This window comes from Artemia franciscana, chromosome 8 (genome assembly GCF_032884065.1).
Source record: "Artemia franciscana chromosome 8, ASM3288406v1, whole genome shotgun sequence".
In the NCBI taxonomy this organism is placed as follows: Eukaryota; Metazoa; Arthropoda; class Branchiopoda; order Anostraca; family Artemiidae; genus Artemia; species Artemia franciscana.
In genome coordinates, this window is record NC_088870.1 from 41,442,207 (window position 1) to 41,514,295 (window position 72,089).

Here is a 72,089-nt window from a genome sequence, read left to right on the forward strand (position 1 = left end):
AAGAATCGAAACATAATAACTCCCACCGAATGGGGGCAGAGCTGAGAGAGGGCTGTAAAAATTATACACATTATTTAAAATAAAATCAAAAGAGTTATTTCCCCGAGTCATTGGTATTTTAACAATTTGCTTTACTTTAAGTGAGGAGCAAAAAGAATCCATTTTAAGGTCGTTGGCATCGCCAACTAAAAAAAAAAGACCAGCATTGGGGTACATAGAAATATTAAAATCAGCACTTTTTGCAATTGCTGGATGAATTTGCGTTTTGAATCGATATTTTGATTTGAGGAGTAATAGAAAACAGCTATTGCAATAATATTGAATGGACGAGGGAGTACTTTTGGTCTAACACATAGCCAGAGGATCTCATCATACTCGGATGAACTAGGGAATCGAATAACCTTTGGGTAAAGGTTACTTTTAGTAAAGAACAAAGCACCGTCACCTTTTTTCCGAGTGGGTGGTTTAAAGGTCGGGGTTTAATAAGCTATGAATAATTTTTTCAGGCACAGGGACCCTGAGTCATGGGACTACTTCAGTAACAGCTATAATATCTATTAGATTTGATTCTGAAAGCACCTCTAGTTCGGTAAGCTTTTCGAAATTAAGACTTCCAGCATTAGTAACTAAAAATTTAGGAAAACCAAACCGATTGGGGAATCGCGACAGGGAGACTTAATGAGATTGAGAATTTCCTGGGTGGGGTTTTAATTAAATTTTTTGATGCTTTGGAGAAGAAGGGCAAGAAAAGGATTTACCTTGGGGATTTGGAGTTAGGGGGTGGGCAAGGATATAGACGAAAACTAATGAGAAAGGTGCAACTTGTTTCCAGTAGACGGGAAGTGAGAACAATTGGGATTTATTACAAGACAATTATTAAATGCAAAAAGTCTCAGACATGAGTCATGTTGATTCTTAGAATTTTGATAGAGCTCATGCCACATGAGCTCTTGGCTCTTCCAACCTCGTCGCCAGAGGCGCCATTTGAGCCAAATCTTGGGGCGGGCATGAACTCCGTGTGCCCCCCCCCCCCGAATTCACTTTGTGTCGCGTAAGAAAAATCCGGGTTTTGACAGCACATTGATCGAATAATCAAAGTAAAAATGCATTTTCAGCACCCGTGTGTTGCTTGGAAATGTACTGTAACCAAATGTGGAACTCAGCCACACTGACCTCTAAGATTAATTATAACAACGAAGAATACAATCAACGAGGTTAAGTGATTAAACTGAAAGTGGAAAATTCAACCAGACTACAGGCTGGCATTCCTCAGCGAGAAACTTTCTTATTTAAGTAAATAATACGTCGGTGAAAGTAACCTTCATTGTTATGCTGAGGGTTGTAACCAAAATCTCAGTGTCCCTTCAGCAGAAATCTTCCAGATCAAATATATTTACAAAAAGGATAAACATAACAAGAAAAAAAAAATAACATTCAAGGTAACAAGGGGAACCGCCGAGCTTTCATCTTTGCAAAATCGTCAACAAGCTGGTTGTTGTCAAAATATTTTACTAAATCCTTCTCTGCAAATATCAAAAGGAGGTGACTGAGACGATCATTTCCTGTTGTAGACCGCAGGTAGTTTTTCGCTATTTCTAGACTAGAAAACAAACGCTTATTGCTCGCTGTAGTCTCAGGAAGTGTGGCAGCAATACGAAGTACTTTAATTACTTCTGGGTAAGCCACTGGTAATGCCTGAAGATGGTCGACAATGTCTAGGAAGTTTTCCGGCTTTTTCTCCTCACTGAGCAAGAAACGCTTGGCAATACCAGCTTGAGATTCGAGAAAAATGCTGTCGACATCCAGCTCGCCATAAAGAGAAGAGAAAAGCTTGAGCAGCTCTGTGTCTATAAACTTGGTTGAGCTTGGATCCAAGGCTTCAAGCGTACTCAGCACTGGCAAGTTATCTGTTAGCCTTCTGTCAAATTCGACTAGTAGACGGTTAAAAGTTTTGAAGTATTCTTGCTTCATTTCATCCACCAAAGTAGTAGTCAAATTACCAGATTCGATGAAATTCTTTCCTAGCGTCAAACTTGTCACAAATTATTTCCGATGCTTGGTGATCCTTTGAATTCTTCAAGGTCGTCCTTTCTGACCAACAGCGGAGGGTCTAAATTTTAGTTTAGTTTAGAAATTTCTCTTTCAACGGTCTTCTTACAATTAAAAATTTGTCTTTGAACGATATTCTTAAATACCTGTGTCCTGGTCGTCATTTATATTCCCTGTGTCCCGGTCGTCATTTGTGTCCCGGTATCCCAGTCTGTAATTTCTCTTTGAGTGTCCCGGTCGTTATTTATATTCCCTCTGTCCCGGTCGTCATTTGTGTCCCAGTCTGTAATTTCTCTTTGAGTGTTTTTTCTTTTTAGTATTTTTTAGTTTTTTACATTTTTTCTTTTTTCAGTTTTCTTTTTCTTCTTTATTTTTCAGCTTCACTATGAAATACATATCGCCGAACCTTTGTTTTTTAACTAAAATCTGGTAGGCATTGATGACATTATCCAAGTCAAAATCCCAAACCCAATCATCATCGCTATCATTTTCAGTTTTGATATGTTTTGACTCTCGCTGTCCAGGTGGATCTTCATCTAACTGCGCGGTTTTGCGTTCTTTAGCCTCAAGCCTGTTTCCTTGCTGTTCTTTTGATTCCTCGGCACGCTTTCTTTTCTGACTTTCTCTATCAGCAGCAAGTTTTTTGGCATAGACTCTTTGAGCATCTTCATCGGCTTTTGCCATTGTAAGTTCATCAGTCATTTTAAACTTAAACATTAATAGATTTCTACGTGAACATATATGTCTTAAATATCTTTAATGACGTCACCGTCATAGCAAAAATGACGACAACTAACTTCATGACGTCAGTCGACACAGAAACATGACGTCACCTGATCCACAGACAGACAACTTATTTTTATATATATAGATTTAATATTCGAGATGATTCCTGAAAGTTTCATTTGCCTACTTCTGCAACTTTCTTGGTGATATAAAACAAAATCTATCCACAAAATGATTAATTACCCTCTATTATATATTTTTATGAATAAATATTATTTTTATTTGAACAAGTAAGATTTTATTTTAAAATTTTTCATTTTTATTCAAGTTTTTTATTTTTTAATTAAAAATTTTTAATTTTATTATTTCAGCCTCAGACTTTCAATCAGTCGCAGCATATTTCGTTCAATCCTATGCAGGTGATTAACCAGCGCCCAGTTTATCCGTATCAATGGTTTCCATGGATTCAACGTCCATAATGACGTCCTGACGTCATTATAAGGATTGAGCATTATTCCGTCATGAAGTTGTTTGTCGACTGACGTCATGTTTGTCGACTGACAAAATTACAGACTGGGACACAAATGACGACCGGGACAACGGGACAAAGGGAATATAAATGACGACCGGGACACTCAAAGAGAAATTACAGACTGGGACACCGGGACACAAATAACGACCGGGACACAGGGAATATAAATAACGACCGGGACAAAGGGATACAACTGCAACGGGGACACCGGAGGGCACAGGGGGGATATATAAATGACGATCGGGACACAGGGAATGTTCGCTTAGCAATCACCATCAACAAAGCGCAAGGGCAATCATTAGAATAATGAGGTATAGATCTGAATACGGATTGTTTTTCCAATGGACAATTATATGTTGCATTTTCAAGAGTCGGTAAAGCTGACAATCGATTTATATGCATACACAATGGGACAGCGAAGAATGCTGTATATTCGCAAGTTTTACGTAGTTAAAAACATATATATATATATATATATATATATATATATATATATATATATATATATATATATATATATATATATATATATATATATATAAATATGTATATATATATATATATATATATATATATATATATATATATATATATATATATATAAATATGTATATATATATATATATATATATATATATATATACACATATCTATATTCACAGGTGGGACACAGGGACACAACTACAATGGTGCGTAACTAATATGGCTCGTAACGACTTACGCGCACGGGGGGGCTTGGGGAGGATGCTAGCTGTGAGGCTAGCCGCGCGGGGGGCTAGCTGTTGGGGTGGCGCGAAGTGCCACCCCAACAGCTAATATATATTTATATATATATATATATATATATATATATATATATATATATATATATATATATATATATATATATATATATATATATATATATATATTTATATATATATATATATATATATATATATATATATATATATATATATGTATATATATATACATATATATATATATATATATATATATATATATATATATGTATATATATATATATATATATATATATATATATATATATATATATATATATATATATATATATATATATATGTATATATATATATATATATACATATATAGTATATTATATATAAATATACCAAGGGTAGCAGGATATGAAGAAATAGTCACAGAGAATGCTGGATTATGATTTTAAAACTCATTTTAGACCTCATAGAAGAACTTTCGATCTTTTCTTAGGAAAAATTAACATAAACCTACAGAATCAGACAAGACCAACATCACCAGACAAGATGCTCAAGTTTTTTATGTTTTAATTAAAAAAAAATAATTTTTATTATTTCAGCCTCAGCCTCCAGTAAACCAAATTTTGTTCAATCCCACGCAGCAAGTAATCAACCAACCTTATCCAGGTGGTCCGTATCCTATTCCACAGTTCCGTCTTCCATCCATCCATCCATCATTTACTTTCCATATCAATTTCTGAATATTGTGCTTTGAATTCTATAAGAGTTACAAATGAGTAAAACAAACGCAAAATAAAAAAGGAAGATCACTTGACAATTTCATATTCTGTATTCAATCTGTATCCAAGCACATGGATACAAATGCTTGTGCAAGTACTAGATACAAGGAAGCCAGTTCAGTTTTTTTCACTTCACTGTGGTTTATTAAAAAAAAAATATAACAGTCATAACATACATAACATCTCATCTCTATGCAAAAAATGCAAAGGTGCATTTTATATAAGTTTTTCAATGCGTTTTTTTTTTAATGAATTAAGTAGTTCCTAGTAAATTTTGGTTTTCTTGGTTTCATCACGTTTGATAGTTCAGGTGGTTTCAAAGAATCATCATTTGTATTCTCATCGCTATCATTTTCAATTTTGACAAGTTTTTTATTAGTGCTGCCGCTTATCTTCTAATCCCATTTTTCATCTTCTTCATTTTGGATTTTCTTTACTTCAAACAATTTGCCGATGCCCTTTGCATTAGCTGCCCTTAATGGTCTAGTCTTACCTGATGGTATGGGTTGTATATATGTTCAGGTGGTGGAACAAAAACTTGTTTTTCTTCCAACAAATTATTATTTTTAATACTTGTGAGTTTTTGTTTTTGGGGTCTTGTCACATTTAATGGTTCAGGTTTTTGATTTTTTTTCCCTGAGAATTTAATGCCAAATCCCTTTGCTTTTTCTTTCCTTATTATTGGGCCTTTCAACTATGATGAACAAAATGGCTATCTGAAAATTTTGATTGAGTAACTTTGAGAAAGTAGGGGAGTGGAAGGGGGTTAGTTGCCCTCCAATCTTTTTGGGCACTTAAAAAGGGCAATAGAACTTTAATTCCGTTCAAATGTGCCCTTTCCCGATATTCTCTAATAAATGAACACATATCCGTGATCTTTCTTCTGGAAAAATAAAAAATTTGACATTTTTGTGGATGAGAGTTTGAAACTGCTACAATAGGGTTCTTGGATACGCTGAATATGGTGATTTAACTGTCTTATGGGTGTTTCCCTTTTCCAAAAATCCGGCAAATTTTTTCAGGCTTTAGCTTATAATGTGTGACACTAAACATAATTAATTTTACATATTTGGAATCATTATAATAAGCCAATTCTGTTTATATATCTACTCATATCTTCGAAAATAAGTTTTGTAGGGTTTCGGTTACTATTGAGCCACGTCACTCCTTACACACAGTTGGTCACCAAGAAATTCTTGGCTGAAAAAATATTTTTAGTGAATTATGTTTGGTACGTTTGAAAAAAACCTTCTTGTTGGTCCAATTAAACGAACATACCGTTTCAGAAGTCGTTTTATTCAGCTGAATTATTGTTGTATTGGTTGGTATCAGTAACCTAGTAAATCATGACTAGATTAGTAGCGTCTAATTAAGAAAATTATGATTTATACTATAAGTTTATTTGCTCATTATTTTTCTGTTTCTGTTTTTTTTATCTTCATTCAAAAACAATCAAAAACTCCTAGCTCTCCCCCTACATTTTTCTAAACTGGTCCAACTGATGTGAATATGAGGTATGATTAAATATTCAGAAATGTATGATATTTGTCCAAAATGAGGCTCTTAACCTTATGCAGTCTAAAAAATCTAATCAGGCAATATAAGGCCTCAGAAAAAGGCCAGGGTTTATTTTTATGGGAATAGCCAGAGGAAAATGAAAGATACACAGTACTACCCCAGTTCATGTGACGTTCATAAGGTTTTGAGGTGAAGAGAAATATTAATCTTAACACCAAGAGTATGACACAAAAACTACGGAAATAACAGTGGGCAAGTCCAAAAAAATTTTCATGCACTCTTTTTTGTGCCAGGATATCAATCCCTAAGATGACCAATGAAAATGATTCAATCCCAATTTTCAGGACTTTTTAAAGAATGAAAGGTGAAATTAGATGGGATACCTATTACCGGTGGAAAAAGATAGGCTGTCAAAATCTTGCTTATCGGTCTTATATTTGGGGCCTAAAAAGGAGGGTCTCGCTAATGGAAAGAGGTCGTAGAAAAAATATAAGAGTAAAAATATTTTTAGTGAATCCTGTTTGGTACTTTTGAAAAAAACCTTCTTTTTGGTCCAATTAAACGAACATACTGTTTCAGAAGTCCTTTTATTCAGATGAATTGTTGTTGTATTGGTTGGTATCAGTAACCTAGTAAATCATGACTAGATTAATAGCATCTAATTAAGAAAATTAGAATTAGCGTCTAATTAGGACAAAACAGAGTGATTTAAGCTACATATTAACATATACAGCAAGCATCATTTGTAGATTCATTCTACTGATTATCGATTACTGACTAATCAATAGTAACTTTCTTGATGACGATCGCTGTATATATGTGATAGAAATATATGGAATTTTGAAGCTTTTTTTTCTCTGTCTAAATAAATGAATTTATCCCCATTTGAAAATTTATTTGTTTGTCATAGATAGCCATTGTGGTGCAAGAAGAAAATACCTAATTTAAGGTGTTACGTCAAAAATTGTCCAAAAACCTTTTGAATGTAAGACTATCTTTTATCTCCAATCGATTAACGTCCTTTTTCTTTTCTAGGTTGAAAATTAAGAGAGCTGAGCAGTAAATTTCGAAACTAAATCTGTAAGGTCTGTATACCTGTTGCCGTCTTTTTGTGTGTAGCATTTATTTTCACATACAAAGGCGTTGCAACAGGCGTGGCCCCTTATAATTATAAAGTTTAAATAAAAACCAAGGGTTCTCAACCTTAAGTAAAGTTAATTTTCAGTAAAACTATTTCTTTTTATCTTCTTTTCTTTTATTTTAAAAGAAATGGAACCCTTAACATTTTTAAATCTGTTATTATTTTGCTCATCCCTTGCTAAACGGATTTACTGCTCATCTAAGCTCTTCTACTCTTTACGTGGCTTCTCCGCCTCAGCCAAGGAGCCGCTTTTTGAGTCAAGAAACAAACAAACAAAAGAATCACAGACATTTTTTACAAATTACAGAAGAATTTTTTTATGTAGTTTCTATAATTGTGTTAATAAAGTTTTATGTTTTCATCCTGTTTTGGTATATTTCACCTAACTTCACTTCTTGAATGGGGTCGCTAGAATTTCCATAAAGGGGGGGGGGGGCTGGATTTTCCAGCATTATTTGAAAAAATGAGAAATTAAATAAAAAAACAAAACAAGTTTTTTCAACTGAAAGTAAGGAGCAACAGTAAAACTTAAAAAGAACAGAAATAATTGCGTATATGAGGGGGTTCGCCCCTTCTCAATATCTCGCATTTTACGCTAATTTTTTTTTTTGCAATATCAAAAGAGCTATTTATTCTAATTAAACGGTCTTTGTGATTTAGGGGTCATTCTTAAAGAATTGGAACACAATTCAAACTTAAGCGTAAAGAGCGAGGTATTGACGAGGGAGCAAACCTCCTCATATACGTAGTAAAAATTGTGCGAATATAGAAGTTTGTTACGTAAGTTAATTCGTAACTTACGTATATTTATTACAAATAAAAACGTCCGTAAACAAAAACTAAATGTTCTAGCGGCTTTTTTAAATAGCCAAAAAATGGAGGGCAACTAGGCCCCCTCCCCAGCCTTTTTTCCCAAAATCGTCCAATCAAAATTTTTAGAAAGCTATTTAGCCACAAAAAAGTACAATTAATATGCCAATTTCGTTTTAGTCATTCATGTACGGTGAGCCAAAATCAAAACCTACATTAATTAAAAAGCATTCAGATATTAAATATAAAAAACCAAGTTTTTTTTAGCTGAAAGTAAGGAGCAAGATTAGAACTTAAAACGAACAGAAATTATTCTGTATTTGAAAGGGGCTGCCCCCTCCTCGACGCCCCGCTCTTCACGCTAAAGTTTGACTCTTTCTCACAACTCCACTTTTTAAGATAATAAAAAGTTTAGCGTAAATTGTGCGGGGTTGAGGAGGGGACAGCCCCTTCCATATATGGAATAATTTATGTCTGTGTTAAGTTTTATTGTCGTTCCTTACTTTCATTAAAAAACTTATTTTTTTCTTATTTAATAGATATTTAGAGATTAAGGCCATCACGCACAGACAAATTCGAATTCATCATTTCCTACAATTTGTTTCATCTCCTCTGGACAATTTTCAGATTAATTAGCTCATTTTAAGTTATGATATTGTTTGAAAAACCTTTTTTGTAACGCTTATGATCAATTAGTTTTTAGTTATATTTACTAACTCATTATTGACTAACTTAATTTTAATGTGGAATAAGTTTAAGACGACAGTAAAAAATTAGCTACTGAAATAAAAGTTAAAACAGCTGCAATATGTTTACTCCGATGTCTCAAGCCTAAATCATGCTATTATTTTTTGTAAATAGAACCCAGCTACCTTTTTCCTTCCATTTAGCAAATATTTTTCGTTCAGAATCATCGAAAAACCAGATGAGAATAATCAAATTCTAGAGTCATTTTGATATAAAGTCAATTTGTCATTACAACAGTTTTTAATAATGTCAAATCACAAAACTTTGCTTCGCTTAGGTGTTAATAGCCTTAGCAAAATAATTACTTATTTGGCTAAGTAATAAAATAATTACTTATATGATACACCCATCATTGTATAGACTGCAATTAGTGGCAGTAAGATGATATAACCAGTCAGTTCACCAGATTTTCTGATTTCAAGCTGTCCATCGTAGCCAACTGTGAATAAGCCAACTGTGAGTTGACTCAATATTACCAAAACTATAAAACACGCAATTTTGATATCAATAGATGTGACAAAGGAATTGACTTTTGGTGCTGATTCCAAATATGTAAGATTCATTAAGTTTAGTGTTATACATTTAAAGCTACGAGCCTAAGAAAATGTGTCTGATAGTTGAGAAAAAGGGTAGAGACCCCCAAAAGGACAAAGAAGTCTTGTTTTTTTTTTTACTTTTGTTTTCCCCCCAGGGGTGAACGTATAGAACAAATGGTCCGTGAATATATACACAGAGATAATTTCGGTTATATTTTAACCAAAATTAGAAAGTTTGTGTGCCATTTTTAAGTGATCAAAAAGATTGGAGGGTAACTAAACTCTTTCCAACGCCCCCTTTCCCCCAAAGTCTTCTGATAAAAATTTCGAGACAGCCATTTTTTTAGCATAGTTAAAAGATCGGATAGCTATGCTTTTGGGGATAGCCTGATCCCAAAAGGTCCCTGGAGAAAGGGCTGCAAGTTTTGAAAATTTCTCATGTTTACAATTCGTAATTGGGAAGAATACAGACCTTTTTCACGGAAGAGGGAGGATTTTCTTCTTTAGGGATATTTTCCATGGAGATAGTTTTTCATGGGAAGAGAATTTTCCGGGGAAAAATTTCACACTAATTTGCCTGAATTCCAATGCAAAATTTTATTTATCTGTCTTACTTTCTCTTTGCCAACTCAATTTTACATGTGGAGATGTCCCAGAGAACTGTCCCGGGGAAATTTTCGGTGGGGTTTGAATGGTTTGGAAGATTTTTTTCACTCACCCAGGTTTTCCGGGGGGGGGGGGGATTCTCCATGCTGGAATTTTCCGTGGCAGGAATTCCCCTGTGTAAAAATTTACACACAGGGTTAGATTTCTGGCATGATTAAAAAAACGATCAGATATCGAAGTATTCTTCAAATGAAAGCGTGCCAAGGAGAATCGCCAGCAAAAAATTTACCAGGGGAAGTTTTCAGCAAGGATGGAATAGTCCCGGGGGTATTTTCCGAGTGGGGGGATTTTTTACAGGATTAACTCTTAATGTAAGAAACTTTTTCTGGAGAAGGGAATTTTACATGGATAGGGGGCCAAATTTTCCAGGATTATTTGAAAAAATATCAGAAATGAAATTTAAATAGTAAGTTCTTTCTACTAAAAGTAAGGAGCGACATTAAAACTTAAAGAGAACAGAGATTATTCCGCATATCAGGAGGCTTGTCTTCTCCTAAATACCTCACTCTTCTCACTAAAGTCTGAATTAGTGTCCCAACTCCTAAAGAACGACTTCTGAAACGACATTTAATTAAGGCCATTTAATTATAGTAGTATAATTTTAATTCATTCAAAAGAACTTTAGCATGAGGAACGAGGTATTGAGGAGGGGACAATCTCCCTTGCGTACGGAATAATTTTGTTCGTTTTAAGTTTTAATGTTGCTCCTTACTCTCAGTTGAATGAAATAACTACATTACTCTTGAATGGTCAAGTATTTGCAATCAACATGAAATGTAGATTCATTTCATACAGATTAGATTAAACCTAGTTCTGGCACTGAATCCATTCCTGAAGGTTTTGACCCTCTAGCTTGGAAAGTATCCAACATTTTTTCATTCACTGGGATTTGAAAAATATATAGGCATTTGATGACGTAACTGGTTTTAGTCGAAGCTTTTCCGACAATAGTGATATCACTAGATATTGCACAATAGCCGTCCTATTAGAAACTATTGGTTTAACAATTCAGTCTCTAAAATCGCACAAAAATAGCTATCTGCCACTCTAAATGAATATCTGAAAGAAACCGATTTGAGGCGCAAAGAATTTGAGGTACAATATTAAAAATTATATAACTAGTTTCTAAACTAGGAACTTTGACAGTGCAACACTTGATATAATGTGTCTGTAAGGAGTCCTGGTGTCAAAGCATTGATTGATTTGAAACTGGGGTCGGCTGTGTGACCTTGTAAGCTCAGCCAAAGTCTACCCAGCACCAAAGGGGTAGCTGGAGAAATCAGGAGGAAAACGCGGAAAGTGCCAGATGATTTGCACCCAACCACGCATTGCACTCTCTGCTAGAGGAAGAGAATCAGGAAACCAGTACTGTGCCACGTGGACCATTTGTCTTCACGCGACTAAAGCAAATAAGTAAAGTAAACTTTGATAGAGAATCCAGGACTGTTATTAGTTCTTACAGTTATATATTCTTTCGACAGTGTCCTACAGATATCGTCTGATGTAGGCTAGTCTAACAGGCTATGCTGACTTTTTTTCTAATGATGGTTTTTTAATCTCCTGTCCAATTTGTTTGGTTGGGAGAATTATTAGCAAAGGATTTTTGTTAGCTAAAACTTTTGTTCGTGGAAGCTGATATCGTCAATTAAGAGTTCGATGGCGAAAAAGGCTTGTATCGTATCTGATTCTCCCCGGCAAATGTGCAGAGTTGAAAAATATACCGTGGCATACTTGAGCTAATTAAACAGTTCGTGGTAACGAATCAAAACTCTAAAAACAGAATTTTGATACCAATAGTTACATCAAAAGAATTGCATTTTAATGCTGATTTTAAATATATAAGTTTCATCAAATTTAGTTTTATCCATCAAAAGTTACGAGCCTTAGAAAATTTGCCATATATTAGAAAATAGGGAGAAACACCCCCTAAAAGTCATAGAATCTTAATGAAAATGAAACCATCAGATTCAGCGTATCAGAGAACCCTGCTTTAGAAGTTTCAAGCTCATATGTACAAAAATGAGGAATTTTGTTTTTTTTTTGCCAGAAGACAGATCATGTATGCGTGTTTATTTGTTTTTTGTTGTTTTTTTTTTGTTCCCCAGGGGTGATTGCATCGACCCAGTTGTCCTAGAATGTCACGAGAGGGCTCATTCTAACGGAAATTAAAAGTTCTAGTGCCATTTTTAAGTGACCAAAGAAAACTGGAGGGCACCTAGGCCCCCTCCCACGTACATTTTCCCCCAAAGTTACCAGATCAGAATTTTGAGACAGCCATTCGTTTCAACTTTGTCGAACACCTAATAACTATGTCTTTGGGGAGAAATTAATCCCCCACAGTCCGCGCGGGAGGGGTTGCAAGTTACAAACTTTGACCATTGTTTACGTATAGTAATGATTATTATGAAGTGTACAGACGTTTTCAGAGGAACTTTTTCGCATTGGGGTGGGGGTCCATGAAGGAGGTGAAGGATTTTTCTAGCATTATTTAAAAAACAATGAGAAAATAAATATATTTTTTTCAACTGGAAGAAATGAGCAGCATTAAAACTTAAAACGAACGTAAAATATTACGTATATAAGGGGGTTCGTCTCCTCCACAATACCTTGCTCTTTACGATCAAGTATTTTTAGTAATTTCAACTATTTATTCTACGGCCTTTGTGATTCAGGGGTCATTCTTAAAGATTAGAGACAAAATTCAAGCTTTAGTGTAAAGAGCGAGGTATTGACGAAATTTAAATTTCGTTTTATTTATTCATGTACGGTGAGCAAAAAAAAATCAAAACATGCATTAATTCAAAGACGTTCAGAAATTAAATAAAAAACAAGTTTATTTTTTAACTGCAAGTAAGGGGTTGTCCCCTTCGCAACGCCTCGCTTTTTACGCTAAAATGTTTTTAATGTTTTAAAAGGTAGAGTTGTGACAAAGAGTCAAACTGTAGCGTAAAGAGCGGGGCGCTGAGGAAGGGACAACCCCTTCCATATATGGAATCATTTCTGTTCGTTTTAAATTTTAATATCGCTCCTTACTTGCAGTTAAAAAAACGTGTTTTTTTATTATTTAAATTAACAAGGAATAAATTACGTTATGCTGTAAGCAGATTTTTTCCAGCAGTTAGTCAATCCCCTTTTCAAGTTTCTTGGTGGACTTTAGGACAAACCCCAGGAACAGTCTAAAAGTAAGGGTCTAAAAGGACAGTTTTGTCAACTAGATCACCCTTTACCACTAATTGGCAGATAAAAATTAGTCCGTTGTGTTCGTCAGTCCAGTGATTTAAAACAAGAAAAAAAAGTCTATTTTGGGCTTAGATTTTTCCTTTTTTCAAGCTAGCCTTCTTGGAGGTGACCCTACAGACTTCGTTAGGTAAAATATTCTCTGATTCTTCTGGGGGGGGGGGAACAATCTTGCACTTTTCCGGTTGACGTTAAAAAAGGAAAACAAATCTTCTAAAAAAAAAAGGCCCTACCGTATAACTGTTGTAAATATAGCTTCCTCACGTCAGAAAAATGACTAGCTACACATCAACATAGCCAATATACACAACGGTTTATGCGGCTGATCATAAAATTGAATGTTTTAACGCCAAATTAGCCATCTCAATTTTGCTACGGATCGTAAGACAACTCGTAATTAGTTTCATATTAAGTTTTTTTTAATGTTAGTAGATTAATGATACATACATTTCTTTTTTCTCTTGTGATTGATCACTAACTTGTATTTAGAATATTGGACGATCATTTCTAATAGAAATGAAGACTGTTGGCGCGAGGGGGGATTAAGTAATATTTGACGATTAATTATTGTATAAGAGTTTATTTTGAATCGTTGACAGATGAAACTAAACCCTTTTTTATCTAAAAACTAAAGAAAAAAAACGCATGGTTTTGGATTTTGTATTCTAGATTGTGGTTTTGAATGAAATCTGATCATATGAAATTCTGCTTTGGCAGTTAGGATTCTAACTTCTAATTTAGTATTTCAAATATACTCTTGAAAATAGAAGAATTTGCTTTTCCAAAAGTAATATTTAAAATTAGCGTCCCCCAAATAGGGTACCTCAAGGCCATCTCAAAAGTGCCTGTTCTCATGAAATTTAGTTTTACGTTGCAAACTCAGCTCATTGGCATTTTCTTTCAAATCAAACATGAAATAAAAAAAACCTAGTTAGGAGGAAGGGACAACAAATACTTTGTTGAATTCTTATTATAGTTTTAAATTTTACATCTTAGATAATGATTTATCCCAAATTCATCTAGAATTTAAAAGGGAGTATTTTTAATATTCTCATGCAGAATATATAACTATATAACTACATATATAACTATATATATAATATATAGTATGTATAGTTATATATAACTATAACTACAATATATTTGAATAATATAAAGAATAGGTTACGGTAGGCATACAGTGCACTCCAAATAGTTAACAATTACTTCTTAGCCTGTAAGTCACAATTCCAATGGGTGGGGAATCACCCCTAGAAGTAGAAAGACATGTTTAGATCTACATGGCTACAAATTTTCGTACATTTTACCGTGGCCCTTTGCGGTCTTATCTTTAGGTCACGACCTTTTTTATTGTTTTATCTGTCTACACGCGGAAATTTTACATTTTTCTTTCTTTTATCATAAATGGCTTACCTACAATTCTTTCGTTTCCCTTTAGGACTAAAGCACATCATATATAGGTCGGTTTAATTGCATTGAGTTGTGGTTTTCTAAACCGTCCGTCCACTTGTCTTGTACGTAATTTTTTCCAGCAAGTTTGATATGTCATAATTTCCAAACTATTTTTCAAAGAAGATAGACAGATGTCTGGTTTCTTTCTACTCAAATTTCAAATTTCTCGCAGACAGATTGAAAACTGTCAATTTAGCGTGCGCAAGTTTAATATCACATTTCTTCGAGGCCTTCTATGTAAGAATCATTTGTGATGTAAAATGTTCCCTTTAGCATTTATTTCAAACTTCAGCTTATTTAAGAAAGTTTTACTTTGCTATACAAACAGGCTGAGGGAGCCTGCGACCTTTGGGTGAAATTTTCCCGAATCCCTCATTTTAATGTAATATGAAATTCTTATTTTCTTTGGCCACACCCTTTCAAAGTATTTTATGTTAGCATGGAGTGTTATATATATATTTTATCCTTGTTTAATTATAATTCATGTGAACAGGAGGGGCCTATTTTCAGTTTGTGTTTATACAATCGGACAATTTAGGGGTACTAGGTAATATTAGTTTTAGCATTGGAAAAGTCTCCTGGTCCTGGTGGTTTAGGCCTTAAATAATACATGTTAGGATATCGGAAGCCAAGAATACCAGACAGAATTCGGGAGGATCAGAAAGGACTTAAGGAACTCCAAGCGTGATAAATAGGCGAGAAAAGACTAACAAGGTCAGAAGGGACTATAGAAAGTCAGAAGAAACTAAATGAACTCAGAAGAAAATATAGATATTGAAACCGTCATAAAAAAGAAAACACGGTAAACGACAGTTGGAAGCCCTCCTCCCTGCGATTACGCACGGAATCAAACCGTGGGTCTCATATTAGCAATCTGAAATCAACACCACATCAGATCTATACTCACACCACCACCAAATCACCTAGTACTGTTGTAGTAGCATCATCTTCAATTTTGGACTTCATTGTCAAAAACCTTTGCATGGTAAAAATATCTAGGATCTAACTTTTTCATTTCTGCAAGTTAAAGACTGTTTGGAATTCAAAATTTTATCCATAACAAAAACTTACTTGAGAAGACTAGATACTAAAGAGTAAAGGCTCCAAAATTCTTTAAAAAATAAAGGTTCCTGTTATAAAAAGGCTTTTACTATTAAAATTCGATAAGTAAGAAGTCAAAATTGTTTTAAAATCAAGCATGTTGGGTGATTAAGACTTTAGTTGAGAAAACTAAATCAAAAAGAGTTAAAGCTGCAAAATTCTTAAGAAAATAAAGATCCATTTTATAAAAAATGCCTTCGATATCAGAATTGTAAAACTAGGAAGAATAAATTGTTAAAAAATCGAAAAATGTTTGCATAGTAAAGGCTTGACTTGAGAAAACAAAATTTTAAAATTATTACAAATTTAAATATTCCTGATATAAAAAGGCTTTCGCTGTTAAAATTGGAGATATATGAAGTCTAAATTATTAGAACGTTCAAATTTGTCTATGCTTTTAGAATGAGATTCTAGAAATTTTTGTCATGTAAAAGATTTTTTGAAATGAATTTCTAAGTCAAGGTTGTAACACAAGGTGGCGTTATGTGTTTGATCTCAGCTTGCTAATATGAGATCCACAGAAAAAAACCCAGGTGTAACAACCCAGAGGAGGGGGCTAGTATCTTCATTATTTCGTTTGTGCCATCGACTTCCTTTTTATCCTTTCGATAGTTATAGTTTTTACCGAGTTGATTTAATTTCTTCTGACTTTATTTAGCGCCTTCTCACATTTGTTAGTCCTTTCTCACCTGTATCACTCTTGGAGTTCCTTATGTCTTTTTTCATCCTCCGAACTTCTGTTTGGTTCCTTTAATGTAGGTTTAATGGCTTCCGTAATTCTAACACGCAAATGCCTAAAATTTAGTATTCAATTCCGAAACCACCAGAACCATGGGACTTCTCCAAAACTAAAACTTATGTTTCCTAGTACCAATAAGCATGAAAGCCTCACTTTTCCACTAAAAAAAACTTATTTTTAAACCATTGGAAATTTGGACTATTTACGACTTTTACCCAGGGGTGCCAAGTAACTTACTTTCGACTATTTTGAACAAAGTTACTTTCTAAAAATTCTGATCACTTGTCTTTAGGGTTTATGGGCGAAGTGCAAAAAAGGATATGGAGGAGATAAAAAAGATAAAAAGGATCTTGAGAGCCATCACTCATGGCTCTCAAAAGGGCGCTAAAACTTTCAATTTCCAATTGATTGAGCCCTCCCCCAATGTTTTTAAGATCACTACTTCGTGTGCCAGAGTGCCCAAATAAATAACACATTAAGGCGTATTGCTTTTACTTGCACTGCCAACAAAAACGGATTATTACACTCAAATTAATGGTTATTATAAAGTAGTCGTGAGGTGACTGACTTTATTTTTCAGTAGTCTTGAAACTAAAAAGGTTGACAAGTGATTCTATAGCAAGTCATTCTGTGGCTTACAAAGAAAGGTTTTTGGCTAAGTTTCCCACACCTTGCTTAAGCGCAAAAAAAAAAAATAACTTAAAAATCACCCTAAAGTCAGGGTGGCGAATGTGATCCACGCGTCTCATTTACGTAATATTTTGAATCACCGTAAAAAGTAGATTCTCTTGTTGTTGTTTTTTTTTTTTTCGTTATTAAAACTTCAATTTTAGAGTTTTGGTTACTATTATTCTTCCGGTCCTTAACTACAGGTTTTGCAATGTTTTCTGTGACCCAAGGCCCAATAATGTACACAGAAATGCAAGATGAAGAAGCACACTTTTTCTTGTTTTTCTCTTCAATTTCTGTAAAGTTTTCAATGAATGTTGGTTTTTAAATAGAATGAAAGCATATCTTTTTATAGTTATGTTAAGTTAGTTAGGTTATGTTCAGTAGCCAGAGTTAAGCTTGAACTGTATTTTGTCCTCCGTCTCCCCAATGTATAAAAATAAATTCACAATCCAGAGCAAATTAAACTGCTCACACACTATACATATTCAAACATTTCACATTCGATCATCGCAGGTTCAATGGTAAAAGGCTCATCTGCCATGCGGGTAGCGGGTATTCAATTCCCGCTCAGTGCTCTTGCCATAAATATTTTAAAGATTTAAATAATCAATACTCAATAAAAAATCATCTTATTAAGTTTAAGTTGGAAGAAGTCCTTTTTCAAATTGACTTTATTTAGCATTATGATTCATCTGTATATGAAAAACTCTAATAAACCAACTGTTGAGATCATAACTAACATCATCTTCCATATTAGTATTTCCTGCTTATTCAAAGATTAATAATAAACAAAACGCTGAGCCCAGAGCGTATATTTTTCATTTAGAAATTTACCCGCACAGCCGTTCTAAGGGAGGGGTCAACCGGGTTAGCTGCCCCGGGTGCTGCAGCTGGAAAGCACCGTGGCTGGGGAATGCCCACTTTGATCAGATTTTTTACTTTGATTTAGCCTTTTTTGCTCATAGTTGTGTCGGAAGGGGGTTGCTGTAATTAATTTTTCCCAGGGTGCCTTTAACCATAGGAATGGCTCTGGTAACCCGTATAACTGTCTTCTCCCTACTTTACAGGCCAATGAGCCTTTAGGGGATTAGTATAGTATGGTATTGTATGTGTATTGCGTTATGAACAAATTTTATCCTACTATTATTTCTTACTACGTGAGTAATACTGTGAGCGTAAAAGTGAGTCACATATTGGCTGTCCTCGAAGAAAACAACACATTATAGGAGGGTTTAACAAGGCGCTAAACTGAATTTTTCTGTTGAGATAATTAGGGTAAAGAATTAGATCAACAAATTTGGAACACTTAAGCTTACGAGTGTCAAATCTAGCGCTGCATTAAATGATTAACAAGAATCTTAGCATAATAGCAAAGAAAAATGTACCTACTAAATTGTAAATACTACTAACAAATGACCCCCCCCCCCAACTATGTAATCTTTAGAAAAGTGTAGAGAATGAGTATTTTATACTTTGAACAGCAGTACTAGCACAATGTAAAAAAACACCCTGTACACCATCCTTTACAAAAAAAGGAATTTAATTTAATTTAGTTTAATTTAATTTAATAAATTTAATTAATTAATAAATTTAAATTAATTTAATTTAATGTATAAATTTAATTTAATTTAGGAATTTAATTTACTATGTGCATGGTGTCTTCTTCGTTATACTTTCTCCGTCACTTCTTTCCTTGAGAACGCAGGAAGTTTATAGTTGTACAGCTCTTCATGCTTCTCCACCTCTCCTACGAATTTCACGTTTAAGTCCTGGTCTAGCATCTTGAGAGCCAAAATAAATGGACAATATCGACGCGGTAGCTCCTAAAAATGTCTGGGACAACACTGCAACGCAACTGTGACTACAGTCTCATCTGGATTGGGTCGTAGATAAGCCCCTCACTCTACTTCAAGGCCATGGTGACAAAAAGTTGCAAGTTCAATCGGTTAGCAATTCTAGTCTCAAAACAGCTACCCCATTGGCGCTGGACCTAGCTCAATCCTCCTTTTGACCACGAGAGACAGTAAGAAGTAAAATGAATATGATACTACTTTGGTTAGTTTCTCTTTATCAATACAAAGTTAAGAAAAAACAAGTTATATACAATTTACATTTCTTAGATACAGATAGGATACCCTAGAATGCCCAGCAACAAAATAATAGGCGAATTATATGGAAAAATGCAAGGTTATCACAGTGCGGGGGTTACGAGACTCTTCTTCAACCACGAAGGATTTGAGATCAAACTCTAAAGTTATAACGATCTCCCTAATACCCCTTTAGTGTCCGAGAGATTGCCGACACTAAGAAATCATGTACATCTGGTGATGCGTGACAAGAGTGCCAAGCGTTGCGGAACCGTGCCAAACATAGCTGAACTGTGCCAAGCGTGGTGGAAATGCGCCAAGCATGGCAGAATTATGTCAAGCGTGGCAGAACTGTGCTAAGCGTGTCGGAACTATTTTGAGGGTGACGAAACTATACCAAGCCCGGCGGAACGGTGCGACACACGCGGTTTTCCGAGATGTAGACCAGGTAACGGGAAGTCGGCAACCCCTCGGTGGTGTTTTAATATATTTATATGTGGTTGGTAAAAATCGGCTAAGGGTATGATCCCAGCTGCAGAAGGCCCAGGAGTTATGTGGATAATTATGTATTAGCGTCTTCATATAGGCAAACACAAAGAAGAAGAAAAAGAAAAATATGACAATGTAAATGACAGACCTCAATATTACGTAGGGGCAGAATGTCAAATTGTCCACCTCTGTGCGTACATGAGCAGTAAACCTATGCATTTAGTAGATTTTTTCAATGAATAAAGGAAATTTAAGTATTAAAGGCACCAAGAAATATTTGCATCGTTAGTGCCTTCCTGTGACAGTTTTTTTTTCCTTCAAAATGCTCTCAAATTTGCTCTCCCAGTTGCAATAGGTCACTTGAAATGATCCAGTGATAAAATCATTCTATTTTACCGTGATGAACAAGACAAACAGGGGACAGCCACCCTGGATTGTGTTCATTTTACTTTTGCAAAATTCACAATAATAATCTTTTTTTTCTTTCTCTTGTCTGTTAAACCCGTTATAAAATCATTCTTAGAAAATATAACTACATGTAACAATCAAGTTCTAATCTGTGCTTTATATCAGCGAATAAAGATGGGGACCTCAATACAACTTTTTGTGTAAGAAGCCCCCAGTGCGTGACAACAACCTTCACGTGGTGTGCCTGAAAGTAGTGAACCATGTTCTACCTATTTCCAAATAGGAGCACAATACTGCTAATTTCAGTCGCCACTCAGCCACTACTCGCCTTGCTAATTGTCTTGCCATGAGACAGTACATTTGTGGATATACCACAAAGCTAGGGCAGGCTAATGTAACTGACATTTTGTTTTGGGGTGGGGGAATGCATGATTTTGGAAGAAAGGGGAGGGAACGGTACATTGGATAAAACTTAGTTGTGTTCCTGCCGAAAACCAAACCAAGTGAAGGGGCCCAAAACTGTTCTATCCAAGCAGGAGGATCTTCCATCATTTGGCGAATAATATCGCATCTTACAGATATGCTCTGGGTGGCAAACCAGAGGAAAGGCCTGGATGGCGCGCGAGAGACTCTACCAAGGCATCACGACACGCTGATATCCGCAGGCTATCCAGTTGATTTTCCATGGTAAAATTGAAGCCAGGGGCTTAAGTTCTAGCAAGATTTTTGTTTTATTGCAATTATATGGATTGTAATGATGATTCGTTTGGTAAAATCACGGATCATCATTCCCATAAGACATGAGTGTAGACTCAGATGTTTTGCTGGATGGTAATTCGTCTGAATTAACGCTCGTAACAGAAAAAGCCTCTCAGATTCAGACCTTTGAGAAGGAGTCCGAAGAAAACAGAAACAATAGGCATTCAAAATAGAGAGTAATCCGAAATGAAAGAATGTCGCTCTATTACAATTATCAGAGGATAGAGTACTGTCTACTGCCGAAGACCGACGAGTGGTAGGTTTGAAAACTACTTGCCCAAAATGGTCTGAAGCCTGTGGTTGGTACTATCCCAAGGAAAGGGTAAAGCCTTATTGAGGGTTCTGGACACCATTGAAGAAGGCCCCTTTAGAAACGGAAAATAAGGGGTAGGCAAGCCCTGTAACAAAATAAATCAAATAATACCAAATCTAAAGGGGTGCCAATTGTCAAAAGGGCTAGGATTGAGAAGGAGGATAATCCCTAGAGTTGCTACCATCATTAATGGTTCCGGAATTATGGTGCGAAAGAAAATAGGAAATGAAAAGAGTAAGAAAAAGCGTATTCTGGCGGCCGAGGAACAAACAAGCTTCGTGGAGGTTGCCAAACTTATCCCAATTACGGCGGTGATCAGTCGCTGCATAAATTTGAAACCTGACGATGAACAGTGAATTAATAATGCACTCGATGACAAAATCCGAAGGGGCATCATTTTCAGTCTGGGCATATTCTCCCAATGTTTGGAGGAGACTAAATCAGGGTCCGAGGCTGGGACGAAAATACGGCTGCATGGGTAAACCGAGGTGATGCATGGCACACAACTGGAATACCAGGCTCTGGCGCCAGATGATGCACATCCTAAGAAAAATTTCTGAGGAAAAACCTCGTTGTAGTCCACCGGAAAAGTAAATTAGACTTATGGGGCCCTACAATGGGTCTGCTGAGCGGGGGAAAATAAGTACAACCAGGTCACGGAAGATGTCAAGAAAGATTCTCGTGTCTTTCAAGAAAGATCCTCATTCTTGTGTCTCTTCCCTTTACATTAGATGTACTCACTTAGTTGACAAGGATCAGGTTTAACAAACTGAGAACCGCAAGTTCCAACTTCCAATTCTTATAATGGGACACATGCATATCAAAGAGCTGTGTCAGAAAACCCTGAGAACATACAACACAATAGAATATACCGCTCGTCGCTCACAATAGATGACGAGTCGGCACCTTCTTCACAGCTTTGGTGTTTTTCTCAATATCAGCAAGTAAGACAAAGAGCTTAAATTTTTGGCAAACCAATTTTCATCGTTGTTAGGATGCTTCAGGCAAAATTGTGTGACTGTTGGTAAGAAGACAAACATTTACAGCACTGGTGCTGGATCCCTGGATCATTGCAAATCAAGTGAAAGAGTATTTTAAGTACACCGAAATGGATACACATAACAAGGTAGGCATTGCTCCTAGTGCTTGCACTTATAACTCCAAAAACATGGACAATCTAATTACTGTTCTAGGGATGTTGAAGCTATAGTGATTAGAAATGTAGTAGGATTTGACAATGTGATATTTAGTGTGCTTTATATACTTCATGATGATAGGACCCCACCAGCGAGGATAAAAAAAACTGGTTGAACTTTGTAGAAACGAAACTTTAGCATCATCATTTGATGCCAATGCACATCACATACTAAGGGGAGGCTCAAATACGAATGAGAGGGGACATGACCTCCTGGATTACCTGGGAGGAGAGAACCTTGCCAGGCATAACCGGGACTCAATACCCACTTTAATAACAAGAAGAAGAAAAAAAGGACAGATTAACATTAATTTCCTCCCAAACTAGCAGTTTGTTTCGAAAATGGCGTGTTGACAACCTTAATATATATTGTGTTTATGCCGATATTCCGTTTTAACAACCTGGATATATATATATATATATATATATATATATATATATATATATATATATATATATATATATATATATATATTGTGTTTAGATTTTCCTTAACACCCTCCTTAGCATTCCAGGAAAGTTTCAACTTAATACCATAGCCGTTCCTGAGATCAATAGAGATACGCTCAGATACGCCCTTTTGACCACTTAGATGGTGTCTTTTTTTTTGCGACACCTCCCTCAATATTCAATGAAATTCACACTATAATAACATTTGCTATTCGTGATATATTGCAGATAAGTCCTATTGACAAAGTGGATGCACTTTCCATTTTGACAAACAGGATTCAGTTAAACTCTTTTGATTTAGTTATATAGTTTTAATTGTAATAGTAGAAGTTGCCTGAGTATTTACAGTCACAGTCACAATGGCAGTAGCATTGCTAGTAACAGTGGTCATAGTAACAGCTAGTAACAGTGGATTCTTAGATTCACCGTATGTCAAGTATGACATGTTCACTAAGAATTTTCGTTGGAAAGGTAGTCTCGTTCAGCACTTTAGAATCCACACCAGTGAAAAGCCATACAAGTGTGACTTATGCATGGGTAATTTTTGTTTGAAAGATAATCTTTTTGAACAATTGAGAATCAATACCAGTGAAAAGCCATACAAGTATAACATATGCGCAAATAACTTTCGTTCGAAAGGTAGTCTTGTCCAACACTTAAGAATCCACACCATTGATAAGCAACGCAAGTGTGACATATGCACGAAGAATTTTCACTTGAAAAGTAGTATCGACCAGTACTTGAGAGTCCACATCAGTAAAATGCCAAACAAGTGTGAAATATGTACAAAGAATTTTCGTTCGAAAGATTCTCTTTTCTACATTTGAGATTTCCCACCGGTGAAAAGCCATACAAGTTTGGTGTTTGCGATAAGAGCTTTTCTCAGAAAGGTCATCTCACTGAACACCAAAAATCGATACATAGCAACGTAGCAGTAGTAGAACAATTTTATTGAAAAAAATCATGTTTGTACAATAGCACAACAAAAGCGGAGTTCGCGAGGATGTGCTAAAATTAAAAAGAAAACAAGAAGAGAGCATGGAGCATGAGACCATTTACCGAAACCAGCATAAAAATAAACAACGGAACACTGCAATATAAAACCCCAAAAAAAACACATTGAAAAATTCAGAAAAGCAACCCACTGAAAATATAGTTAATCTGTTTCGAAAGCATACCTACTAAGCAACTCCACACATAAATAAGATTTAAACTCGTTAAAATTACCATTATCCTTAATATCCTCATCAAGTTTGTTCCAAAGCTTGGAAGCTTTAAAAATAAGAGAAAAATAAAAACTACTAGAAGCAAGTCGAGGAACCTCAATATTTCCTCGCATCCGAGTATCGTGTTGGTTAACATCTGCCGTCTCACAAAATATGCCTGCAAAACAATCTGGAAGGCCCTTATTATGATACTTTATGTATAAAAATCACGCAATCCAGCTGCAAGCATTCTATTTCACTATCTATTTCACTATCTATTTCACTGTAGGACTCCCGGTTCCCCACACAACAAAAAAAATCGGATAGCATTATTCTGGATCACACGGACTGGACGAAGTAATGAGGGGAAAGTACCAAGCCATATAGAGGAACAATACAAAATAAAAGGGTGAATAAGGGAAAAATATAACAACCGTAAAATATTTGGAAGGAAAATTTGTTTTATTTACGCATCAACCAAAGACATACAATTATGACACAGGCATAAATAATTTTCGTTGGAAAGGTTGTCTCGTTCGAGATTTGATGTTACACACAGTCAAAAAGCCGTTAAAGCGTGGCATCTGCGACAAGAGCTTTTCTAAGAAAGGTAATATCATTGAACAACATGAACCAACAAACAGTAGCGAAAAGCCATACACGTATGACATATCCACGAAGAATTTTCATTTTAAACATAATTTCATTCGCCGCTTAAGGATTCACACCGGTGAAAAGCCATGCGAGTGTGACATATGCACGAAGAATTTTTGATGGAAAGGTGTTCTTGTTCAATACTTCAAAATCCACAGCAGTAAAAAGCCACATAAGTGTGAAATCTGTACAAAGAACCTTCGTTTGAAAGGTAGTCTCGTTCGGCACTTGAGGCTCCACACCAGTAAAAAGCCATACAAGTGTGATATTTGCGATAAGAGTTTTTCTCATAAATGTAATCTCTTTGAACACCAAAAATCGACGCACAACAGGGAAAAGCCATACAAGTGCGACATATGCACGAAAAATTTTCGTTGGAAAGGTTGTCTCGTTCAACACGTCAAAATCCACAGCAGTGAAAAGCCACATTAGTGTAACATATGTACGAAGAACTTTCGTTCGAAAGGTAATCTCGTTCCGCATTCGAGATTCCACACCAATAAAAAGCCATACATTTTAATCCATTAAGTTTAGTGTTACCCATAAGAAGCTACAAGCCTGAATAAATTTGTCTGATTTTCAATCGTAGTAAAATGTTTTTTTTTTTTTTTTATTGGAGCTAGCTAAGGATGCCTAATCTTGTTTTGCTGCGTCGATTTTGTGTTTCAAACAGTTCGTGGTAACGAACCCGGCTCAATAGTAACCAAAACTCTAAAAGATGGAATTTTGATACCAATAGTTACATAAAAAAAAATGCATTTTAATGCTAATTTTAAATATATAACTTTCATCAAGGTTAGTCCTACCTATCAAAAGTTACGAGCCTGAGAAAATTAGCCTCATTTTAGAAAATAGTGTAAAACATCCCCTAAAAGTCATGCAATCTTAACGGTAATCACACCATCAGATTCAGCGTATTAGAGAACCTTATTTTTCAAGTTTCAAGCTCCTATCTACAAAAATGTGGAATTTCTCATTTTTTGCCAGAAGATAAATCTCGGATGCGTGTTTATTTGTTTTTTTTTTGTTTTTTTTTTCAGGGGTGATCGTATCGACCCAGGGGTCCTAGAATGTTGCGAGAGGTCTCATTTCTAACGGAAATTAAAAGTTCTAGTGTCTGTTTTAAGTGACCAAAAAAACTGGAGGGCACCTAGGCCCCCTCCCACGCTCATTTTTCCCCAAAGTCACCGGATCAAAATTCTGAGATAGCCATTTTATCCACCACAGTCGAAAAACCTTATAACTATGTCTTTGGGTACGACTTACTCCCCCGCAGTCCCCGTGGGAGGGGTTGCAAGTTACAAACTTTGACCTGTGTTTACATATAGTAATGGTTACTGGGAAGTGTACGGGCGTTTTCAGGGGGATTTTTTGGTTTGAGAGGGAGAGTTGAGGTGGGGGGGGGGGTTACGTGGGAGGATATTTCCATAGTAAAACTTCTCATAGGGGAAGAGACTTTCAATGAAGGGGCGCAGGTTTTTTTAGCATTAATTATAAAAACAATGAAAAAATAAATATGAAAAGTTTTTTTTCCACTGAAAGTGAGGAGCAGCATTAAAACTTAAAACGAGCAGAAATTATTGCGCACATGAGGGGTTTACCTCCTCATAATACCTCGCTCTTCACGCTAAAGTATTTTTAGTAATTTCAACTATTTATTCTACAGCCTTTGTTATTCAAGGGCCATTCTTAAGGAATTGGGACAGAATTTGAGCTTTAGTGTAAAGAGCGAGGTATCGACGAGAGGTGAACTCCCTCACATACGCAATGAAAAAAATACGAATATAGAAGTTCGCTACGTAGTTTAATTCGTAAATTATGTATATTTTTTTTACTAATGAAAATGTTCTTAAAAAAATTAAAGTTCTAGTTGCCTTTTTAAGTAATAAAGAAATTGGAGGGCATCTAGGCTTCCTCCCTCTCTCTTTTTTCTCAAAATCTTCCAATTAAAACTATGAGAAAGCCATTTAGCCAAAAAAAAAAATTAATATGCAAATTTCGTTTTAATTATTTATGTGCGGAGAGCCAAGATCAAAACATGCATTAATTAAAAAACGTCCAGAGATTAAATAAAAAAACAAGTTTTTTTTTAATGAAAGTAAGGAGCGACATTAAAACTTAAAACGAACAGAAATTCTCCGTATATGAAAGGGGCTTTTCCTCCTCAACGCCCCGCTCTTTACGCTAAAATTTTTTACTGTTTTAAGAAGTAGAGTTAAGAGAAAGAGTTAAACTTTAGCGTAAAGAGCGAGGCGTTGAGGAGGAAAAGCCCCTTTCATATACGGAGTAATTTTTGTTCGTTTTAAGTTTTAATGTCGCTCTTTACTTTCATTAAAAAAAACTTGTTTTTTTATTTAATTTAGTAAAGTGCTGGTTTTCATCAATATTTACAAAAATGGTGAAGTACCACGGGTCACTTCATTTTAACCATATTGCAGAAACTATGAAGCAATGATTTTTGTTGGTGTTAAGCTTCAATTTCGCTTTTCACTTCCATCGGAAAACCTTTGTTTTTGTTTTAAAATTTGATACTCAAAACATTGATTTATTCCAATGATCCATCCATGTAGACGAATCAATATGTATTATACGTTATAGGCTTAAAAAGGATAAATTATCATTGGAGTTTTTACGACTATTTCGTAGGTTGCACTTAATTCCCATGAACTTCATTTGTAAACATGAAATGTTATGAATACAGGCAAGCAATGTCACGGTTTTAACCAAAAAGGGTAATAGATTTGGCAATTTCCTTTGAAATGACCGATCTCACAAGATTCGAAGACCTTTGGTTCTGTTATTGCCTTTGGGGTTGACAGAATCCCCTGGAGTCTAGGAGTAAGGGTTGTAAGTTGTGCCCCACGGGGATATAAGGTTTTTATGGAAGGGTAGTCGTGAAACTTTAGAAGAGAATCATTTGATTGGAAATGTATAGTTCTAGTTCCCTTTTAAGAGTTAAACATGATGGAGAGCAACTAGCCCCCTCCCCCTCCCTGACACCCTTTTTTCTCAAAACGTATTTAATTGAAATTGTGAGATAAACGTTTCGTTACCAATAGTCCATAAATCATATAACAATGTCTTTAGGCTAGACATAAGCCCCCACAGACCATGTGAAAGGGTTGTAAGCTATACCCCGGGACATATAAGGTTTCTACGTAACGGTTGATCGTATAAGCTCTGGATCAGATGGAACTCATTTCATGGGAAGTCGGAAGTCTTAGTATCTTTTTTAAGATTCAAATGTGAATGGAGGGCAATCAAACCCCCTATGCCCATCATTCCACAAAACACATCGGATCAAAATTTCAAGAGAGCCATTTTGTTCGACATTGTTGAAAAGACCAGTAATTATGTCCTTAGGGATGTTAACCTCCCCACAGTCCTCGTGACAAGGGCTGTAAATTTGGTATACAGCCCTGTAAAGGGCTGTAAAGGTATGCATGTTTGAACTTTACTTCTTAAAAAGAAGAAGGTCATACAAGTGTGCCTTTCAGAGGATGTTGAGGGGGTCTTGAACTAAACCAAAAAATGTTATGTGTATACAGGCTGTCAAAAGGGTGTAACACAGGAATAACTGAGTATATCAATTTTGAAAATTAAGAAAATAATAAGGGAGAGGATCAAAAGGACAATATTTGCACGCTACAATACTTTTACAACTACCATCAATGCTACTACCACACTACTCTATTTACAATATTGAGGGAAAATTTGAACAAAATCAAAAGGCGGTACGTGCGTGAACATTGTCGAATTTGCGTATCTTAAGAATTGATTTGGGTATTAAGTTGGAACTTTCAGAGAAAGATTTCTATTAATTCTTAAAGGGGAAAATCATATTACCAAAAGGCAATATGTGCACATCACTACTAATTCTACTACTACTACTACTGTTACTGTTACTGCTAAAATTTTACTACAACTTCTACTACTACTACTGCTGCTGCTTCTGTTGTAAATACTTGTAGGGCTAAGAGCATTGAGGTGAAAATTTCTAGAGTTATATGAACATAGATGTTATCAAACGGACATATCAACAATGTCATAGCAGTGGCTAATTGTAAATGCTAATACTATTGCTGCTAGCAGTGTTATCGCTATTCAACGCTATTACTAGTAATATCAATACTACTACTGTGACTGCTATTACAACTATGCCTAAGGGTATGAAGGTGAAAATATCAAGGAATTTTGAGGGGGAAGGTTAGCTGAATCACAACGTCTTCATGCAGGTTGTTAAAAGGGCGCAACAACAATATCTTAGGAGTAGCTTGCTGTGTAAAGTTGAAACTAACAGGGCTTGTTGTGAGGTATGTTGAACTAACCAAAAGAAATATTTGAATCTTAATGCTACTGCATCTACTCATACTACTACTGCTGTTACTATTATTACTACTTCTATTAATACTGCTGCTACCAAAGCTTAGGCTACTACTATTAATTCTACTGCTACTACTACTGCTACTGCTGTTAAAACTAAGGGTACTAATGCGAAAATTTTGGGGTATAATAGAAACTGCATGAAACTAATTCGAAACATGCTATGCCCATACGGGTTATCAAGTGGATGTGTCAGAAATGCTTCAGGAATAGTTGGTGGCATTAAGATGAAACTTACAGCGTGTTTTGAAAAGGATGTTGAAGAAACCAAAGGCGTTATGCCTATACTGCTACTAATGCTACTACAACAATTGCTACTGCGCAATCTGACATTCTATTCTGCTACATTTACTAGTACTACTACTACTACTACTACTACTACTACTACAACTACTGCTACTACTGCTTCTATTGCAACTACTTGTAAGGCTAAGAGTATCCCAAGTTGGAACAAAACTCCAATTTTAGCTTAAATAGCGAGGTGTTTTGTAGGTGGCAACCTCCCTCATTCACGCATAAATTGGGTTGATGGAACAGTTGATGGTATTAAGATGAAGCTTACAGTGTGTGTTGAAGAAACCAAAGGTGCTATGCCTATATTGCTGCTAATACTGCTACAACTATTGCTACTGCGCGATCTAAGGTTATTGAGGTGAAGCTTTTAAGGAATATTTTGGTGGACGTTGAACTAAATCAAAACAGACTATGAGCATGTGTTCTTCCAAAAAGTTTGACAAAGCAATATTTAAAGAACAACTTGTGTTATTAAGTTAGACCTTTAAGGGTAAGTTGTGGGGGATATTGAACTAGCGAAAAGCCACATTGTGTATACTTTTAATATTACTACAGCTACTAAAACTAATGACGAACAGGATATTAAAGTGAAAATTTCGGGAACGTTAGGAGGAGTTTCAATTAAACGAAAAAACTGTATGTATGCAGTTTTTCAAAAGGGCATAGAAGCAATATTATTGGCAACACCACTCTACAATATCCATAAATATAATTGAAACTTAAAAGAGCTAATTTGATTCGAAATTAAAAGTTCTGGTGCTCTTTTTAAGAGTAAAAAGAATTTTGAAGGCAAGCAGCCCTTCTCTCAAGCCCATTCATTTTCCAAACGCATTCAGTCAAAATTTTGATAAAGCCATTGTGTTTAGCACAGTAGAACGGTCCAGAAACTATATCTTTAGGGATATTGGGCATGCCCCCCCCCCGCAACTATGAAACTCGACCATTATGCTTTAAAAGTAAGTGTTACCCTAAACTAAATCAAAAGCCTTGTGCTTAATGTTGCGAATAAGCCACCAGAAATATATCGAGAACGACTAGGGGTATTAAATTGAAACTTTTGAGGCTACTACTATTACTACTTATACTCTTATAATTTAAATGAATAAAAATGGTGTAAGCGTATTCAGGTTGTCAAAGAGCAAATATAGAATCTTTTGAGGATGATATTAAGTTTATTTTTCAGGTCAACTTCAGGAGCTATAAAATCAAATTAAAAAGTACTGTTTATGCCAGGATTAAAAGTGTTGAAAAAGTTTCTCCACCGTACAATTAGCAACCCAAACTATAAATTCTTATAAAAAAAAAGGAAAAGATATACAAAATTAAAAATATGAAAAAAATATGTCTATAAAACAAACAGAAGCTAATTTAAGAAAATTTTTACACAGAACAAGTTTTTCAAAGAAAACCAAAGAGATCCTTTAAGCCAAAAATGAGCAGAAATAGAGTCAATTAATCTTCCAGGCGTATAACTACCACAAATCGCTATCAATAAGTAAATGAAACTCAAAACGAGCTGAAATTACAATAACTAGCCCGTCAAACTAAAAATAAGAAAAAATTAACATGAAAAGGGCTGACAGCCCCCATGTATTCTCAAGAACAGAACATAATATGCGCTTAATAGTCAGTAATTCTTTAATAGCCACACAATCACATGCCAAGTACCGGGTTTATGCTTCAAAATCAGCTACATAGTTTTTTTTTTCCTAACTGACATATTGACATTTCTGACCATTAAAATGATCTACAAAAGGTCACAACTTTAAGGTAGAACCAGTATTTTTCCCAAGGTGGCTGCATCAAACCTACAGTAACGCCATGGCATCAAGAAGAGGCTCACATTGTCTGTGGTAAGAAGATAAATGACATATGGAGACTATGTGTAGCCTTTATTTTCCACAAAATGGGCTTCGATTCCATCAAAATTTATATAAGGGTATCCTGAAGGAGGGCTGGCTCCCAAGTGATGTGTGGTGCTAGAAACTGCCTGATCTGCGCAGAATCACTCTTGGTCAGTCACTGTAAATAGAGACTACACAGTCAAAAAGGTCACTGGAGGAGCTCCGGTTGTTAGCCCAAAACTGAGACCTGTGGAGGTCAACATCTGTTGCCTTATGTGCTTCAAGGCGTGGGAAGACCCAAGTAAAAAATAATTGATGTCAAAGAATTTGTTAGCTCATTTGATTAAACTCGGAGGTTTATTTTAGAACATAGAAGCTTACAATCAGACCGTAGCAGAGATTTGGCCCAAGGTACTTAGATTCCCTTTTTCTATCAGCTTAGACTAACAGTTTGATGAATATAGGAAAGTAAATATTAGTGCAAAAATTATTGGATATACAGTGGGAAAACATTCATTTTTTTCGATAATCAGCGTGGCTGTGAATTCGATAGCCAGTCAATATAAAATGTTTCGTTAAATACGACCTTGTTAAGGATGTGTAAATTGAAAATTTGTTGGGTTACGCGGTCTCTGCTTGTCATCCGCGATACCACGTCTCCGTTATTGATCGCGTAACATTCCATGTTTTATTTGACCCACATGCAAATAAAAGCTCATATCATCATGCTTCTTTGCTGAATCACCTTCACACTTGTCGCTGTAGATAATTAATGTTAATGAACTGTATATAAGACACATTAAAAATGTGTTAATTTTCAAATTGCTAAAGAAAAAACATAGAATGAATGAAAAAATTGCGGTCAACTCATATGCAGCCTTATAATTTTTCTTCAGATTTGATTGAAATTTGTGCTTTAGTTCAGAATATCGCAGCAGTTTATTGAGTTCATTTAGAATTTCGATAAAAGAATGCTCTACAAGTGTCTTAAGCATGCAAACTAAACTAAAAAATAAAACAACGTAAGTTGCTTATTATTAATTCTTCACAGTCTTCTCTCATGTTTATAGGAGTGGATACATACGCAAGCTTGAATGTTAAGAGATGGTCGCTAAATGCCTATTTCTAAGGGGATTCACAAAGGTGGCTACGGTACAAGGGAAGAGTCAAAATTCCAACAATCTGGATCAAATGATCTGGAAAACACTTCTGGAAAGTTGTTAATCACAAAAACCGTGACGAATTATCTTGGACCTAATGGCGTGGGTTGACACATCATTTTATTTAACCAACTACAATCGGCGGAACTTTTGGGTATTTATTTATTTTCTTCATTTCCCTCAAACAATGAGGAGTAGGCTACAATACAATATAAAGAAAAGACAAATGATAACACTTACAATCAAAACATATCAAATATTGATCAAACACTTAAAAAGAGAAACAAAAAAAGATACAAAAACACTTACTAAATGATTTAGCCTATAAATCATCAAGAGCCAGAACTGTTGCTAAAAACGGAAAAAATTTGCCCTAAAAGGCTAATTTTTTCCTTATCTTCAAATGTTTTATATTTTTTCTTTATACAGACTACAGGATCCTTCACTTTAAGCTTTAAATCATTCTCAGTGTTACTAAAAGAAAGGGGGAAACCAAGTAAAAATTGACAAAATTTAAAATAAGAAACTTTAATGGGCGATAGATCAGAAGGTCTGAAATCACGGAAGAGGAGGGACGGGAACAATACGTGAAGCAGAGCAACAGCGCTATACATACGACCAAGGACGTCCCAACGGTAAAGACCCCGAAAACGAATTAAAAGACCAAATGCCTTGCGTAGTTTCATCTGAACATGCTGAACCAGGACTGGTTTAAAATCTCTTTTCGAAGCAGCATAAGGTAATCCCAAATAAGCGACTATTGGCGACGACTATTGAGTCGCCTTGACACTATCCTCTAAACAATTTAGAACAAAAAATTGACATTTTTCAAAACTGATAGAAAGGCCCAAACCTTTTAAACAATTAATTAAAATGTTAAAATTAGAAACAAGACTAGACTTAGACCGGCTTAGAAGGATAATGTCATCAGCATATGCAATGTAAGACAGATTTCGAGATAATGAAACAAAAGAGCAGGAAAGAGAATTAAGGGCAGTAGCTAAACATGAATTGAATATAAAAGGAGAAATAATTCCTCCTTGTCTAATTCCTCTACCCACTCGAATTAATTTGAACTGAGATGAAGACGAACTCGGACAAATACGGATCTTTAATCCAGAATACCAAGAGCGAAGGACTCGAATGACAGCTAGGGGCAATCCAGCATGAATTAAAGCGAGCAGTGCAGATGCATGAGAAATGTTATCAAAGGCCCCTTTGATAATGAATGTTTGTTTGTTTCATTTTCAAAAAATGAATGTTTTCCCACTGTATATCCAATAATTTTAGCACTAATATTTACTTTCCTATATTCATCAAACTGTTAGTCTAAGCTGATAGAAAAAGGGAATCTAAGTACCTTGGGCCAAATCTCTGCTACGGTCTGATTGTAAGCTTCTATGTTCTAAAATAAACCTCCGAGTTTAATCAAATGAGCTAACAAATTCTTTGACATCAATTATTTTTTACTTGGGTCTTCCCACGCCTTGAAGCACATAAGGCAACAGATGTTGACCTCCACAGCTCTCAGTTTTGGGCTAACAACCGGACCTCCTCCAGTGACCTTTTTGACTGTGTAGTCTCTATTTACAGTGACTGACCAAGAGTGATTCTGCGCAGATCAGGCAGTTTCTAGCACCACACATCACTTGGGAGCCAGCCTTCCTTCAAGATACCCTTATATAAATTTTGATGGAATCTAAGCCCATTTTGTGGAAAATAAAGGCTACACATAGTCTCCATATGTCATTTATCTTCTTACCACAGACAATGTGAGCCTCTTCTTGATGCCATGGCGTTACTGTAGGTTTGATGCAACCACCTTGGGAAAAATACTGGTTCTACCTTAAAGTTGTGACCTTTTGTAGATCATTTTAATGGTCAGAAATGTCAATATGTCAGTTAGGAAAAAAAAACTATGTAGCTGATTTTGAAGCATAAACCCGGTACTTGGCATGTGATTGTGTGGCTATTAAAGAATTACTGACTATTAAGCGCATATTATGTTCTGTTCTTGAGAATACATGGGGGCTGTCAGCCCTTTTCATGTTAATTTTTGCTTGTTTTTAGTTTGACGGGCTAGTTATTGTAATTTCAGCTCGTTTTGAGTTTCATTTACTTATTGATAGCGATTTGTGGTAGTTATACGCCTGGAAGATTAATTGACTCTATTTCTGCTCATTTTTGGCTTAAAGGATCTCTTTGGTTTTCTTTGAAAAACTTGTTCTGTGTAAAAATTTTCTTAAATTAGCTTCTGTTTGTTTTATAGACATATTTTTTTCATATTTTTAATTTTGTATATCTTTTCCTTTTTTTTTATAAGAATTTATAGTTTGGGTTGCTAATTGTACGGTGGAGAAACTTTTTCAACACTTTTAATCCTGGCATAAACAGTACTTTTTAATTTGATTTTATAGCTCCTGAAGTTGACCTGAAAAATAAACTTAATATCATCCTCAAAAGATTCTATATTTGCTCTTTGACAACCTGAATACGCTTACACCATTTGTATTCATTTAAATTATAAGAGTATAAGTAGTAATAGTAGTAGCCTCAAAAGTTTCAATTTAATACCCCTAGTCGTTCTCGATATATTTCTGGTGGCTTATTCGCAACATTAAGCACAAGGCTTTTGATTTAGTTTAGGGTAACACTTACTTTTAAAGCATAATGGTCGAGTTTCATAGTTGCGGGGGGGGGGCATGCCCAATATCCCTAAAGATATAGTTTCTGGACCGTTCTACTGTGCTAAACACAATGGCTTTATCAAAATTTTGACTGAATGCGTTAGGAAAATGAATGGGCTTGAGAGAAGGGCTGCTTGCCTTCAAAATTCTTTTTACTCTTAAAAAGAGCACCAGAACTTTTAATTTCGAATCAAATTAGCTCTTTCAAGTTTCAATTATATTTATGGATATTGTAGAGTGGTGTTGCCAATAATATTGCTTCTATGCCCTTTTGAAAAACTGCATACATACAGTTTTTTCGTTTAATTGAAACTCCTCCTAACGTTCCCGAAATTTTCACTTTAATATCCTGTTCGTCATTAGTTTTAGTAGCTGTAGTAATATTAAAAGTATACACAATGTGGCTTTTCGCTAGTTCAATATCCCCCACAACTTACCCTTAAAGGTCTGACTTAATAACACAAGTTGTTCTTTAAATATTGCTTTGTCAAACTTTTTGGAAGAACACATGCTCATAGTCTGTTTTGATTTAGTTCAACGTCCACCTAAATATTCCTTAAAAGCTTCACCTAAATAACCTTAGATCGCGCAGTAGCAATAGTTGTAGCAGTATTAGCAGCAATATAGGCATAGCACCTTTGGTTTCTTCAACACACACTGTAAGCTTCATCTTAATACCATCAACTGTTCCATCAACCCAATTTATGCGTGAATGAGGGAGGTTGCCACCTACAAAACACCTCGCTATTTAAGCTAAAATTGGAGTTTTGTTCCAACTTGGGATACTCTTAGCCTTTTAACGAAATTCACACCATCGCATTCGGCGTATCAGGGAACCCTACAGAAAAATTTCAAGCTCCTATATACAAAAATGTGGAATTTCGTATTTTTTTGCCAGAAGACAAATCACGGGTGCGTGTTTATTTGTTTTTTGTTTTTTTTTTCTTTTCCCCAGGGGTCATCGTATCGACTAAGTGGTTCTAGAGTGTCGCAAGAGGGCTCATTCTAACGGAAATGAAAAGTTCTAGTGCCCCTTTTAAGTGATCAAAAAAATTGGAGGGCACCTAGGCCCCCTCCCACGCTCATTTTTTCCCAAAGTCAACGGATCAAATTTTGAGATAGCCATTTTGTTCCACATAGTTGAAAACCATAATAACCATGTCTTTGGGAATGACTTACTCCCCCAAAATCCCTGGGGGAGGGGCTGCAAGTTACAAACTTTGACCAGTCTTTACATATAGTAATGGTTATTGGGAGGTGTACAGACGTTTTCAGGGGGATGTTTTTGGTTTGGGGGTGGGGTTGAGGGGAGGGGGATATATGGGAGGATCTTTCCTTGGAGGAATATGTCAAGGGGGAAGAAAAATTCACTGAAAAGGGCGCAGGATTTTCTAGTATTACTATAAAAAAAAATGAAAAAATAAACATGAAAACGTTTTTCGAATTGAAAGTAAGGAGTAGCATTGAAACTTAAAACGAATAGAGATTATTACACATATCAGGGGTTCTAAAAATACTTTAGCATAACGAGCGAGGTGTTTAGGAGGAGATAAATGCCTCGCTCTTTATGCTAAAGTATTTTTAGTAATTTCAACTATTTATTCTACGGCCTTTTTGATTCAGCGGTCATTCTTAAAGAATTGGGACAAAACTTGCGATTTAGTGTAAAGAGTGAGGTATTAACGAGGGTACAAACCCCCTCGTACACATAATAAAAATATAAGAATATAAAAGTTTGTTACATAAGTTAATTCTTAAGTTACGCATATTTTTTACTAATAAAAACGTTTGTTAAAAGTTTAAAGTGCTAGTTGCCTTTTTAAGTAACCGAAAAATGGGTGGACAACTAGGCCTCCTTCCACACCCCTTATTTCTCAAAATCGTCTGATCAAAACTAAGAGAAAGCCATTTAGCCAAAAAAAAAAAAAAAAGAATTAATATGCAAATTTCATTTTAATAATTCATGTGCGGAGAGCCAAAATCAAACATGCATTAATTTAAAAACGTTCATAAATTAAATAAAAAAAAACTATTCTTTTTTAACTGAAAGTAAGGAGCGACATTAAAACTTAAAACGAACAGAAATCACTCCGTATATGAAATTTGTTGTCCCCTCCGTAATATCTTGCTCTTTACGCTGAAGTTTTACTCTACCACAATTCTACTTTTTAAAACAATTAAAAGCTTTAGCGTAAAGAGCGAGGCGTTGAGGAGGGGACAACCCATTTCATATACGGAGTAATTTCTGTTCGTTTTAAGTTTTAATGTCGCTTCTTACTTTCAGTTAAAAAAAAACTAGTTTTTTTTATTTAATTCAGTATATAATTAAAATTATCCTAAGAACATAAGCATAAAAATAAATACTTTTTTAATAATCGCAAACTCACCTAACAGCATACAGAAATATTGGATTAATTTATCAGGTCACATTCTGGTCACACCGGCTATAATACGAATAGTGAGTAATAAACAATCTTAAATTGTAAGAAATACACTTTAGTATTACAAAAAAAAACTTTATTTGTATAATGTAAAAACTGGTCTTAATAGGTTTACCTTTATTGAACTGAAATTCCTATATTGTTTTGTGTTCTCAAAAAAGCGCTAGTTTTATATAATCCTACTAAGATAGGGAAATATGATTATTTGATTTATTTGTTCTAGCTTTATTGATATATGTTACATAGACTATGAAGCAATAATTTTTATTCGTTTTAAGTTTCAACCTCGCTTTTTACTTTCTTCAAAAAACTTTTGCCCGTCTAAATATTAATCTTTGCCCGTTTTTAATCTAAATTTAATACAGAAGCAGTAATGCAATGTCTTTTTATTTATTTTTTTTTAGAGGGAAAAGCACCCTCATATACGAAAAAATTTCTGTTCGTTTTAAGTTTTAATGTCAATCCTATCTTTCAGTTGAAAAAAAAAAAAATTAATTTCCGATCGTTTTTTAAATAATGCCGAGAAATCCATGCTACACAAAATGGTGTACACGATTTTTGAACGTGGGTAACCTCGACAGTTAGGAAAGATTAACTATTTTTCTAAAGAAGATTTTTAAGGTCTTCAAAACCTAAGCAAAATTTTAGTATGTCAAACTTGATTCAATAAAAATCTCCCCCCTGATAAACACAAAAAAAATTTGACATACAGGTGTGGAATAGCGATAAACAAGACAAAGTTGGAAAGTAACATAAAAACCAGAAAAACATCACAGAAACAAAAAATTGCTAATAGGTTCTTAGTGCTATTAAAAAAGGAGCGATATTAAAACTTCAAACGAACAGAAATTACTTTGTATATGAAAGGGGCTGCTTCCTCATCAACGCCCCGCTCTTTACGCTAAAGTTTGACTCTTTTTCTTAACTCGTCTTCTTAATTCAATAAAAACTTTAGCGTAAAGAGCGGGGCGTTGATGAGGAAGCAGCCCATTTCATATACGAAGCAATTTCTGTTCGTTTTAAGTTTTAATGTCGCTCCTTACTTTCAGTTAAAAAAAACTTGTTTTTTTTTAATTTCTGAACGTTTTTGAATCAATGCATGTTTTGATTTTTACTCTCCGCAGATGAATAATTAAAGCGAAATTTGCACATTTATTTTTTTGGCTAAATGGTTTTCTCATAGTTTTGATCGAAAGATTTTGAGAAAAAAAGTAGCGGAGGATTAGGCCTAGTTGCCCTCCGTTTTTTTTGTTACTTAAAAAGGCAACTAGAGCTTTTAATTTTTTTGAATGTTTTTATTAGTAAAAGATATACGCAGCTTACAAATTAGCTTACATAACGAACTTCTGTATTCTGATGTTTCTATTACGCATATGAGGGGGATCATCCCCCCCCCCCCGTCAGTACCTCGCTCTTTACACTAAAGTTTTAATTTTGTCCCAATTTCTTAAGAATGACCCCTGAATCACAAAAGCCGTAGAATAAATAGTAGAAATTATTAAAAATACTTTAGCTCGCTCTTTACACTAAAGCTTTAATTTTGTCCCAATTTCTTAAGAATGACCCCTGAATCACAAAAGCCGTAGAATAAATAGTAGAAATTATTAAAAATACTTTAGCGTAAAGAGCGTGGTATTACAAGGAGGTGAGCCCCTCATATGGGTAATATGGGTAACTGTTCGTTTTAAGTTTTAATGCTGCTCCTTACTTTCAATTGATAAAACTTGTTCATATTTATTTTTTCATTTTTACTAAATAATGCTAGAAAATCTTGCGCTCCCTTCATGGAAATTTTCTTCCCCCTTGACAAATTCCTCCATTGAAAGTTCCCCAAACATATCCCCCTCTTCTCCACCCCTTCCCCAACCAAAAAATCCCCCTGAAAACGTCTGTACACTACCCAATAACCATTACTATATGTAAGTAATTTTTAGCCCCTTCCACGGGGACTGTGGAGGAGTAAGTCTCCCCCAAAGACACAGTTATAAGGTTTTTTGACTACGTTGAATAAAATGGCCATCTCAAAATTTTGATCCGGTGACTTTGGGGAAAAATGTACGTGGGAGGGGGCCTAGGTGCCCTCCAATTTTTTTGGTCACTTAAAAAGGGCACTGGAACTTTTTATTTCCGTTAGAATGAGCCCTTCCACGACATTCTAGGATTACTGGGTCGATATTATCACCCCTGGGAAAAAAAACAAAAAAAAAAACAAGAGCTAACAGCTCATATGGCACTTGTGACGAGGCGAGAAGAGCTAAGAGCCAAGAGCTCATATGGTATGAGCTCTAACAAAATTCTAAGAATCAACAGATTGAAATAAAAGGAAAATCAGAGGCTTAATGCCGGTCAGGATTTAAAATAAGAGCTCGGAGTCACGATGTCATTCTAAATAATAAAATTTATTGAGATTCGATCGCCCACTCGTAAGTTATAAATACCTAATTTTTTCTAATTTTTCCTCTCCCTTTAGCCCCCAAGTGGTCGAATCTGGGAAAACGACTTTATCAAATCAATTTGTGCAGCTCCCTGACACGCCTACCAATTTTCATCGTCCTAGCACGTCCAGAAGCACCAAACTCGCCAAATCACTGACCCCCCCCAGCTCCCCCAAAGAGAGCGAATCCGGTACGGTTACGTCAATCACGTATCAAGGACATTTACTTATTCTATCCTCCAAGCTTCATCCCGATTCCTCCATTCCAAGAGTTTTCCAAGACTTCCCCCTCCAACTCCCCCCAATGTCAAAAGATCTAGTCAGGATTTGAAATAAGAGCTCTGAGAAATAAATTCCTACTAAATATAAAATTTCATTAAGATCCGATCACCTATTCGTAAGAAAAAAATACCCCAATTTTCACGTTTTCCAAGAATTTCGGTTTTCCCCTTATACTCCCCCGAATGTTACAGGGTCTGGTCGGAGTTTAAAATTAGAGCTTTAAGGCACAAGATCCTTCTAAATATCAAATTTCATTCAGATCTGATCACCCTTTCGTAAGTTACAAATACCTCATTTTCCCAAATCCCCCCCCCCCACTCCACCAAAGAGAGCAGATCTGGTCCGGTTATGTCAATCACGTATCTTAGACAGGTTTTTATTCTTCCCATCCAGTTTCATCCTGATCTCTCCGATTTAAGTATTTTCGAAAGTAAAACAGTTCAAAATAGGGATGAAACCTTTTAATTGACAGTGATCATATATAAAATTATTTAACTGGATATCTCGAACATATACACAGGGTTCATCATCAGCAGAAAAACTAAAAGACATGAATATGAATCAAAACATAAAAGCTAAATATAAAACTAAGAGACATGAATACTATAATTAGGTATTATACACCTAATAATAGTTTACTAGGTATAAATTTTGTTTATTTTTATTCATATCTTTTAGTTTTTCTGCTGATGATAAACTCTGTATATGTGTTCGAAATATCCAGTTAAATAATTTTATATCTTATCACTGTCAATTAAAAGGTTTCATCCCAATTTTGAACTGTTTTACTTTCGTCATGGAAAGGCAGTGTGGTCTTCGAAGTTATTTAAGTATTTTCTAAGATTTCCGGTCCCCTCCCTAACTGCCCCCCCCCCAATGACGCTGGATCAGGTTGAGATTTAAAATAAGAGATCTGAGTTACGAGGTCCTTCTAAATAGGAAGTTTTATGAAGATCCGATCACTCCTTCGTAAGTTAAAAATATGTCATTCTTTTTAATTTTTCAGAATAGAACGGATCCGTTCCAATTATGTAAATTACGTATCCAAGACTTCTGCCTATTTTTCCCTCCTAGTTTCATCCCGATCCCTCCAATCTAAGCGTTTTCCATGATTTTAGGTTCCCCCACCCAAACTACCCCCAATGTCACCAGATCCGGTCGGGATTTAAAATAAGAGCTTTGAGACACGATATCCTTCTAAATATCAAATTTCATCGAGATCCGATCACCCGTTCGTAAGTTAAAAATACCTAATATTTTCTAATTTTTCAGAATTAACCCCCCTCCAACTACCCAAAGAGGACGGATCCGTTCCAGTTATGTCAATCATGTATCTAGGACTTGTGCTTATTTTTCCCACCAAGTTTCATCCCGATCCCTCCACTCTAAGTGTTTTCCAAGATTTTATGTTTTCCCCTCCCAACTCCCGTTCGTAGAAGCACCAAACTCGCCAAATCACTGAACCCCCCCCCCCCCCCCCCCCAGCTCCCCCAAAGAGAGCGAATCCGGTACAGTTACGTCAATCACGTATCAAGGACATTTACTTATTCTATCCTCCAAGCTTCATCCCGATTCCTCCATTCCAAGAGTTTTCCAAGACTTCCCCCTCCAACTCCCCCCAATGTCAAAAGATCTAGTCAGGATTTGAAATAAGAGCTCTGAGAAATGAATTCCTTCTAAATATAAAATTTCATTAAGATCCGATCACCTATTCGTAAGAAAAAAATACCCCAATTTTCACGTTTTCCAAGAATTTCGGTTTTCCCCTTTAACTCCCCCGAATGTTACAGGGTCTGGTCGGAGTTTAAAATTAGAGCTTTAAGGCACAAGATCCTTCTAAATATCAAATTTCATTCAGATCTGATCACCCTTTCGTAAGTTACAAATACCTCATTTTCCCAAATCCCCCCCCACTCCACCAAAGAGAGCAGATCTGGTCCGGTTATGTCAATCACGTATCTTAGACAGGTTTTTATTCTTCCCATCCAGTTTCATCCTGATCTCTCCGATTTAAGTATTTTCGAAAGTAAAACAGTTCAAAATAGGGATGAAACCTTTTAATTGACAGTGATCATATATAAAATTATTCAACTGGATATCTCGAACATATATACAGGGTTCATCATCAGCAGAAAAACTAAAAGACATGAATATGAATCAAAACATAAAAGCTAAATATAAAAGTAAAAGACATGAATACTATAATTAGGTATTATACACCTAATAATAGTTTACTAGGTATAAATTTTGTTTATTTTTATTCATATCTTTTAGTTTTTCTGCTGATGATAAACTCTGTATATGTGTTCGAAATATCCAGTTAAATAATTTTATATCTTATCACTGTCAATTAAAAGGTTTCATTCCAATTTTGAACTGTTTTACTTTCGTCATGGAAAGGCAGTGTGGTCTTCGAAGTTATTTAAGTATTTTCTAAGATTTCCGGTCCCCCCTAACTGCCCCCCCCCAATGACGCTGGATCAGGTTGAGATTTAAAATAAGAGATCTGAGTTACGAGGTCCTTCTAAATAGGAAGTCTTATGAAGATCCGATCACTCTTTCGTAAGTTAAAAATATGTCATTCTTTTTAATTTTTCAGAATAGAACGGATCCGTTCCAATTATGTAAATTACGTATCTAAGACTTCTGCTTATTTTTCCCTCCTAGTTTCATCCCGATCCTCCAATCTAAGCGTTTTCCATGATTTTAGGTTCCCCCACCCAAACTACCCCCAATGTCACCAGATCCGGTCGGGATTTAAAATAAGAGCTTTGAGACACGATATCCTTCTAAATATCAAATTTCATCGAGATCCGATCACCCGTTCGTAAGTTAAAAATACCTAATATTTTCTAATTTTTCAGAATTAACCCCCCTCCAACTACCCAAAGAGGACGGATCCGTTCCAGTTATGTCAATCATGTATCTAGGACTTGTGCTTATTTTTCCCACCAAGTTTCATCCCGATCCCTCCACTCTAAGTGTTTTCCAAGATTTTATGTTTTCCCCCCCCCCAACTCCCCCCCCCCCAAGGTCACCAGAACCGATCGAGATTTAAAATAAAAGCTCTGAGTCGCGATATCCTTCCAAACATCAAATTTCATTCAGATCTGATCAACCGTTCGTAAGTTAAAAATACTTCATTTTTACTATTTTTTCTGAACTAACGCCCCCCTCCCCCACAGATGGTCAAATCGGGAAAACAACTAGTTCTAATTTAATCTGGTCTGGTCCCTGGTACGCCTGCCAAATTTCATCGTCCTAGCTTACCTGGAAGTGCCTAAAGTAGCAAAACCAGTACCGACAGACAGACCGGCAGAATTTGCGATTGCTATATGTCACTTGGTTAATACCAAGTGCCATAAAAACAGATAAACATGCATCCGTGATCTATCTTCTGGCGAAAAAGTACAAAATTCCAAATTTTTGTAGATAGGAGCTTGAAACTTCCGCAAAGGGCTCTCTGATACGCTGAATCCGATGGTGTGATTTTCGTTAAAATTCTATGACTTTTAGGGGGTGTTTCCTCCTATTTTCTAAAATGAGGCAAAATTTTCTCAGGCTCGTAATTTTTGATGGGTAAGACTAACTTGACGAAACTTATATATTTAAAATCAGCATTAAAATGATTCTTTTGATGTAACTATTGGAATCAAAATTCCGTTTTTGAGAGTTTTGGTTTCTATTTTGCCGGGTCGCTCCTTACTACAGTTCGTTACCACGAACTGTTTGATGATTTCTCTATATACATTATAAATAGTTTTGTTCGGTCTATTCAATGGTAATAAAAGAAGGAGATAATTTGATTAAATAAATATAACAATAAATAATCCCTCTTGAAGATACAACTTTGAGTGGTTCCAGAATCACTAAGTGGCGAGGGGTTGGGGTCCAGGGTGTAATTTGTTCCAAAAATAGTGTATGGAACATTTCATAATTGACAAAAAAATTAACAAAAATAGTGAGTTAGCTGAAAATTAATCTTATGTAAGGCACATAACCAAAATTGAAATAAAAACGACCGATTAAGGAACTGAACCCTTGCCATTTTGGTTCATTGTCTAACGCTCTAGTAACTGAATTACGGTGGCTGATGATCAAATTCAATCTATTTGTTCGTGTGGGACCAAGTTGTGTAACTTATAGCCCTTTTCCTAGAGACAATGGAGAGTTATATTATCACCAAAAGCATAGTATTTGGACCTTATTCAGCAAATGCATCTGTAATTGGCTATTATAAAACATTAAGTTAATAAAATCATCTATTATAAGGAGTGAGAGCATTAAACTATATTTGGCGAATATAAACTTTTGTGAACAGGAGGAGGGGAAGGGGTACGCCATGGAATAGTCATTTAAAATTTTGAGTTTCAATTACTTGTTATTCCATGAATTTCTTCCTCTTAAAAACATTCAAGATTTAAAAAATCATTTTGCGAGGCTGACCGAGAATCATTGGCTGACCGTGTTGAAGAGTTCACAGTGAGTTCTCCTAACGGACTAATGAAATTTACTAAGGGGGTTGGGGGAGGATTCTACGGTGGGGGCTCTTGTAAATCTTCAGTTAAGGGTTTTGAACGATAGCTATTATAGTGATAATGTTTTATACTTCTAATTTTTCCACTTAAGAAATGTCACCACAAGTGCCGTTTTTAGAGCTATATGGCATTTACTGATGATAAAACTGATAAAAAGTAAGAATATATGAGCAATACCTTTCAAATGAGCCATTAAATATCTCTCTAAGAAGCTCTGGATTCCCAATAGCCCTAGATTCTCCATTTGAGGCATGGCATTGATAGTGCCATTTTTAGCGTCATTTGGCACTTGCATATGGGAGATCCTACAGGGAAAACGTGGATATGAGCAATGTATTTTATATGAGCTATAAAAATCTGTCTATGATGTTTTGGTAGCCCGCTTGCCCCACTCCTTTAGAAATGGCACAAAAACTGTCAATTCAATGCCATATGGCACTTGCAGACGGTGGAAATATTTAAAAAAGCACGTTGATATGAGAAATATTGATATGAGCTTTTGACTGAGCCATTATGCAACTCTCTGATCCCCGTTGAAAGAAAATTATTCCCAAAAATTTTCTCCCCGTGGGAAATCCCCCTAGACAATTTTCCCTTTCCCATGCAAAAAAAAAAAAAAAAAAAAAAAAAAAACGCCAAAAATGTCCGCATGTTTTTAAGTTCGTTATGTAAGCTAATTTGTAAGCTGCGTATATCTTTTACTAATAAAAACATTCAAAAAAATTAAAAGCTCTAGTTGCCTTTTTAAGTAACAAAAAAAACGGAGGGCAACTAGGCCTAATCCTCCGCTACTTTTTTTCTCAAAATCTTTCGATCAAAACTATGAGAAAACCATTTAGCCAAAAAAATAAATGTGCAAATTTCGCTTTAATTATTCATCTGCGGAGAGTAAATATCAAAACATGCATTGATTCAAAAACGTTCAGAAATTAAAAAAAAAACAAGTTTTTTTTAATTGAAAGTAAGGAGCGACATTAAAACTTAAAACGAACAGAAATTGCTTCGTATATGAAATGGGCTGCTTCCTCATCAACGCCCCGCTCTTTACGCTAAAGTTTTTATTGAATTAAGAAGACGAGTTAAGAAAAAGAGTCAAACTTTAGCGTAAAGAGCGGGGCGTTGATGAGGAAGCAGCCCCTTTCATATACAAAGTAATTTCTGTTCGTTTGAAGTTTTAATATCGCTCCTTTTTTAATAGCACTAAGAACCTATTAGCAATTTTTTGTTTCTGTGATGTTTTTCTGGTTTTTATGTTACTTTCCAACTTTGTCTTGTTTATCGCTATTCCACACCTGTATGTCAAATTTTTTTTGTGTTTATCAGGGGGGAGATTTTTATTGAATCAAGTTTGACATACTAAAATTTTGCTTAGGTTTTGAAGACCTTAAAAATCTTCTTTAGAAAAATAGTTAATCTTTCCTAACTGTCGAGGTTACCCACGTTCAAAAATCGTGTACACCATTTTGTGTAGCATGGATTTCTCGGCATTATTTGAAAAACGATCGGAAATTAATTTTTTTTTTTTTCAACTGAAAGATAGGATTGACATTAAAACTTAAAACGAACAGAAATTTTTTCGTATATGAGGGTGCTTTTCCCTCTAAAAAAAAATAAATAAAAAGACATTGCATTACTGCTTCTGTATTAAATTTAGATTAAAAACGGGCAAAGATTAATATTTAGACGGGCAAAAGTTTTTTGAAGAAAGTAAAAAGCGAGGTTGAAACTTAAAACGAATAAAAATTATTGCTTCATAGTCTATGTAACATATATCAATAAAGCTAGAACAAATAAATCAAATAATCATATTTCCCTATCTTAGTAGGATTATATAAAACTAGCGCTTTTTTGAGAACACAAAACAATATAGGAATTTCAGTTCAATAAAGGTAAACCTATTAAGACCAGTTTTTACATTATACAAATAAAGTTTTTTTTTGTAATACTAAAGTGTATTTCTTACAATTTAAGATTGTTTATTACTCACTATTCGTATTATAGCCGGTGTGACCAGAATGTGACCTGATAAATTAATCCAATATTTCTGTATGCTGTTAGGTGAGTTTGCGATTATTAAAAAAGTATTTATTTTTATGCTTATGTTCTTAGGATAATTTTAATTATATACTGAATTAAATAAAAAAAACTAGTTTTTTTTTAACTGAAAGTAAGAAGCGACATTAAAACTTAAAACGAACAGAAATTACTCCGTATATGAAATGGGTTGTCCCCTCCTCAACGCCTCGCTCTTTACGCTAAAGCTTTTAATTGTTTTAAAAAGTAGAATTGTGGTAGAGTCAAACTTTAGCGTAAAGAGCGAGGGATTGCGGAGGGGACAACCCATTTCATATACGGAGTAATTTCTGTTCGTTTTAAGTTTTAATGTCGCTCCTTACTTTCAGTTAAAAAAGAATAGTTTTTTTTTATTTAATTTATGAACGTTTTTAAATTAATGCATGTTTGATTTTGGCTCTCCGCACATGAATTATTAAAATGAAATTTGCATATTAATTCTTTTTTTTTTTTTTTTGGCTAAATGGCTTTCTCTTAGTTTTGATCAGACGATTTTTAGAAATAAGGGGTGTGGAAGGAGGCCTAGTTGTCCACCCATTTTTCGGTTACTTAAAAAGGCAACTAGCACTTTAAACTTTTAACAAACGTTTTTATTAGTAAAAAAATGCGCAACTTAAGAATGAACTTATGTAACAAACTTTTATATTCTTATATTTTTATTATGTGTACGAGGGGGTTTGTACCCTCGTTAATACCTCACTCTTTACACTAAATCGCAAGTTTTGTCCCAATTCTTTAAGAATGACCACTGAATCAAAAAGGCCATAGAATAAATAGTTGAAATTACTAAAAATACTTTAGCATAAAGAGCGAGGCATTTATCTCCTCCTAAACACCTCGCTCGTTATGCTAAAGTATTTTTAGAACCCCTGATATGTGTAATAATCTCTATTCGTTTTAAGTTTCAATGCTACTCCTTACTTTCAATTCGAAAAACGTTTTCATGTTTATTTTTTCATTTTTTTTTATAGTAATACTAGAAAATCCTGCGCCCTTTTCAGTGAATTTTTCTTCCCCCTTGACATATTCCTCCAAGGAAAGATCCTCCCATATATCCCCCTCCCCTCAACCCCACCCCCAAACCAAAAACATCCCCCTGAAAACGTCTGTACACTTCCCAATAACCATTACTATATGTAAACACTGGTCAAAGTTTGTAACTTGCAGCCCCTCCCCCAGGGATTTTGGGGGAGTAAGTCATTCCCAAAGACATGGTTATTATGGTTTTCAACTATGTGGAACAAAATGGCTATCTCAAAATTTGATCCGTTGACTTTGGGAAAAAATGAGCGTGGGAGGGGGCCTAGGTGCCCTCCAATTTTTTTGATCACTTAAAAGGGGCACTAGAACTTTTCATTTCCGTTAGAATGAGCCCTCTTGCGACACTCTAGAACCACTTAGTCGATACGATGACCCCTGGGGAAAAGAAAAAAAAAACAAAAAACAAATAAACACGCACCCGTGATTTGTCTTCTGGCAAAAAAATACGAAATTCCACATTTTTGTAGATAGGAGCTTGAAATTTTTGCTGTAGGGTTCCCTGATACGCCGAATGCGATGGTGTGAATTTCGTTAAAAGGCTAAGAGTATCCCAAGTTGGAACAAAACTCCAATTTTAGCTTAAATAGCGAGGTGTTTTGTAGGTGGCAACCTCCCTCATTCACGCATAAATTGGGTTGATGGAACAGTTGATGGTATTAAGATGAAGCTTACAGTGTGTGTTGAAGAAACCAAAGGTGCTATGCCTATATTGCTGCTAATACTGCTACAACTATTGCTACTGCGCGATCTAAGGTTATTTAGGTGAAGCTTTTAAGGAATATTTAGGTGGACGTTGAACTAAATCAAAACAGACTATGAGCATGTGTTCTTCCAAAAAGTTTGACAAAGCAATATTTAAAGAACAACTTGTGTTATTAAGTCAGACCTTTAAGGGTAAGTTGTGGGGGATATTGAACTAGCGAAAAGCCACATTGTGTATACTTTTAATATTACTACAGCTACTAAAACTAATGACGAACAGGATATTAAAGTGAAAATTTCGGGAACGTTAGGAGGAGTTTCAATTAAACGAAAAAACTGTATGTATGCAGTTTTTCAAAAGGGCATAGAAGCAATATTATTGGCAACACCACTCTACAATATCCATAAATATAATTGAAACTTGAAAGAGCTAATTTGATTCGAAATTAAAAGTTCTGGTGCTCTTTTTAAGAGTAAAAAGAATTTTGAAGGCAAGCAGCCCTTCTCTCAAGCCCATTCATTTTCCTAACGCATTCAGTCAAAATTTTGATAAAGCCATTGTGTTTAGCACAGTAGAACGGTCCAGAAACTATATCTTTAGGGATATTGGGCATGCCCCCCCCCCGCAACTATGAAACTCGACCATTATGCTTTAAAAGTAAGTGTTACCCTAAACTAAATCAAAAGCCTTGTGCTTAATGTTGCGAATAAGCCACCAGAAATATATCGAGAACGACTAGGGGTATTAAATTGAAACTTTTGAGGCTACTACTATTACTACTTATACTCTTATAATTTAAATGAATACAAATGGTGTAAGCGTATTCAGGTTGTCAAAGAGCAAATATAGAATCTTTTGAGGATGATATTAAGTTTATTTTTCAGGTCAACTTCAGGAGCTATAAAATCAAATTAAAAAGTACTGTTTATGCCAGGATTAAAAGTGTTGAAAAAGTTTCTCCACCGTACAATTAGCAACCCAAACTATAAATTCTTATAAAAAAAAAGGAAAAGATATACAAAATTAAAAATATGAAAAAAATATGTCTATAAAACAAACAGAAGCTAATTTAAGAAAATTTTTACACAGAACAAGTTTTTCAAAGAAAACCAAAGAGATCCTTTAAGCCAAAAATGAGCAGAAATAGAGTCAATTAATCTTCCAGGCGTATAACTACCACAAATCGCTATCAATAAGTAAATGAAACTCAAAACGAGCTGAAATTACAATAACTAGCCCGTCAAACTAAAAACAAGCAAAAATTAACATGAAAAGGGCTGACAGCCCCCATGTATTCTCAAGAACAGAACATAATATGCGCTTAATAGTCAGTAATTCTTTAATAGCCACACAATCACATGCCAAGTACCGGGTTTATGCTTCAAAATCAGCTACATAGTTTTTTTTTCCTAACTGACATATTGACATTTCTGACCATTAAAATGATCTACAAAAGGTCACAACTTTAAGGTAGAACCAGTATTTTTCCCAAGGTGGTTGCATCAAACCTACAGTAACGCCATGGCATCAAGAAGAGGCTCACATTGTCTATGGTAAGAAGATAAATGACATATGGAGACTATGTGTAGCCTTTATTTTCCACAAAATGGGCTTAGATTCCATCAAAATTTATATAAGGGTATCTTGAAGGAAGGCTGGCTCCCAAGTGATGTGTGGTGCTAGAAACTGCCTGATCTGCGCAGAATCACTCTTGGTCAGTCACTGTAAATAGAGACTACACAGTCAAAAAGGTCACTGGAGGAGGTCCGGTTGTTAGCCCAAAACTGAGAGCTGTGGAGGTCAACATCTGTTGCCTTATGTGCTTCAAGGCGTGGGAAGACCCAAGTAAAAAATAATTGATGTCAAAGAATTTGTTAGCTCATTTGATTAAACTCGGAGGTTTATTTTAGAACATAGAAGCTTACAATCAGACCGTAGCAGAGATTTGGCCCAAGGTACTTAGATTCCCTTTTTCTATCAGCTTAGACTAACAGTTTGATGAATATAGGAAAGTAAATATTAGTGCAAAAATTATTGGATATACAGTGGGAAAACATTCATTTTTTGAAAATGAAACAAACAAACATTCATTATCAAAGGGGCCTTTGATAACATTTCTCATGCATCTGCACTGCTTGCTTTAATTCATGCTGGATTGCCCCTAGCTGTCATTCGAGTCCTTCGCTCTTGGTATTCTGGATTAAAGATCCGTATTTGTCCGAGTTAGTCTTCATCTCAGTCCAAATTAATTCGAGTGGGTAGAGGAATTAGACAAGGAGGAATTATTTCTCCTTATATATTCAATTCATGTTTAGCTACTGCCCTTAATTCTCTTTCCTGCTCTTTTGTTTCATTATCTCGAAATCTGTCTTACATTGCATATGCTGATGACATTATCCTTCTAAGCCGGTCTAAGTCTAGTCTTGTTTCTAATTTTAACATTTTAATTAATTGTTTAAAAGGTTTGGGCCTTTCTATCAGTTTTGAAAAATGTCAATTTTTTGTTCTAAATTGTTTAGAGGATAGTGTCAAGGCGACTCAATAGTCGTCGCCAATAGTCGCTTATTTGGGATTACCTTATGCTGCTTCGAAAAGAGATTTTAAACCAGTCCTGGTTCAGCATGTTCAGATGAAACTACGCAAGGCATTTGGTCTTTTAATTCGTTTTCGGGGTCTTTACCGTTGGGACGTCCTTGGTCGTATGTATAGCGCTGTTGCTCTGCTTCACGTATTGTTCCCGTCCCTCCTCTTCCGTGATTTCACACCTTCTGATCTATCGCCCATTAAAGTTTCTTATTTTAAATTTTGTCAATTTTTACTTGGTTTCCCCCTTTCTTTTAGTAACACTGAGAATGATTTAAAGCTTAAAGTGAAGGATCCTGTAGTCTGTAAAAGAAAAAATATAAAACATTTGAAGATAAGGAAAAAATTAGCCTTTTAGGGCAAATTTTTTCCGTTTTTAGCAACAGTTCTGGCTCTTGATGATTTATAGGCTAAATCATTTAGTAAGTGTTTTTGTATCTTTTTTTGTTTCTCTTTTTAAGTGTTTGATCAATATTTGATATGTTTTGATTGTAAGTGTTATCATTTGTCTTTTCTTTATATTGTATTGTAGCCTACTCCTCATTGTTTGAGGGAAATGAAGAAAATAAATAAATACCCAAAAGTTCCGCCGATTGTAGTTGGTTAAATAAAATGATGAAAAACAAGAGAAGTTCTAGTTGCCTTTTTAAGTAACCAAAAAATAGGAGGGCAACTAGGCCTCCTCCCCCGCTCTTTTTTTCTCAAAATCATTCAATCAAAACTATGAGACAGCCAATTAGCCAAAAAAATAAATATAAAAATTTCATTTAACTATTCATCTGCGGAGAGCCAAAATCAAAACATGCATTGATTCAAAAACTTTCAGAAATTAAATACAAAAAACAAGTTTTTTTTAACGGAAAGTAAGGAGCGACATTGAAACTTAAAAAGAACAAAAATTACTTCGTAAATGAAAGGGACTGCTTCCTCATCAATGCCTCGCTCTTTACGCTGAAGTTTTTTACTATTTTAAAAAGTAGAGTTAAGAGAAAAAGTCAAACTTTAGCGTAAAGAGCGGGGCGTTGATGAGGAAGCAGCCACTTTCATTTATGAAGTAATTTTTGTTCGTTTTAAGTTTTAAGGGCGCTCCTTACTTTCCGTTAATAAAACTTGTTTTTTTTTATTTAATAAAAATCAAGTTTGTGGCGTAAAAAGAGGCCGTTTTCGAAAAAAAACTAATACGGAAGTTTTCGAAGAAATCAGATGATAAAAATAAAACCGGTTCGTACGTTTAATTTAGATAACCCAGGTGTTTCGAACTATATCTCATCCATGTTTTTATTTATTTCTACCATCTTGAAATAGAGCTTTTCAGAAATTAGAGTGACAATTTGTTTTTTATTTAAAAAAACCAATTTCGTGGAAGATATTGAGCAATGTTTAAGATAGGAAAATAGTATTAAATCAAAATGGAGTAGATTCCTCTTAAAATCAGTTGAACAAAATCCAGAAAACTCGACTTAGATTTAATTGACCTAATTCATTTGATTGACCTCGAGTTCAAAACTTGAGCACCTAAAGCAGGCCCCTGGAGCAGCAAAAGAAACATAAATCTTTTTGATAAATCTAATTGTAAGGAATCCTATAAAATATGGGATTGGAAGGGTAAAGGCCCAAGACTCCCTATACCCCTTACCTGACGATCTATTGATACACCTCCGAAGACCAAACCTTACTTTGTATAGTAAATAAATCAATATACCAAACCTTATGTATAGTAAATAAAACAAATCTTACTTTGTATTAAATAAAAAAAAAACAAGTTTTTTTAAATGAAAGTAAGGAGCGACCATAAAACTTAAAACGAACAGAAATTACTCCGTATATGAAAGGGGCTCTTTACGCTAAAGTCTGACTCTTCCTCTTAACTCTACTTCTTAAAACAGTAAAAAACTTTAGCGTAAAGAGTGGGGCGTTGAGGAGGAAAATCCCCTTTCATATACGGAATAATTTCTGTTCGTTTTAAGTTTTAATGTCGCGCCTTACTTTCATTTAAAAAAATTTGTTTTTTTATTTAATTTCTGGACATTTTTTAGTTAATGCATGTTTTGATCTTGACTCTCCGCGCATAAATAATTAAAACGAAATTTGCATATTAATTTTTTTTTCGCTAAATGGATTTCTCATAGTTTTAATCGGAAGATTTTGAGAAAAAAGGAGCGAGGGAGGAAGCCTAGTTGCACTCCAATTTTTTGATTACTTAAAAAGGCAACTAGAACTTTGAATTTTTTACGAACATTTTCATTAGTAAAGAATATACGTAATTAAACGAACTTACGTAACGAACTTCTATATTCGTATGTTTTATTGCGTATATGAGGGGGTTCACCCCTCGTCGATACCTCGCTCTTTACACTAAAGCTTAAATTCTGTCCCAATTCCTTAAGAATGACCCTTGAATCACAAAGGCCGTAGAATAAATAGTAGAAAATTACTAAAAATACTTTAGTGTAAAGAGCGAGGTATTACGAAGAGGCAAACCCCTCATATGCGTAATAATTTCTGCTTGTTTTAAGTTTTAATGCTGCTCCTCACTTTCAGTAGAAAAAAACTTTCCATATTTATTTTTTCATTGTTTTTTTAAATAATGCTACAAAATCCTGTGCCCCCTTCATTGAAAGTCTCTTCCCAATTGAAAAGTTTTCCATGGAAAGATCTTCCCACGTAGGCCCTCCCTCCACCTCAACTCTCCCTCCCAAACCAAAAAAATCTCCCAGAAAAGGCACTTACTATATGTGAACACAGGTCCAAGTTTGTAGCTTGCAACCCCTCCCACGGGGACTTCAGGGGAGTAAGTCGTCCCCAAAGACATGGTTATTATGTTTTTCGACTATGGTGAATAAAATGGCTATCTCAGAATTTTGATCTGGTGACTCTGGGGAAAAATGAGCGTGGGAGGGGGCCTAGGTGCCCTTCAATTTTTTGGTCACTTAAAAAGGGCACTAGAACTTTTAATCTCCGTTAGAATGAGCCCTCTCGTCCTATTCTAGGACTACTAGATCGATATGATCACCCCTGGAAAAAACAACAACAAAAAAACAAACAAAAAAACAAATAAACACGCATCCGAGATTTGTCTTCTGACAAAAATGCAAAATTCCACTTTTTTGTAGACAGGAGCTTGAAACCTCTACAATAATGTTCTCTGATAACCTAACCTAAATCTGATGGTGTGATTTCCGTTAAGATTGTATGACTTTTAGGGGGTGTTTTCAACTATTTTCTAAAATGAACTAAATTTTCATAGGCTCGTAACTTTTGATAGGTAAGACTAATCTTGATGAAAGTTATATATTTAAAATCAGCAATAAAATGCAATTTTTTTGACGTAACTATTGGTATCAAAATTCCTTACTACAGTTTGTTACCACCAACTGCATGATAGTAAAGAAATCAATCCATTACAAATTATTTGCTTCGATCCGAGTCAAGTTCAATAAACTTAAAGTACTGTAATGTATTAATTTATGGTCTGTTTTTCAAGGTTGTCAAATAAATTTCATACCTCGTCTCGTCTTAAAAAAATGTTCAACATCAGATCGAAAATTCAAAACTTTATAATTAATACTATTGCTTTACATACATAAATAAACAGAATGTCATTTTGCTTCCACAAATATCTATTTTTGGTATTAAACTATCAGATATATGGTTTTCATTTCCTATTGTTTTTCCCATACACAACACGCAAAAAAATCAAACGGTATTTGAATAATTCTGTGCGAACTTACACTTCAACCAGAACGGGGAAATTCAACTATTTGAAATTATATTTTTAATTATGATGATAATCAAGTCTTTAAGATCTAACGGTTGTACCTACAGTTGAGTTGAGATGACTTAACCGCTGTAACCTTAACGTCGTAAATAAATGCTAGATATTAATAATTAAATTGGCATTATCGTGTCTAGGTAGAGGAACCAAGAGTTAGCGGATCGTCTGTAAGAATAGGCTAGCGATTACGAATTTGATAAAAATATAAGCAGTAAGAAGTCCAGGCATATACAGTGTACATCACTCTATACGCTATATATATATATTAAATAAAAAAAAACAAGTTTTTTGAAATGAAAGTAAGGAGCGACATTAAAACTTAAAACGAACAGAAATTACTCCGTATATGAAAGGGGCTTTTCCTCCTCGACACCCCGCTCCTTACGCTAAAGTTTTTTATTGTTTTAAAAAGTAGAGTTGCGAGAAAGAATCAAACTTTAGCGCAAGGAGCGGGGTGTCGAGGAGGAAAAGCCCCTTTCATATACGGAGTAATTTCTGTTCGTTTTAAGTTTTAATGTTGCTCCTTACTTTCATTTCAAAAAACTTGTTTTTTTTTATTTAATTTCTGAAAGTTTTTGAATTAATGCATGTCTGATTTTGGCTCTCCGTACATAAATTATTAAAATGAAAATTGCATATTAATTATTTTTTTGGCTAAATGGCTTTCTCTTAGTTTTGATCAGACGATTTTGAGAAATAAGGGGTGGGGAAGGAGGCTTAGTTGCCCTCCAATTTTTCGGTTACTTAAAAAGGCAACTAGATCTTTTAATTTTTAACGACAACGTTTTTATTAGTAAACAAAATACGTAACTTAAGAATTAACTTACGTAACAAACTTTTATATTCTTATATTTTTGATTATATATATATGAGAGGGTTGGTCCCCTCGTTAATACCTTGCTCTTCACACTAAATCTTGTTTTGTCCCAATTCTTTAAGAATGACCCCTGAATCAGAAAGGCCGTAGAATAAATAGTTGAAATTACTTAATTTTTTTTTAGCATAAAGAGCGAAGTATTTGTCTCCTCCTAAATACCTCACTCTTTATGCTAAAATATTCTTAGAACCCCTCATATGCGTAATAATCTCTGTTTGTTTTAAGTTTTAATGCTTCTCCTTACTTTCAATTGAAAAAACTTTTTCATGTTTATATTTTCATTGTTTTTTTATAGTAATGCTAGAAAGTCCTGCGCCCTTTTCATTGAATTTCTCTTCCCCCAAGAAATATTCCTCCAAGGTAAGATCCTCCCATATAGCCCCCTCCCCTGAACCCCACACCCAAACCAAAAAATCCTCTTGATAACGTCGATACACTTCCCACTAACTATTACTGTATGTAAACATTGGTCAAAGTTTGTAACTTGCAGCCCTCCCCCAGGGACTGTGGGGGGTAAGTCATCCCGAAAGACATAGTTATTATGGTTTTCGACTATGCGGAACAAAATGGCTATCTCGAAATTTTGATCCGTTGACTTTGGGAAAAAACGAGCGTGGGAAGGGGCCTAGGTGCCCTCCAATTTTTTGGTCACTTAAAAAGGGAACTAGAACTTTTTATTTTCGTTAGAATGAGCCCTCTTGCAACACTCTAGGACCACTTGGTCGATACGATGACCCCTGGGAAAAAAAACAACAAAAAAAACAACAAATAAACACGCACCCGTGATTTGTCTTCTGGCAAAAAATACGAAATTCCACATTTTTGTAGATTGGACCTTGAAATTTTTTCTAAAGGGTTCTCTGATACTCTGAATGCGATGGTGCGATTTTTTCCCCTATTTTCCAAAATAAGGCAAATTTCTCAGGCTCGTAACTTTTGATGACAAAGACTAAATTTGATGAAACGTATATATTTAAAATCAGCATAAAAATCCGATTCTTTTGATATTTCTTTTAGCATCGAAATTACGTCTTTTAGAGTTTCGTTTACTATTGAGCCGGGTCGCTCCTTACTACAGTTCGTTACCACGAACTGTTTGATTCCCATATTCGGTTAAGTTTCACTCTAATTGTTATGGGAATATTCCAACCCGCTTGGAAGTGCTTCAAGGTGGTGTTCTTTCACCGTATCTTTTCAGTATTTGTATCGCAGTGTGTTATACAAAATTATGCCCTTTCTTTTTTGTAATTTGGTAAATGTCTTTGTATTGCATGTGCGGATGATATACTTCTAGATCTAGCCGTTCTAGATTTAGCCTCTCGAATTCCGTATCATCTATTTCAAAACATTTCAAAACTGTTGGTCTGTCATTGAATATTGATAAGTGTGAGTAACTAGTCTTTAATGCAAAGTCTATGCCCATTTGAAATCCGCGTTCTAACTTCTCCATCCATTATGTCTCTGATTTGCGGCGGTCAAGCATTCATATTTATTGGAATCTACTAGCTTTCAGGATCAATATTGTACGGCATATTAAAGAAAACTAAAAGCGGGTTTTATTTGTCGTCATTTGTGTCCCGGTATCCCAGTCTGTAATTTTTCTTTGAGTGTCCAGGTCGTCATTTATATTCCCTGTGTCCCGGTGTCCCGGTCGTCATTTGTGTCCCGGTCTGTAATTTCTATTCGAACAATCCCTGTGTCCCGGTCGTCATTTATATATCCCGCCTGTGCCCCCGGCGTCCCCGTTGTAGTTGTGTCCCTGTGTCCCGGTCGTCATTTATATTCCCTGTGTCCCGGTCGTGATTTGTGTCCGGGTGTCCCAGTCTGTAATTTCTCTTTGAGGTTCCCGGTCGTCACTTATATTCCCCCTGTCTCGGTCGTCATTTGTGTCCCGGTCTGTAATTTCTCTGCCATTGTAGGTTCTTCAGTCATTTTACAATTAAACATTTTTCCGTGAACGCATGTCTTAAATACCATTAATGACGTCACCGTCATAGCAAAAATGACGACAACTAACTTCATGACGTCAGTCGACACACAAACATGACGTCACCTGATCCACAGATCAACACACAGACAACTTATTTTTATATATATAGATATATATATATATATATATATATATATATATATATATATATATATATATATATATATATATATATATATATATATATATATATATATATATATATATATATATATATATATATATATATATATATATATAAATATTTATATATATATATATATATATATATATATATATATATATATATATATATATATATATATATATATATATATATATATATAGATATATATATATATATATATATATATATATATATATATATATATATATATATATATCTTCTATATATATAAAAATAAGTTGTCTGTCTGTCTGTGGATGGATCAGGTGACGTCACCTGAAAAAACTGGATCAGGTGACGTCAAAACTGAAAAAACTAAAAAAAGGCAAAAACTACAAAAAAAAACTAAAAACTAATAAAAAAAATAAAAAAGCTAAAAAACTAAAAAAACTAAAAACAGGCAAAAACTACAAAAAAAACTAAAAACTAATAAAAAAGCTAAAAAACTAAAAAAACTAAAAAAAGGCAAAAACTACAAAAAAAACTAAAAACTAATAAAAAAAATAAAAAAGCTAAAAAACTAAAAAAAATAAAAAAAATAAAAAAAGGTAAAAAACTAAAAAAACTAAAAACTAAAAAAAACTAAAAAAAAGGAAAAAACTGAAAAATAAGCTAAAATAAAGGTAAAAACCAATAAAAAACTAAAAAAAACTGAAAAAACTAAAAAAAGCAAAAACTACAAAAAAAACTAAAAACTAATAAAAAAAAGTAAAAAAGCTAAAAAACTAAAAAAAACTAAAAAAACTAAAAAAAGGTAAAAAACTAAAAAAAATAAAAAATAAAAAAAAAATAAAAAAAAGGAAAAAACTGAAAAATAAGCTAAAATAAAGGTAAAAACCAATAAAAAACTAAAAAGAAAAAAAGGAAAAAACTAAAAAAAATTTTCATCTAAAAAACTAAAAAAAACTAAAAAAGGTAAAAACTAAAAGAACTAAAAAAGAAAAAAATAAATGACGACACTCAAAGAGAAAGCGACCAGGACAAAAGGAATGTTCGATTAGCAATCAACAAAGCACCGGGACACAGGGAGTATAAATGACGACCAGGACATAAGTAAAAAAAAAACTAACAAAACTAAAAAGAAGGTAAAAACTACAAAAAAACTAAAAAGAAAAAAAAACTAAAAACTAATAAAAAAAACTAAAAAATCTAAAAATCTAAATAAACTAAAAAAGAAAAAAAAAGGAAAAAAATAAAGGAGAAAAACAAAACTTAAAAAAAAGGCAAAAACTACAAAAAAAACTAAAAACTAATAAAAAAAAGTAAAAAAGCTAAAAAACTAAAAAAACTAAAAAAACTAAAAAAAAGGTAAAAAACTAAAAAAAATAAAAAATAAAAAAAAAAACTAAAAAAAAGGAAAAAACTGAAAAATAAGCTAAAATAAAGGTAAAAACCAATAAAAAACTAAAAAGAAAAAAAAGGAAAAAACTAAAAAAAATTTTCATCTAAAAAACTAAAAAAAGGTAAAAACTAAAAGAACTAAAAAAGAAAAAAATAAATGACGACACTCAAAGAGAAAGCGACCAGGACAAAAGGAATGTTCGATTAGCAATCAACAAAGCACCGGGACACAGGGAGTATAAATGACGACCAGGACATAAGTAAAAAAAAAAACTAACAAAACCAAAAAGAAGGTAAAAACTACAAAAAAACTAAAAAGAAAAAAAAACTAAAAACTAATAAAAAAACTAAAAAATCTAAAAATCTAAATAAACTAAAAAAGAAAAAAAAAGGAAAAAAATAAAGGAGAAAAACAAAACTAAAAAACGAATGTATATACAGACCGGGACACCGGGATACAAATGACGACCGGGACACAGGGAATATAAATGACGACCGGGACACAGGGACACAACTACAACGGGGACACCGGGGGAAACAGGGGGATATAAATGACGACCGGGACACCGGGACAGGGAATGGTCGATTAGCAATCACCATCAACAAAGCTCAAGGGCAATCATTAGAATCATGAGGTATAGATCTGAATACAGATTGTTTTCCCATGGACCATTATATGTTGCATGTTCAAGAGTCGGTAAACCTGACAATCTATTTATATGCAAAGACAATGGGACAGCAAAGAATGTTGTATATTCGCAAGTTTTACGTAGTTAAAACCATATATATATATATATATATATATATATATATATATATATATATATATATATATATATATATATATATATATATATATATATATATATATATATATCTATCTATATTCACAGGTGGGACACAGGGACACAACTACAATGGCGCGTAACTATTATGGCGCGTAACGACTTACGCGCGCGGGGGGGCATGGGGGGGGCGCGAAGCGCCCCCACCAACTAGGTGTTGGGGTGGCGCGAAGCGCCACCCCAACAGCTAGTATATATATATATATATATATATACATATATATATATATATATATATATATATTTATATATATATATATATATATATATATATATATATATATATATATATATATATATATATATATATATATATATATATATATATATATATATATATATATATATATATATATATATATATATATATATATATATATATATATATATGTGTGTGTGTGTATTTATATAAATATATATATATATATATTTATATATATATATATATATAATATATATATATATATTTATATATATATATATATATATATATATATATATATATATATATATATATATATATATATATATATATATATATATATATATATATATATATGTATATATATATGTATATATATATATATATATATATATATATATATATATATATATATATATATATATATATATATATATATATATATATATATATATATATATATATATATATATATATATATATATATATATATATATATATATATATATATATATATATATATAATACCCTTTATAAACTAACGAATGAAATAATAGGCAAGAAACCGATTCAAGATGGACCTGTAAGAAATCCTGATGGCGTTCTCATCACCGAGCGATCGGCTATTGATGAAACATGGGCCAACCATTTTGAAAAGCTTTTGAATAGACCAACGCCTGATGAGCTTCTAGATGTACCCTCTATAGCTTTCCTCAAGCTTGACATCAATACAGAAACCCCGACTCTTGACGAATTACTAACAGCCACAAAGAAATTAAAAAACGGCAAGGCACCAGGCGAAGACCGTGTCACGGCGGAGTTGATAAAGGTATCAATCAGTTCATGCATATCTATACGGCTGTCCTTGTTCCGAAAAAATTGGATGACACAAAAAGTACCAACAGATTGGAGGCGCAGCACACTCATAAAACTCTTCAAAAAAGGCGATAAGACAATACCTGGGAATTGGAGAGGTATTAGTCTCTCATCCATACCTGGCAAACTTCTTTCACTAATAATCCTTCACAGAATACAGAGTCCACATGACAAGTACTTGAGAGAAGAGCAACATGGTTTTTGACTAGGAAGTTCATGTACCGATTTGATCTTCACACTAAGGGTGTTAATTGATGATAGCCGAGAATGGCAAAACAAATTTTACATGGCATTTATAGACTTTGAAAAGGCCTTTGACTGGCTGCATCGGGAGACTCTATGGAAACTACTAACCTTTTATGGGATCCCTGAGAAGTTAATAGCCCTCATAATGGCTCTATACGAAGAATCTGAATGCTGTGTTAAAACAACAGAAGGAAGGAAAAGATACTTTCGTGTCCTTTCTGGTGTTAAACAAGGCTGTGTCTTGTCACTTTTCCTGTTTGCGCTAGCCATTGACCATCTGCTCCGTAACACTGGCACCAGAAGCATACAATTAAACGTAGAACACCAAATTAATGATCTAGACTTTGCCGACGATATCCCGCTTATTGAGTCCTGTAAACAAAGACTACAAGAATTTCTAGAAGGTGTACGTGACAGAGGCTGACTTATGGGACTAAGAATCAACGCTGATAAAACAAAAAGTATGGCAGTAACGGATTCACCTTTACACCTGAGATGCGATAACCAGGACATTGAGCAGGTTCTAGAATTTAAATATCTTGGGAGCACAGTGTTAAATACAGTGTTAATCAACTGAAAAAGATACATCATGCCGCATTGGGCAGGCCTCCGGCACATTTAACAGACTAAAACCGATATGGAGGTAGCAGAATTTCTCCCTCCGACTCAAGCTTCGTCTATTCAATAGCAACGTCATCCCCGTCCTGTTATATGCTTCCGAAACCTGGCATCTGAATAACACGCGAGAAAGGCGAATTCTAGCTTTCGAGAATACATGTCTTCGGAGAATCCTAAACATCATTGGTCACAAAAAATCTCTAATGAGAAGGTGAGACGGATAACCGGACAACCCATAGTGACAGATGTCATTAGGACACGTCGGTGGAAATACTTGGGGCATGTACTTCGTATGGACGATTCCCGGATCCCAAAAGCGACGTTCCAGAGGCAACCAGAAGGAAGAAGAAGAAGAGGCAGGCCACGCAATACACTGCGGTGCACCTATCAGAGGGACCTGCGAAACATAAATGCTTCCCTTCAACCGGCATGGGAAGATGTCCTTGCTGCGGCGCACATGAGGGATGACTGGCGGCTTCTCGTTGATACCCTGGGCGCCTCTGGAGGCACAGGAGGATCTAAGGTCTAAGGTAATATATATATATATATATATATATATATATATATATATATATATATATATATATATATATATATATATATATATATATATGTAACGAATAAATTGGGTTACAGCGGCTTGTGTTCCCAAAAAACACGTAGAGAATTTTAGCTCTAACTTAACATAACATTGAGCCCTAAAAACTAATTTGCACTTAAGCTGTACTGCATACATAAACGTATGAATTGTTTTATGGGACGGAGTGGGTTGTGCTTCAAAAAATAGTAAAAAAATTGGTGATGTTATATGTAAAATTTAAGAAATTGTAGGGTAGACCATGAAAGTCTATGTGGGGGCTTGAAAACGAAAACAAAATCAACATTACATTTTGTGAATTTTAACTATAAAAATGTATTTAAAAAATGCTTATTTGAAATAAATAGAGTAGAATGTAGTTGTTTTTCTCACTAACCACGGCTAAATAAACGATATGCATTGCACAGGCCTTTTTAAAAGCAAAGTTGGTATTGGATTGTTCAGTAGCAGAGTAGCAGAGCATCTTTCTTTAAGTATTACGAATTAAGCATTTTAACAGTTGCTCATTTTTTCTTTAGGCCATGGGAATCCGGGACGTTTTGACAGTTTTCTCACGACCAGACCCTGAAATAGAGGACTGTCCCATATTTTCTCGGTCGTACTTTCAGCACATCATTGTTTTCACCCACAATTTCAGGGAGATAATTGAAAATTTATTCAAAGGGGTCTAATTCTTTCAAAAAGTAGGTTTTTAACCCAGGGTATATGAATCCATCCATCTACCTCCGAAAAGCAAAAACACAATTTTTCGGTTATACAATTCTGGGATTGAAAAAGTCTGGGGATGTGGAATGAATTCGTATAAGTTATTACAGGTATTGCAAGTTCCTTCTGTATAGACCTCGTTCAGAAGGAATACAAGACTTATTCGACTTTGTTTTGCTTCTGATGTTGCCGAGGTGGTGCTTACTTCCTACCACCTGGTGTGGACCTTGGAACGCCAATTAGGCCGCAAGGTGTCACCGCACTTGGTACAATTCTGCCATGCTTGGCACAGTCTCTAAAATCCCTGGTACGCTACACATGGTGAACATTATTTCTGAGAGAGCGATCCTTCGGATATTGCTGCTGTTTTTAACAGGGTTGCCTATGAGCCAAAAGTGCCAAACATAAAAAGAGGGTTACGAGCCTGAAAAAATTGGTGTAATTTTCGTAAAAGGGGAGAAACACCCCGAAAACGTCAACCTATCTTAAAGAAAATCATACAAACCTGTGAAGTTTGAATTAAGAATAGAGGATCCACAGAGATGGATCCACAGAGATGGAGATCCTCGATTAGTAACTGCAGGACGTACAGGTCAGCCGAGATTGGTAACACTGACCATCGCCTCGTTGTAGCTAATATGCGACTGAGGCTCCAAGCCCAGCGCTCGCAACCTAGACCGACCAAGATTGATGTCTCTCGTCTCTCCGATCAAGAGATACGGTCCAAGTATGCCATTGATGTCTCGAACCGCTTCGACGCACTCCTGCCATTTGAAAGTTCTGAGGACGCATGGATCTCGTTTAAGAAGAATGTCCTGGAGTCAGCGACCGCAAATATTGGAAGGGCGAAGCGTGCTAAGAAAGCGTGGGTTCAGTTCGATACGCTTGACGTCATTGAGCAGAGACGCAAGGCAAGGCTTCTGGGCGACATGCCGACCTACAGGCACCTCAATGGTGTCCGCAACAAGCTGATACAGCGAGACAAGAAACTGTTTGTGGAAAGGAAGGCAAACGAGCTGGAGGGCGCAGCCATGAAAGGGGACGTCGGGAGCCTCTACAAGCACCTCCGTGACCTCACAAGCGACAAAGCCCCCTCAGTTGCATCTGTTGTCTCTGCGGACGGCCAGCCACTTAGTGACGAGGCCGCTCAGGTCAGTCGATGGAAAGACCACTTCTCAAGTCTCCTCAATGCCGATGCTGTAGCACAGACTGACCAGGAACTCGCACGCCTAGCTGCCAGCACTCAGGAAGAGCCGTCAAACGAACCAGAGACTTCCTTCACGACAGCAGAAATCCACTCTGCTTTGAAACGTCTAAAGAATAACAAAGCGGCAGGCGTATGCGGAGTACCCGCTGAGCTCCTGAAGTATGCTGGACCGGCGATGTTACTTTGGCTGCAAATGCTGTTTTCTGTGGTGTGGCGCACAGAACGGGTCCCGAAGGACTGGCGACTTGGCATAATCCTGCCCCTTTGGAAGAGAAAGGGGAGCAAGAGCATCTGCTCTAATTACAGAGGTATAACCCTTCTCTCAGTCCCTGGAAAGCTCTTTGCCATGACCCTGCTAGACAGATGCACGAGTATCCTCCGAAGAAAAAGGAGAGTTCAGCAGGCCGGATTTATGCCAGGGAGGTCCACTGTCGAACAAATCTTCACTATGCGCCAGTTAATTGAGAAAACTAGAGAATTCAGGAGGAACGCATACGTGGCCTTCGTAGACTTCAAAGCTGCTTTTGACTCCGTCGATCGCAACTCTGTTTGGCTAATACTTAGATCGACGGGTCTACCTGATAAATACTGCAAGCTTTTTGAAAAGCTGTACGAAGAGACCGAGAGTTGCGTCCAAGTCAACGGAAAACGGAGCACGACATTCAATATCAAAACTGGCGTTCGCCAAGGGTGTGCCGCCGCCCCGGAATTGTTCAATTGTGTGATAGACTATGTGATGACAAGAACTACAAATCGCCTGCCCTTTGGTCTGCAGTTTGGAGATCGCATTCTGACGGATGCGGACTTCGCAGACGATCTTGCTCTCGTTGCCGACTCAATCGACCAGCTGACCGACGCTCTGGAAGTCCTGAAGGAAGAGGCAGCAAAAGTGGGGCTGAAAATCAACTGGCTCAAAACTAAGATTATGGCAATTGAACCCCCAGGTCCAGTCTCGCACCCTGATACCATAACTGTCTGCGGAACACTTGTTGAAGTCGATAAAAACTTCACTTACCTCGGCTCTGTGCTGTCCAATGATGGCTCTGTAGACGAAGAGGTATGCAGCCGAATATTGAAAGCCTCTTCCATCGTCGGTAGACTCAACAGTCTATGGAGAATGCCGCACATCTCAAGGCGTACGAAAATGCGAATCTATAACGCATCCGTAAGCTCCGTCCTGCTCTACGCGGCGGAAACCTGGCCCCTCAAATCAACCATCCTTAAAATGATAGACGTCTGTCAGACGAAACAGCTTCGCCGGATCGAGGGATTCCGGTGGGATGATTGTGTAAGCAACGCAAGGTTGCTTACTCTCACCTCCCAGGTGCCATTCTCCGTCCTGATAGCGCAGAGGTCTCTCAGATGGTTCGGACACCTCCTACGAATGCCGACATCAACGCCAGCCCGAATAGTGTACGACTTCGACCCAAAAGCCCATGGCTGGTCTCGCCCGAGGGGCAGACCTCGGACAAGGTGGAAAGACAGCCTCGACAAATTCTTGGTGATGGCCAACATTGCTGTCGACGAGGCGCCTCATTTAGTAGCAGACCGGTCCGCCTGGAGAAGTCAAGTTGCAAAGCTCTCTACGCCGCACCCCATGCGGCAGGAGCCTTAAGTCAAGTAAGTCAAGTAAGTCAAGTAGCAGGATAGGTTTTAGTAGAAGAGAGATAGAGCTTGTAAAAAATACTCATGGGTAATAAATCTTTCGGGAATAAGAGAAAAGTAAGGGAAGTAGAGAGGGTATTAAACAAATAATACAAGATAATAATATTAATAGTAAACTATTATACTATAGAAAATCATGAATTATTATACTATAGTAAATAGTACACATAATAGTAAACAAAAAAAATCGTCAAGCTCATCCATGTTATTTGACTCTAATATAATTCTAAATTAATCATGTTTTGATTTTGGTTCTCCGCACATCAATGCTTAAAACGAAATTTGTATATTAATTTTTTTTTTGGCTAAATGGCTATTTCTTTGTTTTGATCGGACGATTTTGAGAAAAAAAGAATGGGGAAGGAGGCCTAGTTGCCCTTCAATCTTTTGGCTACTTAAAAAGGCAAATATAACTTTTAATTTTTACGAACCTTTTTATTAGAAAAAATATACGTAACTTACGAATTAATTTATGCAACGGACTTCTAAATTCGTATATTTTTATTATAATAACAAAAGAAACCACCAATGCAACAGCACAAACACATAAATAAACATACATCATAAAAAAAAGAAGACAGAAGGAGAAAAGGAAGACTGTTTTCCTAGTTTAGTAATTAATATAGATCAGTACTTGAATGAGGCCTTAACCCTACTTATCCATCCTATTAGATTGGTCAAACAGCATAGCCATATACAATCAACCATAAAGAATAATCCGTGGACAGGCAGTCGTGTCGTAAGTAAATATAATTTGTCATTTACCAAATGACGACTTAAAATTAAAAAACAATAAAAATAATAAAATTAAAAACAATAAAAAAGACAAATAATTCAGATTCGACAACCCAACACAAGGGCTCATCAGGAGAATACACACTTGCCTATAGTGTTCCGGCCCTTTCCTTTCAAACACTTAATCAATTATAAAGTTATCAATGCTAAAAATTACAGATAGCCTCACAAATTGTGTAATCATCAGGATGTGATAAAGGTGGTCATTGTTTTAAATTAATTACCAAGTTTTAGATAATGGTTATCAACAAAATTTGAATGAGTGCTAGAGGGTGGAATTGGCTAGATGAGGTCTGCCTTGTTTCTTTTGACTTTTCTGGATTTAGAATTAGGCAGTCCTAGACACCATTTTTTTAGAAAACCCAGCCTCTCATTTTTATTTGCCATCTTACAGCACATTTGCCATTTTATTTGCCATTTTGTTACAGCACAATTCATGATGCTGCCTGTACAGCCAGGAATGATCACACTCGTGAAATTTTTGTTGGTAGGTGCTGTCAAACAGTTCGTGGTAACGAACTGTAGTAAGGAGCGAACCGGCTCAATAGTAAACGAAACTCTAAAAAAACGGAATTTTGATGCTAGGAGATACATCAAAAGAATCAGATTTTTATGCTGATTTTAAATATACAAGTGTCATCAAATTTAGCCTTTGTTATCAAAAGTTATGAGCCTGAGGAAATTTGCCTTATTTTGGACAATAGGGGGAAACAACCCCTAAAAGTCATAAAAAAAGATTTCAAGCTCCTATCTACAAAAATGTGGAATTTCGTATTTTTTGCCAGAAGACAGATCACGGGTGCGTGTTCATTTGTTTTTTTTTTGTTGTTGTTTTTTTTCCTTTTCCCCTGGGGTCATCGACCAAATGATCCTAGAATATTGCAAGAGGGCTCATTCTAACGGAAATGAAAAGTTATAGAGCCCTTTTTAAGTAACCAAAAAAAATTGGAGGGCACCTAGGCCCCCTCCCACGCTCATTTTTTCCCAAAGTCAACGGATAAAAATTTTAAGATAGCCATTTTGTTCCGCATAGTCGAAAACCAGAAAACCATCTCTTTGGGGATTACTTACTCCCCCAGAGTCCCTGGGGGAGGGGCTGCAAGTTACAAACTTTGACCATTGTTTACATACAGTAATGGTTATTGGTAAGTGTACAGACGTTTTCAGGAGAAATATTTCATGGGGGAAGAGAAATTCGATAAAAAGGGCGCAGGATTTTCTAGCATTACTAAAAAAAAAACAATGAAAAAATAAACATGAAAAAGTTTTTTCAATTGAAAGTAAGGAGTAACATTACAACTTAAAACGAGCAGAGGTTATACTTTAGCATAAAGAGTGAGGTATTTAGGAGGAGGCAAATACCTCGCTCATATACCCCCACACATACATAATGAAAATATAAGAATATAAAAGTTTGTTTCGTAAGTTAATTCTTAAGTTACGTATATTTTTACTAACAAAAACGTTCTTTAAAAATTAAAAGTTCTAGTTGCCTTTTAAAGTACCCGAAAAACTGGAGGGCAACTAGGCCTCCTTCCCCACCCCTTATTTCTTAAAATCGTCTGATCGAAACTAAGAGAAAGCCATTTAGCCAAAAAAAAAGAATTAATATGCAAATTTTATTTTATTAATTTATGTGCGGAGAGTTAAAATCAAACATGCATTAATTCAAAAACGTTCAGAAACGAAACAAACAAAAAAACTAGTTTTTTAACTGAAAGTAAGGAGCGACATTGAAACTTAAAACAAACAAAAATTACTCCGTATATGAAATGAGTTGTCCCCTCCGCAATCCCTCGCTCCTTACTCTAAAGTTTGACTCTTTACCACAATTTTACTTTTTAAAACAGTTGAAAACCTTAGTGTAAAGAGCGAGGCGTTGAGGAGGGGACAACTCATTTCATATGCAGAGTAATTTCTGTTCGTTTTAAGTTTTAATATCGCTCCTTACTTTCAGTTAAAAAAACTAGTTTTTTTCTATTTAATCATGAAAGTAAAGTGTTTTATTTTTGAAGCTAAGTTTTATTAGTGTTTAATTTCGTATATGGTTGTTGTTTTTTATTCACTCCACGAGTGAATGTGTGATTCTACAAAATATGGGTTATAAATCACATGGCTTAAGAACCTTCTTTTGAGTCGATGGGTCCTTGGACGGTTCATGGTGAACTTCCTCAGTATTCGTCTCTTCAACAAGATATATATTTAATTTCATCTGTTTCATTGACATTTACTTTGCTGGCTATAATTTTCTTGTTAATCAACTCATCGACAAATCATTACGTAAAATAGAATATTGCATGCAAACCACGTTCTCCATAATTGGCTAGTAGTAAGATTCCTTTTATCAGACATTAAAGAAATTTAATTCATCAGTTTTAACATGGTGAAGTTTTACAATGAGAAAACAAAAATATATCGTTAACCATGTTCCGAAAGAGGCGTCAAAGAAGACGTATTCCAGTGGTTTTTTATCGTGTATTTCGAGTGATGACGATATAGAAACTTGTAGCAGTCAGAAACAGGTACCTTTTTGGCAAATTTTTAGTTTAAGTTTGGGATTGACCCAACTAATCCGGGTGAAAACTCGGTGAAGTTTTTGACAATTTATGCATCGTATTTTTGTATACTGGCGTCATCGGCCAGTATACTGGCCGACTGGCCAGTATCAACTGACCAAGTTGATACTGGCCAACTACATCGGCCAGTATCAACTGGCCAGTATACTGGCCAACTTCAACTGACGTCATCGGCCCAGCCTGGCAAGAGACTCTGTAGGACTTAAGACAGGCGTGTACAAAGAATTTTTATGAAGTGAAGATCGTATTCTGTGGGAGAGGAACTTAAATATGAAAAAGACGACGATTTTCAAGAAATTTCCAAGCCTAACAGAGCGAGGTGTTGAGGAGGTGGCAACCCCCTTCATATACCTAATAATTTCTGTTCGTTATAAACTTCAATCTTACTCCTTGCTTTCAATTGTAAAAAGCTTGTTTTTTAATTTAATTTCTGATTGTTTTTAAATAATGCCACCTCCACCGAGAAACCCCATCGCCACGAAATTTCCTCTAGACAATTCAATCCTGGTGAAAATTAGCTCCGACAATTACTCTTAGCCCCTCCGAACGTAAAATTGAGACAGAATAGAGAAAACAAGACATACAAAATGAGTTTAGTATTACAATTCTGGCAAAATCCCGCAGTGTACAATTTCCACTGACAAGTCACTCTTTGGAAACCTCCCTCCCCATGGAAAATTCCCCCTTGGAAAGTCTCCCAGCAGAAAATTTGCCCCCACCCACCTGAAAATACATGCATGCTTCCCAATAACAAATACATTGCTTAAACAATGAACAAATTTTATAACTTGAATACCTTTCCCCTGGGGCTATGGGGGTCAGGTTATACCCAAAGGTCTAGTTATTGGGGGTTCAACTATGATAGTAATATCCCTTTTTACATTTTAAGCGGTTCCCTATCCCCTGGTTCACAGAAGAAAGATAACTGATGTGTGTTTATATGTTTGTTTTTTTTGTCCCGGGGGTGATCATATCGATCCAGTGGTCCTAGAATATCGGAAGAGGGCTCTTTCAAACCGAAATTAAAAGTTACAATCCGTTTTTAAATGACTAAAAAGTTGTAGGGCAACTAACCCCCTCCATTCAAAATTTTGATATAGCCATGTTGTTCATCGTAGGTATTATCCCTGTATGTAGTTTAAGCTTTTCCCTAGCCTCAACTCTTTTCTTCATAAGCTTAAGAACATGAAGAAGGTATAACGGTGATTCTGCCAATGCTGCCATCTACATAATCAAAGGCACGGATGGCATTCTTATTAAGTAGAGTTATAGATGGTGACATGTTTTCTTTTCCAACAACATTTTTAGCTTCTAACCATTTTTACATTGATGTTATGAAATTTATGTTTGATATAGGAATCGAAACTGAGACCCATTTTTTCCTATAGTAAAAGAACGACACGTCATTCGACTGATATAACAAGTCATTGATGATATTGTGTTCTTCGAAATACATTCTAGGCGATCAATGTGTTGATTTTGGGACGCTGGCCAACTTGTGTCAAGTGTCACTGCATTGTTACAAGTTACTTGCGCAATCGATTTCTCAATTGGATATCTGTTTCCGGGCACCTTTTTTACCATTATTCCAAGAATATGCATACCACGGTGATTTAAGATGCTTACTCGACAGATATATTCTTTTGATGGTTAATGAATATTATTTCAATCTCCACAAATTGTAATGACTGCAACCTGGCAGGTATCACTTTCGTGATATAATGGACCTGAGAACATCCATTTTCCTTTACCAGGCATATGCACAAGTTTGGGTCCCCATATTCTCTTCCAGGGCCCTATGTTCCCCTCCAGGGCAATATATATATATATATATATATATATATATATATATATATATATATATATATATATATATATATATATATATATATATATATATATATATATATATATATATATATATATATATATATATATATATATATATATATATATATATTCATATATATGTATATATATATATATATATATATATATATATATATATATATATATATATATATATACATATATATATATATTATACATATATATATATATATATATATATATATATATATATATATATATATATATATATATATATATATATATATATATATATATATATATATATAT

General features: G+C 35.1%; 1 protein-coding gene across 1 annotated transcript; it reads left to right on the forward strand.

Annotated features, from left to right (window-relative positions):
• Nucleotides 1–23,505: 23,505 nt before the first annotated feature.
• On the forward strand, nucleotides 23,506–23,973 carry LOC136030678 (zinc finger protein 32-like). The gene has a single exon (XM_065709745.1). The coding sequence runs from the start codon at nucleotides 23,506–23,508 to the stop codon at nucleotides 23,971–23,973; it is 468 nt and encodes a 155-aa protein (XP_065565817.1).
• Nucleotides 23,974–72,089: the final 48,116 nt, after the last annotated feature.

Excerpts from the sequence above, each read along its gene's own strand:
- LOC136030678 (XM_065709745.1), top strand. The coding sequence starts at position 23,506 with ATGGCAGTAGCATTGCTAGTAACAGTGGTCATAGTAACAGCTAGTAAC.